The sequence below is a fragment of the Bos javanicus genome, chromosome 5 (assembly GCF_032452875.1).
Source record: "Bos javanicus breed banteng chromosome 5, ARS-OSU_banteng_1.0, whole genome shotgun sequence".
NCBI lineage: Eukaryota > Metazoa > Chordata > Mammalia > Artiodactyla > Bovidae > Bos > Bos javanicus.
Window position 1 is genome coordinate 101491648 of NC_083872.1, and position 72089 is coordinate 101563736.

At 42.4% G+C, this 72089-nt stretch overlaps 1 protein-coding gene across 4 annotated transcripts; it reads right to left on the reverse strand.

Moving 5' to 3' along the window:
- Nucleotides 1–4624: 4624 nt before the first annotated feature.
- On the reverse strand, nucleotides 4625–54887 carry A2ML1 (alpha-2-macroglobulin like 1). 4 transcript variants are annotated; one of them, XM_061417971.1, is made up of 36 exons: nucleotides 54695–54887; nucleotides 53400–53586; nucleotides 52724–52886; nucleotides 51957–52009; nucleotides 47198–47218; nucleotides 46308–46467; nucleotides 45065–45149; nucleotides 44245–44371; nucleotides 43266–43380; nucleotides 42369–42478; nucleotides 40497–40664; nucleotides 38584–38808; nucleotides 35845–35905; nucleotides 35165–35310; nucleotides 34330–34479; nucleotides 33598–33792; nucleotides 31962–32055; nucleotides 31451–31571; nucleotides 30273–30501; nucleotides 29603–29729; nucleotides 27409–27530; nucleotides 26399–26450; nucleotides 25955–26038; nucleotides 22911–23087; nucleotides 22665–22746; nucleotides 21732–21888; nucleotides 18800–18874; nucleotides 15853–16015; nucleotides 13757–13971; nucleotides 12343–12558; nucleotides 11833–11960; nucleotides 11595–11685; nucleotides 11003–11071; nucleotides 6392–6494; nucleotides 5575–5616; nucleotides 4625–4759 (listed from the first exon to the last, which is right to left on the reverse strand). In XM_061417971.1, the coding sequence occupies exons 1-35, from the start codon at nucleotides 54757–54759 to the stop codon at nucleotides 5576–5578; spliced, it is 4377 nt and encodes a 1458-aa protein (XP_061273955.1). In that variant the 5' UTR covers nucleotides 54760–54887; the 3' UTR covers nucleotides 4625–4759; nucleotide 5575. The 4 variants fall into 4 exon arrangements, with proteins under 4 accessions (XP_061273955.1, XP_061273956.1, XP_061273958.1 ...); XM_061417972.1 differs by having other exon boundaries at nucleotides 31451–31568; nucleotides 54695–54802; XM_061417974.1 differs by having other exon boundaries at nucleotides 31451–31568; nucleotides 53400–53583; nucleotides 54695–54796.
- Between the last annotated feature and the right edge of the window lie 17202 nt (nucleotides 54888–72089).

Consider the following 72089-nt stretch of genomic DNA (forward strand, 5'->3'; position numbering starts at 1 on the left):
CCAGGATTCAGAAAACAGTCTAAATCACATCCCCTAAAAACTAAAAAAGAGTACAGAGCTGCTGCTAAGTCGCTTCAGTCGTGTCCGACTCTGTGCGACCCCATAGACTCAAGACCACTGATATGGGAGGATTGCACTGATGAGGGGCTTTGTCACAGGATACATTCTTGCATATTCAAGATGATGACCATGTACTGAGAAATTCTATGAGTAATTCCTATTCAAAAATTTGGAAAGGTTGGATCTTCCCTGGTTGTCCAGTGACTAAAACTCCGAGCTCCCAATGCAGGAGGCCTGGGTTCAATCCCTGGTCAGGGAACTAGATCTTACATGCTGAAAGTAACAGTTTGTATACCGCAATTAAAGATCTCGGATGCCACAGTGAAAATTCTGCATGCCACAACTAAGACCTGGCACAACCAAATAAATATTTTTAAGTGGCATTGACTTTCATCTTCATAAAAAAACCTTACTAAAATAACCCTCATCTCCTATTCCTTTTTGCCTGTACATTTACCATCCCACCATTGACAACCCCTAGAAGCCTAAATCCCTTTTCCTTTGTTTTGTCATTTCTCTTAAATTAGGCTTGACTGCTTCTTTGGGTTTTCCTTTTTTTTTCCCATTCAAACAATGACGTGAACACGAAATAAGCCTTTTCTCCTGTTAATCTATCTTTTGCCAATTTATTCCCAGGCCCCAGTCACTGAATCTAAGAGGGTAGAGGAAAAGATTTTCCTGTTACAGTTTAGCATCCTGATAGCTTCCCAGACACTTCCATGACTCTCTTGTCTTACATCCAATCAGTCACTGACAGGATCAAGTTTTATCTGAGCCTGTGTTCCTGGAAAATAAGCCAGTTAAGAAATCCTACCATCCTTTTGTTTTCCAAACCCCAAAACCTTTGGTGTCAAGGAAAACAGCTCAAAGCAAAGAATCATACTACTCTTGTATATTCTCTGAAAAGTCTCATGACTGCAGTAAGTTCCATACACGACGCCCTAAGTTTTCCTTCTGTAAAATCTCAGGTCCCTTTTCTTTCCCATGAGACTGTCTTCGTTAATGAACATGTTCTCCATTGCAACAGCCTGAATAAAACCATTTGCTTAATTGTCTGGTATATTTTGTCTTTGATATCCCTGTGTCTTCCTGAGGCTGTCTCCTCAGTGAGTAACTTTTGAATAAGTCCCCTCCTCTTCACCCCCATTGGCAGTTTACCAGTTCTTACCTGGACTGCTGTATTGCCTCCTAAATGATTTTGAGGACTTCAGTTTTACTCTTTTTGTTTTATTTTTTTTTGGCTGAGCCTTGAGGCATGTGAGATCTTAGTTCCCCCACCAGGATCTGAACTTTTGCCCTCTGCATTGGAAGTGCAGGGTCTTAACCCCTGGACCACCAGGGAAGTCCCAGCTTTACCATTCTCTACTCCATTCTTTACTCTGTTGCTAGAATGATCGTTCTAAAAAGCAATTCTTGACCTAACCTCTTACTACTTACACACACACACACACACACACAAATATACCACACAGGAGGACACTGAACTACTCCGGTGAAATACCATGCTTTCTTCTCCTCCTTTGTCTTTCATATGTAGCCCAAGCTTCCCTGGTGGCTCAGATGGTAAAGAAACTGCCTACAGCGCAGGAAACTCGAGTTCCATCCCTGGGTCAGGAAGATCCCCAGAAGAAGGAAATGGAACCCATGGCAGTATCCTTGCCTGGAGAAGCCCATGGACGGAGGAGCTTGACGGGCTACAGCCCATGGGGTCGCAAAGCGTCGCACATGACTGAGCAACTAACACTTCACTTCACTTTACTCACTTTGCCCAAACTTGCTCCCTCTTTTTCTGCTTGTTGCTCATCCAGCTCAGGCACCAATCTGAAGAAGTCTTTCCTGACACCCCATCACCTTGGCCTGGGAAGACACCTCTCCTCTCTACTCCCATAGCTTTGTGTACTTGTTCTATCGTTATTTTTTGTCACACTGTATCACAACTGTTAATGTGTTTGTTTTATCGTTCCACTAATCCGTGAGCTCCTCGTTTATCTTTGTATTCCCAGGACAGGCAAAGTACCTGGCATATTAATAAAGGCATGTATTGAATATTTAACCATATATACTAGAACACTGTCACTTTTTAAAAAAATGTTATTTATTTGGCTGTTCTGGGTCTGCATTGTAGCATGCAGGATCTTTAGCTGCAGGATATAGACTGTTAGTTGTGGCATGTGGGATTTAGTTCCCTGACCAAGGATCAAACCCAGGCTCCCTGCATTGGAGTCTTAGCCAGTAGACCACCAGGAAAGTTCCCTATCACTTTAATGCTGCTGCTGCTGCTGCTGCTAAGTCGCTTCAGTCATGTCTGACTCTGTGCGATCCCATAGACGGCAGCCCACTAGGCTCCTCTGTCCCTGGGATTCTCCAGGCAAAGCTATTTAATCCTTAAAATCACCTTGCTTCTCAAATATGCACAAATGTTTATATTTCAATAAGTTGAATGATGTGAATTTTCTCATGAACCTCTCTTCATTCAATATAGTTGATGGTCCTAAATCATGAGATAATTCTTTCCATCCAAAAGATACAAGAATTGTTCTTATAATCATTTGATTTGGGTTTTTTTGCCCAGACATAACTTCCTAAATCTTGAAGACCACTGCATCTGTCCATTGCAAAAAAGGAGAAGTTTTGGCAGGAACTACAGACCCAAAAGTAGGGGGCTGGAACTTTCATTGGGTAGGAGGATTTCCTTTTTTTTTTTTTTAATATTTATTTATTTATATTTATATGGTTGTGCAAGTCTTTGTTGCGGCACTTAGGATCTTTAATCTTTAGTTGTTACATGTGGGATCCAGTTCCCTGACCAGCAATTGAACCTGGGCCTCCTACACTGGGAGTGCAGAATGTTACCCACTGGACCACCAGGGAAGTCCCATGACTGCCTTCTTTAGGGTTCTCTGTTCTCTTCCCACGATACCAAAGGGTAAGGCAGGATTAGAGATGGCCTTCTGGGATACATTCTCCATCTTCTCTCACTTTGAGAACTCCTAGGAGGAGCAGAGCAACCTCTAGGGTGGTGGAGATAAGGAACAAACAGTTTATTCCTTTGGGTTTAGGGAAATATCTCTACATCATGGACTTACTTTTCCCTGATTCTTTGGTCAGAGTTTCTGACCTAGAGGAGCAAGATCAGAGTGTGGAGAGCCAGGGTAAAAGGGTGCAATTACCTTGAGAATCTTCTCTGTTTAAATATCATTTATCTTCCACTGCTATTCCCATTGCCTCCAAACTTGTTTCCAAAACAAAAACATTTCCCCAAGGAAGATTACCCTGTGACAGGTAACCCAAATGGGAAAAGGCTGAACAAAAGCAAAGCCACTAAGTAAGGGAACTCTGGCAGCCACTTTTCTTGTTATTGATCACTGTTTGCCCTGCAGTGACAACTGGCTGAATGCAAGCCCTTAATTACGATTCTCTTTGGATTGCTCTCTGAATACTTAACTCGATTCTTGGTGAAGTCTGGGTCAAAAGTTTTAAAGAAGAAACTATAATGTGAGTTTTTGTTAAAGAATAATCATCAGATTTAAACAGAACCTTTGGTATCCATGGAAATATGCAGTCAAGTGCACAAATTTTCTTTTCAAAGAGAAGAAAAAAGAATCTTTTTAGTCTATTCCCAAATACCTAAATCACATCCTCCCTTAGATTGAACTCCAGGAAGACATTTTTGTGTTCCCTGGAACACCTCTACCATCATCTCCTTTCTGGAGACTCCCAGATGGCTCAACATTATGGTTAAACCAATGATCCTACCCCAAGGAGCTTTCCTGTACAATTCCTCCTGCGTGTGGTGATTCCTAGGCCATCTTCCCCAGCACTTTATTCTGGCACCTCTGCACCTGTGAAGCCATAGAAAGTAGCTGAGGTTCAGATCTGCACATCCATTACCCACTCACTAGTCAGACTGTTAAAGAGAATAACCACAGGCCCAAAATGGTATCACTTGTGCTAAAGCCCCTGATACCAACCCTAAATGTAACACCTGACCTACTTGCAGTCTTGACCTTCCCCTAGAATGTAATCTTAATCAACTATTCCAGAGTTTTCTGCTCACCACCAATGAGATCATCTGCCACGTGGGCCCTCTCCATCCATCTATGTGGTAAAACCCTTGTCATTCTCTCCCTAAAAGAAGATGTCCTGGCCCAAAAATAATCCTTTCTTTTCTTTTGCTAATTTCCTTTTGTACAGCTCTGAATATTCATTGGAAGGGCTGAGGCTGAAGCTGAGGCTCCAATAACTTTGGCCACCTGATGCAAAGAGCTGACTCACAGGGAAAAAACCCTGATGCTGGGAAAGACTGAGGGCAAGAGAAGAAGAGGGAAGCAGAGGATGAGATGATTAGACAGCATCACCGACTCAGTGGACATGAATCTGAGCAAATTCTGGGAGATATCAGAGGACAGAGGAGCCTGGGGTGCTGCAGTCCATGGGGTCGAAAAGAATCGGACAGGACTTAGCGACTGAACAACAACAACAATGCCTTGGAGCATCCTTCTGCTTGCTAGATGGAATGCTGCCCAATTCATTAATCACCCCACAGAGTCAACTCAATCTTCAGTTTAACTTGGTTGCATTTTATTTTTTAAGAAGAGAAATCAAATTGTTTGACTGAATGAGTTCTGCTTTCAGAGACAGAAGAATGCTGTTCAACAACATCATGGAGGATTTCTTTAGTCTCTTTCCAACTTCTCTCCTGGGGGAAAGACAAAAACAGAAGATATCATGATACTCAGAAAGTCTTCACAGTTATAGAGGAGCTTTTTTCTGTCTAGGAAAAAAAAAAGAATCTCTCAAAACACGGGATGGGATTATTAGTAAGAGTGTTATCTCAGGGAAGTAGAATCAAGTCATCTTTACTTTTGCTTTAGTATTTTTATATAAAAAGATATATAATTAATAATTAGAAAATTTTTCAGCTAGGAAAAATAAAAAACCAGTGGTTTTAAAAATCACATAGAACCCCTTCATACAACTACCACTATTAACTTTTTCTGGTGTGAACGATAGAGATGATTACTCTTTTTCCAGGAGTTCAGGACATAGTGTACAACTATACCTCAATTTTTTTAAATAAAAGAATTCAGGACAAAAAAGGAAAGTTTATTTTTATAAAATATAAGCTTCCAAAAGATAATACTAGTAACTCAGAAGTACTCCTTAACTTTTAAATGCTATGCTATACTATGCTAAGTCGCTTCAGTCGTGTCCGACTCTGTGCGACCCCAGAGACCGCAGCCCACCAGGCTCCCCCATCCCTGGGATTCTCCAGGCAAGAACACTGGAGTGGGCTGCCATTTCCTTCTCCAATGCATGAAAGTGAAAAGTGAAAGTGAAGTCACTCAGTCGTGTCCGACTCTTAGCAACCCCATGGATTGCAGCCTAACAGGCTCCTTCCGTCCATGGGATTTTCCAGGCAAGAGTTCTGGAGTGGGGTGCCATTGCCTTCTCCGAAATTTTAAATATTACCACCCAATCCCCAAAGCCCACCCTTCTCTCTTTTGGGCTTACCTCATTCACAGGAATCAGAATACTGAATTGTTGCCTGTTCATCTGTAAAATTAAACAACATACATCATTATATTGCAGACCTCATACATTCAGAGAGAAACTACATAAAAGTTATCGGTCTAGGACTCCCTTGGTGGTACAGTGGATAAGAAGAATCCGCCTGCCAGTTCAGGAGACACGGGTTCAATCCCTGGTCCAGGAAGATCCCACATGCCAAAGAGCAACTGAGCCGGTAGGCCACAACCACTGAGCCGGCGCTCCACAGCCCAAGCTCCACAAGAAGAGAAGCCACCGCAATACGAAGCCCACACACCACAACAAAGAGTAGCCCCTGCTCGCTGCACCTATAAAAAGCCCACACACAGTAATGAAGACCCAGTAGAACCAAAAATAAAATAAGTTAATTAAAATAAATAAATTGTAAAAGCTACTGTTAAAAAAAAATCCATTTAGAACAAAAGTTACCGCTTTAACCCTTTCCAAAAGATTTCTATAGGTTATGAGCATATTCAGAATACAGCAAGTTTTCAATGACTAATATTTGCATGCTTGCAGTAAATTATTCATCTAAGCAAACATATTAAGAATGGTTAGTCATTAGAGAATACTGTTCTTTTGGTCTATGGACCACATTGTATAAAATATGTCTAGTTCAGAAGACTTTTTAAAAGTGGCATATAACTGAATCAAAGTGTGTTAGGAGATCAGATAATGATGTGCACTTGGCTTGGAAAAGAGTATTTGGAAAATTAAGAGAGAGATCATGAAAAAGGAGGCAGAAATATGTCAGGAGATGCAGGTAAATCTGGGCCCTCACCCGGCAAGTAGTAGTCATAGACTTTGATGGTTGCTGGTTTGAGGTTGGTGACCAACACACTTTGGCTGATGGTGAAGGTATAGGTCTGAGTTTCCTTCCCGAGCTATAAGACAGACAAACATCCCATTAAAACAAAAGTGAAAATAACATCTCTGCAATGTGGAGATTGAAAAACTCTTGCTGAAAAAGGCACAGATGTAAAGAACAGACTTTTAGACTCTGTGGGAGAAGGCGAGGGTGGGATGATTTCAGAGAATAGCATTGAAACATGTATATTATCATATGTGAAATAGATCCCCAGTCCAGGTTCAATGCATGAGACAGGGTGCTCACGGCTGGTGCACTGGGATGACGCTGAGAGATGGGATGGGGAGGGAGGTGGGAGGGGGGTTCAGGATGGGGAACACATGTACACCCATGGCTGATTCATGTGAATGTATGGCAAAAACCACCACAATATTGTAATTAGCCTCCAATTAAAATAAATTTAAAAATGAAAAAAAAAAAAGAAAGACTCTTGCTGTCTTCACACAGATTTCCTGAAACCCTTCTACCTCTGCTTCTTGCCACTCCCAAAACTGCCTCCTGCTGTCTTTCTGGCTTTCTTCTCAGCATCTTACAGTTTCCTGGTCCTTCTGTAAAATGGGTCCACTCTTGGTCTGGTCTAAGCTACAGCTCCTCTACTAAATTAAGTGCAGTGGCCAAAGGAACAGAAGCTTCCATTATCCTTAAACAGCTTTATATACACGATTGGTTTTCTCTCTTCATTCAGCTCTCTGATCCAATGACATCTCCTCACAGAGGCCTTTCTTGGCCACCTGACTTTAAAACAGTCACACTGGACTTCTCTGGTGGTCCAGTGGCTAAGACTCTGAGCTCCCAATGCATGGGGCCTGGGTTCGATCCCTGGTCAGGGAAGTAGATCCCACATGCCGCAACTAAGAGCTCACATGCCGAAACTAAAGATCCTGCATGCCACAATGAAGTTCAAAGATCCTGAGTGCCACAACTAAGACCCAGTGCAGGCAAATATATAAAATAAAATAAAAGTCATATCCTGGCTTAGCCCCACCACACTCCTACATAGCACTAATGACTATTAAAACTATTCCTAAATATGTATGTTTGTGCATATATATGTATTTTTTAATTTGCATATTATTTGTCTCTCCATTAGAATATCAGCTCCATGAGGACAGGAGTCATGTCTATGACTTTTATTGCCACATCTCTATCATGTTGAAGAGTATCTGGTATATGTTGATCACTCAAAAACTGTTTGTTAAATAAATGAATGGAGAGTTCAAGACAATTGCATAAATTACTCTAATAGAAAAAATAAGATTTATGTTATAAATTTAGACGTGAAGTTATAAATGCTGAAGTGGAAGAAATTTTGAAAGAGATTTTTTTAGGTATGTTCTGTGTCCTTATTCATTCAGTTCTGTCTGACTCTTCAAGACCTCATGGACTGTAGACTGCCAGGCTCCTCTGTCCATGGGATTCTCCAGGCAAGAATACTGGAGTGGGTACTGCTGCTGCTGCTAAGTCGCTTCAGTTGTGTCCGACTCTGTGCAACTCCATAGACGGCAGCCCACCAGGCTCCTCTGTCCCTGGGATTCTCCAAGCAAGAATACTGGAGTGGGTTGCCATTTCCTCCTCCAATGCATGAAAGTGAAAAGTGAAAGTGAAGTCACTCAGTTGTGTCTGACTCTGCGCGACCCCATGGACTGTAACCTAACGGTCTCCTCCATCCATGGGATCTTCCAGGCAAGACTATTGGAGTGGGTTGCCATTGCCTTCTCTTGGAGTGGGTACAGGGCTTCTAAAAACATGGTCTGGGAATTCTCAGGAATGCCCAAGACTATCTGGCAATTTGTGAAAGCAGAATTATTTTGGGAATAATCAGTTCAGTTCAGTCACTCAGTCGTGTCCGACTCTTTTCGATCCCATGAATTGCAGCACGCCAGGCCTCCCTGTCCATCACCAACTTCCGGAGTTCACTGAGACTCACGTCCATCGAGTCACTCTCTCATCCAGCCATCTCATCCTCTGTTGTCCCCTTCTCCTCCTGCCCCCAATCCCTCCCAGCATCAGAGTCTTTTCCAATGAGTCAACTCTTCACATCAGGTGGCCAAAGTACTGGAGTTTCAGCTTTAGCATCATTCCTTCCAAAGAAATCCCAGGGCTAATACTAAGACAGTATTCACTTTTTTCCATTCTCATTCTCTTTCACTGTACTAGTGGAAGGGGACTACTTGATGTGTGATATTTCGACAGATTGAATGCCAAAGCAGACCGGAGAATTTCACTCTCTCTGATTAAGCTAGATATTAAAGCAAAAATGTAAAACAATCTGCTAGTCTCACTAATTTTTTTGTTGTTTTGGGAAATACATTTTTCATGAAATGTTATATTAAAATGTTGTGAGCTTATTACTATTGTTTTTAAATAGCCTAATAAATATTTTAATGTTTTTATCATTTTTAGTTTCTAATAAGATAAGACATTATCTTTTCTAATAAGATAAACAGATGTAACCCACACTATCATCAGCTCTTTGAGATCATTTAAGAGTATAGAGGGGTCCTGAAAAAACATCTTTGGAACCACTGCTCTCATCAATCATTTAGTTATCATAAAGATTTAAAGCAAATGACTAATATACACCAAAAGAAAGCTGGGATAGCAGACTTAATATCTGATCAGACAGAATCTAAGGCAAAGGAAAAAAAGTGCACATGTGTGTAGAAATCTAAGGCAAAGAAATATATATAGATATATATAATGTAAATGAAGGACAGTATATACTAATAAAAAGGAAATTTAAAAAGATATGTTCATAAAACATACAACCTTAATTATATAATCAAAAAATATATCAAGAAATGACTGACAGAATAGCATAGCTAAATGGATAAAGGACCAATCAACCACTGTAATTACAAATTTTGACAAATTTCCAAAAACTGATAGATGGAGCAGAAAAAATAAGCAGGGATAACAAAGGCATGAACAACAGAAATAATCATTTTGGACTTTTAGATCTAGATAAATCCATGCCCAAGAGAAGAGAAAGAAAAAGAGAAAGTGATGTCACTCAGTCATGTCCGACTCTTTGTGACCCCAAGGACCGCAGCCTACCAGGCTCCTCCACCCATGGAATTTTCCAAGCAAGAGTACTGGAGTGGGTTGCCATTTCCTTCTCCAGAGGGTCTTCCCGACCCAAGAGAAAGGACCTGGATATTCTTTTGTAGCACACAATGAACATTTCCAAAAACAGACCACATATTAGATAACAAAAAAAAAACAACCCAATGCATTTTAGAAGCTCACTATCATGATCTCAGACCATAGTGCAACTTAGAAATTAGTAACAAAAAAGTGGCTTTAAATATCCCATGAATTTTCAAAAAATTAAAATATAAAGTAAGTCATTAAAGAAAACAATACATGTCAAAAATTGTTGGATAAAGAATATACTTAGAGGGAAATTTATAGTTTAAATTAATCAGAAAATGAGAGATTAAAAATAAACAAGTTTAGCATTCAACTTAAGAAGTTAGAAAAGGAATGACAGAAAATATCCTTTTCTCCTGTCTTCAGCCCAAAACAAAGAAGGAGTTCCCTGGTGGTCTGGTGATTACAACACAGTGCTTTCACTACATGGACCCAGGTTCAATCCCTGGTCCAGGAACTAAAATCCCTCAAGTCTTGGGCCCAAAAATAATAATAATTTTTAAAAAGGAAGAAATTAATTAAACAGAGCACCAAAAGCAAATAATCAAATAACAAAGAACAACAGAGAAGAGAAAGAAAGCCAAAAGTAACTTTTGTTAAACGTGAATAAGATTGCCCTCTGATGATATTGGTAAAGAGAAAAGGGGAAAAGATACACAGAAAAAAGGAAATAGTCACAGATATAATCATGATTGGCTTTTAGACCATTAGACTTGATGTCTCGAGTTAGAAGCTGACTGACAAATCTGGCTTGGTACACAGACCATCTGGCCACTGCAGTCTTAGGAATGGTGTTGTGGAAATTAGTATCCCCAGGTTCAACTCCCACCTTGACTCCTGACAAAAAGGTTGAGTTGAGAAGCACACCTACTCGATCACTTCAGCCTCAGTCTCCTTACATAGAAGGAGGGGTGGTATGTGAGACTCGGGGAAGGTGTGTATGAAAACATCATTTAAACTACAGCATCATGATTTCAGGGTTGTTCCTGATACACTAACCAGTGTGTGTGTATGTTAGTTTCTCAATCATGTCCAACTCTTTGTGATCCCAGGCTCCTCTGTCCATGGAATTCTTCAGGCGGGAATACTGGAGTAGGTTGCCATTCCCTTCTTCAAGGGATCTTCCCAATCCAGGGATCAAACTCAGTTCTCCTGCATTGCAGGCAGACTCTTTACCATCTGAGCCACAAGGGAAGCCCCAAAGTTGTTCACTCACCAGAGTTGTTCCAAAAGAAACTACACAAGGCTTACTCCAAAGTGGTTGTGAACACTTACCCTCTCAGGTTGCTCAAACTCATGTGTGTGACACTAGTACATGTACATTAGAAGGGGAGTGAAAAGACACACAGCAATCAGTTCCTGACCCCATACCTCTTCCAAGTAGATGTTGAGTGTGTCAATTTCAGATTCAACCTTCTTCACCAGTGGTTGCTGGAGAAGCTGAATAAGAAAGGATGGAAAAAAAGAGAGAGACTGAGAGCCAGAGCCTTTCTTATCTCTAAGGTCATCTTGCAAAGCTCTGCCATGGTTACAAAAGCAATACATGTTTTCTTAATGTGGAAAAACATAAGAAAAAGGAACCAAGACAGTAACTGGCATATCAGTTTGATATAACTAAACATATCAGACTATTTATGTTCAGTCACTCAGTCATGTATGACTCTTTGCAATCCCATGGACTGCAGCACACCAGGCTTCCCTCTCCTTCACCATCTCCAAGAGCTTTCTCAAACTCATGTCCATCGAGTTGACAATGCCATCCAACCATCTCATCCTCTGTTGCCATCTTCTCCACCTGCCCTCAATCTCATATACTCAATGTATCTTTGTAGCCCATTTAGAAACTATAATCATGAGTTAGTTGCGTGTATAAACCATCATGCCCAACTCACCAGTTTTTAATGATAATTAAAAGCTATGACCATTAGTCTCCCTTCAAAACTAGAAAACAGAAGCAACTTACTAACTGATTGGTGCCCTCCACAGGACTGAATCCAGAAAGCATCTTGACCTCCACAATAGCCATATTGGAAGAGCTGCGACTCCCCACATAACTGAGGGCAGAAAGAAGCAAACCTGTGTCAGCCCATTGTCTTCCCTCTCAGCACCCTGTGTGTTCACAATACACACACACACACACACACACTCCAGCTCAGCCACCCTATTCTAGATGTCCCCCAACCCCTCTCTGCTCTCCTCACCTGGTTTGGATCGTCAGCACCAAGGATCCAAGTGAAGTATGTTGCTTACACTGAGATCCCGTTGTTTTCACACTAAGACTAAAGGCCTCCAGACTTTTCGGAGGGAGGATATTATATCTCAGCACCGTCTAGTTGGAGGAAACAAAAAACAGTTGGAGAAATCAGAGTTGGGGAGAATTTTAAAGATTGTATGGTTTGAATGACTTTCCTTGCAAATAAGATAGAGAAGATTCTGCTGGAGGTTGAGATACTCTCAGACTCTCCTCCCCAACTCACACTAATCCTGCTGGAGCTCAGCTTTGTCTCTCAGTTGTGCCTGATCTGCGGCCCCAGGGACTGTCACCCACCAAGCTTCCCTGTCCATGGGATTTTCCAGGCAAGAATACTGAAGTTGGTTGCCATTCCCTTCTTCTAGGGATTTTCCCAACCCAGGGATTGAACCCGTGTCTCTTGCATTTCAGGTGGATAGTTTACCACTGAGCCACCTGGGAAGCCCAGAGCTCTGCTTACCTGCGCATAAATACAGCCCTTGCCTGAGGCCTCCAAGGTGTACACCCCAGGGATATGGGGCAACATCTCCTGCTGGAACACCAGACGGTTGGCAGCTTGAACATTGAAGGTGTGCTGGAAATTCTGAGCGGATTTCACTGCCAGGTTGACTTGCTCCGACGGCACGTAGGCAGTGGTGGCATACTTGGCGAGAGCTTGGAGAGCCACCACGGTGTCCTGACAACAATAGGCATGTACTTACTGTTTTGTGAGCCACTGGAAGTAACTTTCAACAACCCTCAAGCCTAGACACCTGATTAGTGTTTGCTAGTTTGAATGATACCTCCTCTAAGACTCTAAGATCCACATTTAGCCATGCTGGGAAAGCTCACATAGAAATCACATCTTACCTGCATAGAAAATCACCATCAAGTTATTATCAGACATCATAGGTTGTCAGGTTTAATTTCATGTATTTATACTCAGCAATGAAGCCTAGCTTCCGAACAGGTTATTATTAGGAGTGAGTGGATCATTGTTTAATATCTGTTTTGCAGTCTCCTTATTTGGGGAGGAAACAGCAGTAGCTTGATAGCCCTAAAAACTGCATGTTCTTCCAAGTTATTTAATTGCATAAAGATCTTCTGTGACACAGGGTATCAGGGGATCCTTGGAAAATCCATCCTTGAAGGACAAGCCTTCTTAGCCATTGTGTGTCTGTGTGTGTATGTGTTAGTAATTCAATCATGTCTGACTCTTTGCCACCCCATGGACTCAAGCCCGCTAGGCTCCTCTGTCCATGAGATTCTCCAGGCAAGAATACTGGAGTGGGTTGCCATTCCCTTCTTCAGGGGATCTTCACAACCCAGAGATTGAGCCCAGGTCTCCTGCACTGCAGGCGAATTCTTTACCATCTGAGCCACCTGGGAAGCCCCTTAACCATTATGCCATGTGACAATCTTTTCATCATCTGGGAATAAGACAGATCCTACTTTGTAGTATATACAACTTTTCCTAGCTTTCCTTCTAGATTGTAAACTTTTTAAAGACTATGTCTTACCAGATTTCCAATACTTGAAATAGAAGGAGGTATGCCCATAAAGTCATGCCTTTATGCTTACAGACCCCATAACTGGCTTTCCAATTTGTGACTATGTAAATTTAGCCATAATTATACATGTCCTCTTTACATGTAAAACATGGATCTTGTGATGTTTCATACTCTACAAAGTAAGACTTAAATACGTATAGTACTATTTATGTGCTCATATGACCTAATTTTATGAATCCTTCTATGTCTTTTTCAAACATGATTTTCTCCCTTGCTGTAGAATGATTAGTCCCCAGACCTAGAGGGCAAGGGTGATCGTTTTTCCTCTCTCTCCATGTGGGATCCAATCCTACCTGATAAATGGCATAAGAACAAGCTATTTACCTGAGTGGAAGAGAAGCCCCCATATGCATTTTGCTGCTTGGTCAACCAAGCCACTATGCTGGTGGCCTTTACTAGCTCCTTTTGAGTCAGGTCGTCTTTGCTAAGCAAGGTCAGTAATACATAGGCCGTGAGTTCCACATCCACAGCCTCAGGCTGAGACCAAGGGCTGGTATCTGAAGTCGGAGCAGGTTTCTGGCTCCAGTGAGTGGACTCTCCTATGGAGAAAAACGCATGATTAGGAAAGTCTTGGAAGGAAATGACTTTCCTATTTTCACTTTGTAAATGTGTGTGCACCAAGTGTGCCAAGTTGCTTCAGTCATGTCTGACTCTGTGTGACCCTGTGGACTGTAGCCCACCAGGCTCCTCTGTCCATGGAATTCTCCAGGCAAGAATACTGTAATGGGTTGCCATTTCCTTTTTGAGGGGCTCTTCCCCACCCAGGGATCGAACCCACATCTCCTTCACTGGCAGGTGGATTCTTCACTGCTGAGCCACCTGGGAAGCCCCAAATCAGAGAAAGTAACAACCAAAAAGTAATCATCAGTCAGAAAAAAATATTTCTCAAATCTTCTGACTTATTGGCCATAATGTATATGCAAGAATTTGTGTCTGTGTGTGCATGTGTGTACACCCACACAGAATTCCCTTGGGTGAAGCTGGGAGCATCAATAAATGCCTCCAGAAATGATAACATATGGGAGAATATGCATAAAAATGCTGAGAAACCACAGAAGAAATGCTAATGAGAGCAAGCAAGTAGATGATGAGGTCAAATCCCATTTCTGTGACAGCCACAACGGTAACTTGAAGATAAAGAACAACAAGTGGAAATGAGGAGTGGAAGCTAGAAGTCTTATTAAATATAAGTTTAGGGACTTCGCTGGTGGTCCAGTTGTTATGAATATGCCTTGCAACACTGGGGACAAATGTTCGATTCCTGGTCAGGGAACTAAGGTCCTACATGCCACAGAGCAACTAAGCCCACATTGCAACTAGAGAGTCCGTGAGCCTCAACGAAAAATCCTGCATACTGCAACTAAGACCTGACACAGCCAAAAAATAAAATTTTAATATAAATATATAAGTTCAGAGATAATAAATACATAGCCCAAAGGAGGTAATCTAAGTGGAAGAACAAAAGAAAACATGTGAGCCTACAATGCAAGATAATGAGCAAAATATGATTACATTAAGTTGATATATACCTGAGCAGGTATAACTCCACCCACTGTCTGAGACCCCCGTTCCAGGACTGGAGTTGCTTATACACAGGCCAAATATCTACCCAGAGCCCTGATGAGAGGACAATTCAGCAATGACACTTGTATAAATGAAAGCTGAGATTAACTTTATGCCTGGAAGTATAATTTTAAATAAAGAGCATTAATATTTTATTTACAAGATCTGTTAGAATATCTAATTTTTTTTTGGCCATGCCACAGGGCTTGCAGGATCTTAGGGATCTTAGAGTAGTAAAAGTGCTGAGTCTTAGCCACTGGACCAATAGCAAATTCCCAGAATATTGCAAATTATTCTTAAATACATCCAAAGTTTGAGAAGGACCTCGAGAAATCTCTAAGTTCATCTTACCCCATCAGCCTCAGTAGCTTTACACCAAAGAACTGTTAAACTAGGGATTCTCCAATGCCAGTACATTTTCTGACCTGCTTCTACCATCTATTTTCTCTTCATGTTAAAAATATAACATGCTCTTTGAGGACTTTCAGGGGTTTTCCCACAAACCTCTTAGTAGTGATTTTATGACTTAACGTTTACTAAAATGAATCCTAGAACTGAACATGTGCGCGACTACAGAGACTAGGGAAATTTTTCACATCTTTTCACAATTTCAAAAAAACTGGAACTTCCGTGGGAGTCCAGTGGTTGGGACTCAGAGCTTTTTAGACCTGGGTTCACTGTTTTAGACCTGGGTTCGATCCCTGGTCAGGGAACTAAGATCCTGCAAGCCACACATCATGACAAAAAATAAAAAGGACTTCCCTGGCATCCAAGTGGGTTTGATCCCTGGTCTGGGAAGTTCTGCATACTATGCAGTGTGGCAAAAAACAAAGCAAAAGCTAACATGGCCAACATACCTGAGACAATAGCCTGTTGATCTAGCTTTTCAAGAAGAATGTTTCTGATGTTCATGTTTCCAGCCAGAGAGAACGTATAAGCAAGGAGGGCCTGTGTGTACAGGTTGGTGGTAGAGGAAACAGAACTCTTGACACACTGCAGCCCCTGACTCACCATTGGGTCCTGGAAGGTAAAGATAAAGAACTGAATTTAGAAGGCATTCCTTTAAAAAGTGGAGGTGATAAGGAAGTCACCATACCCTCCTTTCAGTTTAAAAGGCTCTCGGTTCTGAGTTCAGTCACTCAGTCGTGTCTGACTCTTTGCGACCCCATACACCACAGCAAGCCAGGCCTCCCTGTCCATCACCAACCCCCAGAGTCCACCCAAACCCATGTCCATTGAGTCAGTGATGCCATCCAACCATCTCATCCTCTGTCGTCCCCTTCTCCTCCTGCCCTCAATCTTCCCCAGCATCAGGGTCTTTTCAAATGAGTCAGCTCTTCGCTTCAGGTGGCCAAAGTACTGGAGTTTCAGCTTTAGCATCATTCCTTCCAAAGAACACACAGGACTGATCTCCTTTAGGATGGACTAGTTGGATCTCCTTGCAGTCAAAGGGACTCTCAAGAGTCTTCTCCAACACCACAGTTCAAAAGCATCAATTATTCAGCACTCAGTATTCTTTATAGTCCAACTCTCACATCCATACATGACCACTGGAAAAACCATAGCCTTGACTAGACTGACCTTTGTTGACAAAGTAATGTCTCTTTTCATGACAGCTTTTTAATATGCTGTCTAGGTTGGTCATAACTTTCCTTCCAAGGAGTAAGTGTCTTTTAATTTCATGACTGCAATCACCATCTGCAGTGATTTTGGAGCCCAGAAAAATAAAGTTAGCCACTGTTTCCACTGTTTCCCCATCTATTTGCCATGAAGTGATGGGACCGGATGCCATGATCTTCGTTTTCTGAATGTTGAGCTTTAAGCCAACTTTTTCATGCTCCTCTTTCACTTTCATCAAGAGGCTCTTTAGTTCTTCTTCACTTTCTGCCCTAAGGGTGGTGTCATTTGCATATCTGAGGTTATTGATATTTCTCCCGGCAATCTTGATTCCAGCTTATGCTTCCTCCAGCCCAGCATTTCTCATGATGTACTCTGCATATAAGTTAAATAAACAGGGTGACAATATACAGCCTTGACCTACTCCTTTCCTAATTTGGAACCAGTCTGTTGTTGCATGTTCCAAGCAAAAGTTCTAACTGTTGCTTCCCGACTTGTATACAGGTTTCTCAAGAGGCAGGTCAGGTGGCCTGGTATTCCCATCTCTTGCAGAATTTTCCACAGTTTATTGTGATCCACACAGTCATAGGCTTTGGCATAGTCAATAAAGCAGAAATAGATGTTTTTCTGGAACTCTTTTGCTTTTTCAATGGTCCAGTGGATGTTGGCAATTTGATCTCTGGTTCCTCTGCTTTTTCTAAAACCAGCTTGAACATCTGGAAGTTCACGGTTCATGTATTGCTGAAGCCTGGCTTGGAGAATTTTATTTTATTTTATTTTATTTTTCAGTGAAAAGACATAATTTAATAAGGAAGATGCATAGGAACATTACAGGCCTATCAGAAAGGAAAGTCTGTGTTTCCAAAGTTGGAGGTCCCTAAGCATAACCCAAGCTTTGCTGACAAATTCTTGTGCTTGCCAAAGTTGAACCACTGAGTTTCCTGCTTCCTCTTTAAAAAGTACCCTTGTTTCACATCGGTTCAGATGTGAAAGTTCAGGGAAAAGTGGAGGAGTGGACCTTTCAACCCCGTACGGGCAAATGGGGTTTGCTTTGCGAAACTGTCTCATTTGTTCACATCATGTAAATGTAGAGATCTGGAGAAAAGACGTTTTGTTCTCAGTTCAAGACCTGTGAAGTGTGGTAGGCGAGCTGAGGGTCCTCGGTGTCTCCCCAGATGTATAGGTTTATCTAGACTCTCCAGGAAGCTAGAAGTGTCTCTCCTTTTTGACATTTAAACAAGGGGCATCCAAGCATTTGTCATGTAGCAAATAGCACAACTGTTCTGGTCTTAAATCACTTGTCTGGGTCTCATCCTGATTCTTCTGCTTAGGAGCTCTGTGCCCTTGGGCAAGTTTCTTAACCTCTTTCAATCCTCCTTTCCTCATCTGTAAATTGTGAATAAATAGGATTTATCTCACAGATTAGTGTGAGGTTCTAATGAGAAAAAGCAATGAAGTACCTGGCACATAATAAGTATCTGGTAAAGAGTGGCTGTCATTTAGTTGTTAAAGTAAAACAGTAATACAATTTCCAAATAATAGTTTAGAAATTTTAGAAAGTAGAGACTGGAGGAAACACCCACTATACCACATCACTTCAAGATACCTGCTATTATTGTTTGTATAATCCCTTACAACTTGTCTTTTATGTTATTTTCAAGTATAAAATGTAATATATTTTTATTTTAGCATCACTTTACTAGTGTGTGAGATGAGTGCAATTGTGTGGTAGTTTGAGCATTCTTTGGCATTGCCTTTCTTTGGGATTGGAATGAAAACTGAGCTTTTCCAGTCCCTTGGCCACTGCTGAATTTTCCAAATTTGCTGGCATATTGAATGCAGCACTTTCACAGCATCATCTTTCAGGATTTGGAATAGTTCAACTGGAATTCCATCACCTCCACTAGCTTTGTTCGTAGTGATGCTTCCTAAGGCGCACTTGACTTCACATTCCAGGATGTCTAGTTCTAGGTGAGTGATCACACCATCGTGATTATCTGGGTCATGAAGATCTTTTTTGTATAGTTCTTCTGTGTATTCTTGCCACCTCTTCTTAATATCTTCTGCTTCTGTTAGGTCCCTATCATTTCTGTCCTTTATTGGCTGGAGAGGGACAAAACTAGCTAACTTTCTCTAGAAATAGGCATGATCCAGAGAGTGTCAAGGGGAGGCGCTAGAGAAACTCACATCTATGGTCTTGCCCATTTCCAACAATGCAGCTGTAATGTAGGCAGTCAAGGAGACCTCATCATCAACTCCACCCTGGAAGGAGAAAGGGAGACAGGAAGTCAAGGCTGCAGCCAGCACGTGCAAAAACTGTGTGCAAACTACAAACTACAAAAAGGTGTCCCCTCTGAACAGATGAATTAGCAGATGCAGGGAATGGACATGTGGACACAGGGGCAGGGGAAGGGTGGGATGAATTGGGAGAGTAGCATTGACATATAATACACTAGTTTGTGTAAAATACATAACTAGTGGGAAGCTGCTGTATAGCACAGGGAGCTCAGCTCAGTGCTCTGTGATGACCTAAAGGAGTGAGATGGGGGTGGGAGGGTGGGAGGGAGGTAGAAGGAAGGCTCAAGAGGGAGGAGACTTACATACTCATGTACCTAATTCCCACTGTTGTACAGCAAAAGCTAACACAACACTGTAAAGCAATTATCTTCCAATTAAAACAAAATTTTTTATTTATTATTATTTTTTACCTGAAGGATAATTGCTTAACAATATTGTGTTAGTTTCTGCCATACATCAACATGAATCAGTCATAGGTATACATATGTTCCCTCCCTGTTGAACCTCTGTCCCACCTCCCACCCCATTCCACTCCTCAATTTTTGAATTAAAATAAAAAGTGCTCCTTTCCACAGGCTGACTCGACCTCAAGACTCCAGGACAGACAGTGGGTGGGCGCGGGGAGGAGGACTGGAGGGACTTCAGTGACGCACAGCCTCCAACAGTGACCTTCAAGTAACCTTCAAGAAGTAACATGAGGTCTTCAGCTCTGAGTGGGTATTTAGGAAACCCAAGAGAAGTGGTTACGAAGCATAACAGATTTTTTTTTTTTTAAGAAGGAAGCAGGGGATACGAAGAATCTGAGAATTTCTTATTCTCAGGTTTTTACTGAATCTGAGCCTCCCCAGATGAATGTTCTCCTCAAGTGGCACAAAGCCCAGCCTCTTTTCCAGGAGACATTCGGTGACACCTGTCCTTGATTAATGACGTTCACAGAAGAATATTAGTCTTTTCTTTAAAAAAATATATAATCTAAATTATGATCTTTGCTCAATAGATAAAAGAACAAACACTTAAAAAGGTGAAATAGTTTGTTCAAGAATACACAACTAATAAGCTGAAGGGCTGGGATTTGAGCCCAAGGAGTTGAAGTCCAGAGCTCCCGCTAAGGACCAAACCACCAAACTTGACAAGACGAATGATGTGTTTCTTGACAGACTGCCCAGCTCTGGTAAGATAGGAGGAGGAAAAACCTCTAGAATCTTGTTCTAGTCACATCCAGGCTTGTACTATACATATGGGGGACACTGCAAGGACCTTGCATAAGGAATACTAATGAATCATACAAAGATTTTGTTTTCAACACTCAAGATTTTTAATCCAGGGCCTGGAATAGCAATAATGATCCCTCCAGGAAAGTTGGTTCGGTCTTTCTTTCACTGGATCTGTTCTGAATCGAACAAGAGCTACTCACACCCCAGCACCTCACCCTGTGTTGGGAGGGGTCAGGCATTGCAGTGAATGGAGGCGAGCAATGCCCCTGGGGTCCAACTGCTGGGGTTCAAATGACAGTCCTGCGCCCACAAACAATCACCTCGGGCACTTTACTTAACCCCTGCACCTAGTTTCTTCATCTGTAAAATGGAATTAAAAATGGTATGCCAGGACTTGTGTGTGCATGCTCAGTTGCTTCAGTCGTGTCCAACACTTTGTGACTTTATGGACTATGCCCCGCCAGGTTCCTCTGTCCATGAGATTCTCTAGACACGAATACTAGAGTAGATTGCCATGCTCTCCAGGGGAATCTTCCCGACCCAGGAATCAAACTCACATCTCCTGCATCACAGGTGGATTCTTCACCCACTGAGCCACCTGGGAAGCCCCATGCTAGGACTTAGCATATTGATTTGTTGTAAACATTAAATGGGCTTTCCAGGTGGCTCAGTGGTAAAGAATCTGCCTGCCAAAACAGGAGATGCAAGAGACACGGGTTCGATCCCTGGGTCAGAAAGATCCCCCAGAAAAGGAAATGGCAACCCATGGGAAATCCCATGGATAGAGGAGCCTGGCAGGGTTGCAGTCCATGGGGTCATAAAGAGTCAGACACGACTAAGCAACTAAACAACAACAAACATTAAACATCAAATAAACGGAGTACATAGTGCCTGTAAGGGAGTAGACCCCTTACAATAAACACTGGGCTGGGGACTTCCCTGGTGGATTAAGAATCTGTCTTCCAATGCAGTGGACGTGAGTTTGATCCCTGGTTGGGTAACTAAGATCCCACATACCCTGGGGCAACTAAACCTGTGTGTAGGACTACTGAGCCTGTGCTGCAGCAAAAATCCAGCCCAGCCAAAATAAACAAATAATTACTTTTTTTTAATAGCAAAATTATTTAAAAAAAAAAAAAAAAGGCACTGGGCTGCCTAGGAATCCCCACCAGAGCAAATGGCTTTGCTTCATACTTAGGGAGTTCGTAAAATGCTCAGAGACCTTCTAGTCCAGTGGTCCTCAAACTTTAGCAAGTGTTTGAATCACCCAGAGGGCTACATTAAAATACAAATGCTGGCCCACATCCCCCAGAGTCCTCTGACTAGGTCTGGGGTGAGAGCTGGAATTAGCATTTCAAACAAGTTCTCAGGTGGTGCCGGTACTGCTGAACCTGGGGACCGCACTTTGAGAACCATATCCTAGTATATTCTCTCATTTTACAGACATGGAAGCTCAGGCTCAGACTGGCTAAAAATATTGACCAAGGTCACCCCTTAGCCAGGCCAGAGACCTAAAGAACCAAACCCCGGGCCAGCACTCTCTTGATTCTGTGCAATCAGAGGTCAAGTTCTTCTCAGGGACTCCAGGTCCCTGGGCAGGGCCGCACCTTCATAGATGTTTGAAGGAGCTTTCCCACGTTGTCGTAGCAGCCACTGGAGAGCTGGTTTCCTGCCATCCACTCAAGAGCATCCTGGATGTTCTTGTCATCAATGAAGATGAATTGCCGAGCCTGGCCAAAGCATTTGGTGACAAAGGCTGTCAGCCTATATGGTAAAGAGGGAAATGCACATTAAGGCAGATTTCTAGGTGAGGGTTCAATGTGTTAAGTTGATTCAGTAGTGTCCGGCTCTTCACCACCCCATGGACTATAGCCCACAAGGCTCCACTGTCCATGGGATTCTCCAGGCAAGAATACTAGAGTGGGTTGCCATTTCCTCCTCCAGGGTGTGTGACAGTTCTACAGCTTGTTCTGGTGTGTGGTTCCAGAAGAGGAGTTGAGGAAACATAATGCCATAGTAAGCCTGGAAAAGGGAGGCCTTACTTGGCCTTCGTGGGGACAAGAACTGGTAGGTTCAAGGTGGGGGAGAAGGGTAAGGGGTTTGACCATACATGAAGCTGAAATAAATAGTATTAAAGTGATAGAAGAGGACTTCCCTGGTGGCACAGCAGATAAGAATCCACTTGCCAATGCAGGGGACAGGGGTTCCATCCCTGGTCCAGGAAGATTCCTCATGCCACAGTGCAACTAAGGCCCATGTACCACAGCTGCTGAGCCCACACCTAGAGCCTGTGCTTCACAAGAGAAACCCACACACCACAACAAGAGAAACCCCACACACCAAAACTAGAGAATGCCCACAGAGCAACAGAAACCCAACACGGCCATAAATAAAAAAATAAAATTTATTTTTAAAATATGTTTAAGTGGTAAAGGATAGAAAGCAAGAATGGGGTGCAGGGGAGGATAGAGGAATAATTCCAAAGGGTTCTGGAATTATGCTCTGAGGAGCAGAACTCACTGGGAATTGGGCAACATTACCATGTGTTTCCATTTCCATCTTGCTCCCCAAAGGCGCTGTAGGAGCCATTACTGTGTTTGTACATCAGTTCCCTCTGGTACCCTGGGAAGCCAGATGTGGTTTTAGAGGAGAGCGATAACTTCACAAAACACTCCCATGGCTTGCAAGGATAAGGGACACTTCAGATACCAAAATTCCCTGTGTCTTAATAACCCAACCATAGGCCCCAAAGCAAGTGTCCAAGAAGAAAGGGTGAGCCAGCTCACCCAGCTTCAGGAAGCCCACTCCTCGAGACCAGATTTCCTCCGTCAGCAGCTCTGTCTTCTCCAGGTACTGCAGGACGTAAATGATAGGTGCGAACAAGACCATGTTCTGCTCCCCACAGCCCATTGGCATCTGCACCAAGTTGTCCAGGTTCTGCAGGGCTGTGCCCATGATGTCTCCTGGGGTCCAAAAGGAGAGGGAGAGAAGATGGTGGGAGAAGCAGGGACCCTGAAGAGTTATCATTCAATGAATACATGTGTGCCAAGTCGCTTTAGTCATGTCTGACTCTTTGAGAACCCATGGACTGTAGCCCACCAGGCTCCTCTGTTCATGGGATTTTTCCAGGCAAGAATACTGGAGTGGGTTGCCATGCCCTCTTCTAGGGGATCTTCTCTACCCAAGGATGGAACCCACATCTCTTATGTCTCCAGCATTGGCAGGCGGGTTCTTTACCACTAGCACCACTTGAGAAGCCCTCCAAAAAACACATATTACTTAGCATTTTGTGAGTCATTACTCTGTGACCCCAGGGACAACAGTCTCTACCTCGAAGAGCCCATAGTCAGTGGGGCAAGCAATTACAATACACTGCAATTCTTTTGTTTTGGCTTTTTTTTCTTCTTTCTTTTTTTTGGCTATGCTTTGGTTGTGGCATGTGGGCTTAGTTGCCCAGAGACATGTGGGATTTTAGTTCTCTGACCAGGGATTGAACCCACATTCCCTGACAGCTCAGTTGGTAAAGAATCTGCCTGCAATGCAGGAGACTCTGGTTCGATTCCTGGGTCAGGAAGATCCCCTGGAGAAGGGAGAGGCTATCCACTGCAGTATTTTTGGGCTTTCCTTGTGGCTCAGCTGGTAAAGAATCTGCCTACAATGCAGGAGACCTGGGTTCCATCCCTGGTTTGGGAAGATACCCTGGAGAAGGGAAAGGCTATCCATTCTAGGATTCTGGTAGAATCCTTTCACATTTCACTTTCACATTTCATTTTCCCTGCACTGAAGGTGGATTCTTACCCACTGGACCACCAGGGAAGTCCCACAGTTCTTGGGATCTAGTTCCCTGACAAGGGATCAAACTTGGGCCCCCTACATTAGGAGCTCTGAGTCTTGGCTGCTGGACCACCTGGCAAGTCCCTACATCACTATTCTAACTTATTATAAGCAATTATAACATAGTACTATAACATTAGGTATGTACAAGGTACTAGAGTACACAGACAGATACATAGGCCACCTGAAGGAGTGCAAGGCTTTAAAACGCTGATGAGGGATGTACCAAAACCTGCAATTCTTAGTCTCAGTCTCTAAGCGCCTCCACTGCGTATAACTACATCACCCTTCGAATCACCACGTCTCACTCAGACACACACATCCTCCTGGCACGCTTTTCCACGTTAAATTCCCCAACCCCTCCATATACTTCACAACCCAGGAAGCCTGATGTAAGTGATTCATGAACATCTTCATTTCAGTCATTGAGCTCAATTTGAATGTATAAATATGTCCTGAATGTCAACTGCAAGAACTGCTCCAAGAACAAAAATGAAAAAGACATGGCCTTTGGGACTTCCCCGGTGGTTCAGTGGTTAAGAATCTGCCTGCCATTGAAACATATACATTACCATATGTAAAACAGAGAGCTAGTGGGAAGTTGATTTATAACACAGGGAGCTCAAGCAGGTGCTCTGACAATCTAGAGCGGTCGGATGGGGTAGGGGATGGGAGGGAGGTTCAAGAAGGAGGGGACATATGCCTAGTTTTGACTGATTCACATTTTGTATGGCAGAAACCAACACAATGTTGTAAAGCAATTATCCTCCACTTAAAAAAAAAAAAAGAATCACCTTCCAATGTGGGGAATCGATCCCCCTGATATGGGAAGATTCCACATGCCACGGGGCAGCTAAGACCATGCACCACAACTACTGAAGCCCGGGCACCCTAGAGCCCGTGCTCCGCAACAAGAGAATCCACCACACTGAGAAGCCTGTGCACCACACCTAGAGAGTAAGAGAAAGCTCGTGCAGGAACGAGGATCCAGGGCAGCCAAAACATAAATAATAAAAAAATTTAAGTAAATAAATAGACAGGACCCTTAGCCTCAAGGAGTCCTCAATGCAGTGTGGAAGACACAAAAAGATAGTGAGTTATAATTCAGGATGGTGAGTGCTATATTAGAATCAAATGCAGGAAAAAATGGACATTTTAACCTGGAAGGGATCTGGGTAGGGGGTAAGAGTAAAGAAAGAATAACACATATAGCCTTCTACTATGTGCTAGATACTGTGCTGGGAACTTGATATTATATTATATTTAATCTTTACACCAATCCTGAGAGGTAGGTTATTAACCCTTTCTTACAGAAGGGAAAAGAGGGACCAAAATCGTTCACTAACTTATCCAAAGTCACATGGCTATTAAATGGCATAACTGAGATCCTAAATCAGTTTGATACAATTTTACAATTTTCAAGCTCATGTTTTCCTACTTGCTCCCTCTTCTTGCCCAAAGAAGTGGCATACCCTTTTAAACATGGTTGAATCTTCCCAAAATTATATTCAAATGGATAAAGTTATTATTCTTAAATGGTTACCACAAACATTTTGTCTCCCTTCTACTCAGTTTATAGACTTAAACCTACATACATATAAAACTTAATGAGCTTTAACTTCCTCTTCCCAGTCTCTTTTCTGTTTTTTGTCTTTGTTTCTCTATTTTTTGGGTCCTGGCTTACGGCATGTGGGATCTTAGTTCCCTAACCAGGGATCAAACCCAGGCCCCCTGCAGTGGATGCATGCTGTCTTAACCACTGGACCACTGGGAAAGTCCCTCATTCCTGTTTTTAACTGGGTATATGTCTATATAATCCCATCCGTACTGCATAGGCTGTATGTGCTCAGTTTATAAAATAAGCTCTTCTTCCTTCATCTCTTCCAGTCTACCACACCTTCCTTCAGGTAGGTCCATAGGCTTCAACTCACACCACACCTTGATAGCTGCTGGCCCCACTTTTTCCTTTTTGAGCCAAGAATCTCTGGTTGCTTACCCAGAACAGCAACATAAGCCCTGGCTGAATCAGGAACAACATCCACAGGGACCTCCAGGGAGATAGATTCTGAAGCCACTTTTCCTGTGAGGGGCAGAGAAAGGGTAAAACACTAGAAAGGTGGAAGTAGTGGGGCTTCTTGAGCCCAAACCATAGAAAAACTTGCCATCACCCAGGGTTTTCTGTAACCATTGCTTTCTGTGGGTTGGAGGTAGATTTTTTTATTACTATTCATAGCGGTCTTTGCTAAAAATAAATTCCAGCCAGCACCATAATGTGCTGTATGATTTCTCTTCTTTTCCTGCCTCTCTGCTAGTTGGCTCCCCTGGGAAGGGCACCCCTAGACTCTCCTATTTTTTTCTTGTCCTGTAGATTCCTCCTTTTGCCTAAGAAAATCTGTTGCTAAGGGAATTCTCACATCAACCCCTCTCTGTGTTCACCCACCTTTTGGGCACAGCAATGAGCTGTGTGTCTTCTCCACAAGGACTCCTTCCGGCTGACAGGAAAAGAGACAAGGATGGGTGAGAAAAACTAGATGAGTATCAGGGCAGGTGGCCCTGGAGGGATAAGAAAGGGAAGGGAAATGGGAAAAAGAGGCCCTGCTTGTGCCCCGAGGGCTTCGCTCACAACTGGAGAGAACAGAGCTTCTCTTTGACATTCAGAAGAACTCCTTTTCAACCCAGGGAGGGGCCTCTCAGTAAGATTCTTTCTGGGCTAGAGCTAAAGGCAAGTTTGGGACACTTCTAGGAGACAGGATGGGCAATGGAATTCATAGTGATGTGACGCAGCTAATGCTGACATAGGGATTTTCATAGGAGAAACTAACATTCATTGAATGTCTCCAAAGTACCAAGTATCAGAGGAGTGGGAGGGAGGAGTAGGAGGGAGGGGATATATGTATACATACAGCTGAATCATGTTGCTGTACAGCAGAAACTAACACAACGTTGTAAAGCAATTATACTCCAATTTTTTAAAAAAAGATAACATTCCTTCTTAATCTTATAAGGGGTCACATGACCCACTATGATGACCCTTATATCCAGATTATGTAAATTGTCAATAATGTATCATTTGATATACAGTCTTCCGTCTCAAAGAAAACTCATGCAACTGTGCCTTGACTTCCAAAGTGCAGGACAGTTCTCAGGGCTTTCTGAGAAGCTCTTTCCAGGGTATAATCCTCAAATCTGGCTTGAATAAAATTTTCCATTTCTTTCTTAAAAAAAAAAAAAAAGTATAGGTACTATATTAGGCACTTTCATAGGCCATCGGTATGGGTTTATCAAGTATTTAAGAGCAGAAATGGCTCAGGGAAGGATAAAGGTGAGCTACCTGATGGCAGATGGACTTAGAATGCTGCAACAGACTCACTGATGTGGTCGGACACATGCTGAACATCCCTGGCTTGGTAGCTGCCTTTGCCTCTGAAGCTAGACCCGCAGAAAACTCACCTTGACCAGAACTGGTTTGATGAGTGTGTCACTCCCACCCTTTAGGGGAACAAACGCCTTCTGGCCCCCACAGAGTTCATTGCTGTTCAGAATCTTTGTGCTGATAGTGAAGTTTACATGACCTGAGAAGAAAGAGGGCGAAAGGAAGATATTGGCCCCATTGGCACAGGTACCAATGAGGTCTCTTCCCCACTAGACTGTTGCTTCTTAAACTTGATACATGCAAGTCACCTGCAGCTCTGGTTTGTTACAATAAGAGCTCTGCATCAGTGGATCTGGGGTGTGGCCCACAGTCTGCAGCTCCAACAAGCTTCCAGGAGTCACTGATACTGGTCTAGTGTGTTAGGCAGCCTCTAAGGGGCCCTGACAACCCCTGCATCCTGATATTTACACTGCTCTGTCATCTTCTCCCCTTGCTTGTGGGCTGGATTTAGTGATTCACTTCTAAAGAAGAGGATAGAGCAGAAGCAGTGAGATGTCACTTCTGAGATTGGTTAAAAAAAGACTGTAGGGACTTCCTTGGTGATCCAGTGATTGTAAATCCACCTTCCAGTGCAGGAGACGTGGGTTCGATCCCTGGCTGGAGAATTCAGTTCCCACATGCTGCAGAGCAACTTAGTCTGCAAGCTGCAATGAAGATCCAGCACAGCCAAAAAAAGACTGTAGCTCTGTCTTGGGTTCCCTTTTCCCCTTGAGACACTCACTGTGGACGAAGCCAGTTGTCATGTCAGGAGGCAGTCGGGTGAGAAGAGCCATGGGTTAGGAAACAGAGGGAGCCCACCAACCAACACCTGAGGCCAAGAACTGCAGCCTTCAGTCTAACAGCCCATGAGGATCAGAGGCTCTGGAATAACTGTAGATGAAAGTTCTCTCCTGGGCAAATCTTTGGAGGAGAACACAGCCCTGGCTGAACTTCATGAGAGGCCTTGGGCAAGAGGCACTCAGCTAAACCATACCAATCACTGACCTACAGAAACTGTGATAATAAATGTTCTTTAAGGCTGCTAAATTTTAGGGTAATTTGTTAAGCAGCAGTAGATCACTAATTCACCCATTGATCACAATTTTAGTTGCAAGGATTTAATCTGAGAGCAAATGACATCTGAAAGGATTATTGTGATGATTGTATGTGTGTGTGTGTGCCCACATGTGCACTCGACCAGTCAACTCTTTGGGATCCCATGGACTATAGCCCACCAGGCTCCTCTGTCCATGGAATTTTTCAGGCAAGAATACTACAGTGGGTTGCCATTTCCTTCTCCAGGGGATCTTCCCAACCCAGCGGTAGAACTTGGGTCTCTTGTGTCTCCTGCACTGGCAGATTGATTCTTTACCACTGCACCATGCTGCTAAGTCACTTCAGTCGTGTCCGACTCTGTGCGACCCCATAGACGGCAGCCCACCAGGCTCCCCCGTCCCTGGGATTCTCCAGGCAAGAACACTGGAGTGGGTTGCCATTTCCTTCTCCAGTGCAGGAAAGTGAAAAGTCAAAGTGAAGTCACTCAGTCGTGTCCAACCCTTAGCATGGACTGCAGCCCACCAGGCTCCTCCTTCCATGGGATTTTCCAGGCAAGAGTACCGGAGTGGCATGCCATTGCCTTCTCCGCACTGCACCATGAGGGAAGCCCAAATTATGATGATTAAATGAGCTAATTAATGTAACACAGTTAGGATAATGCCTGGCCCATAGTTAGTGTCTGACTAGTAACATGAAACTATATCCCTTGTCCTGGCATAAATATATTTTTAAAATATTTATTTATTTGGTTGCACTGGGTCTTAGTTGCCACACCTGTGATCTTTGATCTTCTTCGTTGTGACAGGAAGGACACACGGGGTATTTTTTTAGTTGTGGCATGTGAACTCAGCTGCAGCATGTGGGATCTAGTTCCCAGACCAGGGATTGAACTTGGTCATTGGGAGTGTGGAGTCTTACCCACTGGACCACCAGGGAAATCCTTGGTATAAATTTTAAAAGCTCACCCTTTCACACTTGAAATAGTCCAATGTGGATAATTTGGAGTCATCTATCAAAGAATATTTGCTCATTTATTTATAACCTAGACTTAAGAGGGAGAAAAATAGAGGCAAATATACAGAGAGGAAGGAGAAAACAAAGCAAATGTAGCAGAGGAAAGGGTAGTATTCTTAACCTCTGTTCTCTCCTTGCCTACCTGCCACGTCCTGCTCTTACCCAGTTTGACAGCCGTGATGTTCCAGTGATAGGATTTTGCTTCGTCAGCACACAGACAGGTGGAGGCCCGAGTGTCTGTCTGCGTTTCCACTCGGTACTCCTCTGACTTAGCTAGGTTAGTCTGAACCTAAAGAGGATATTTGAAAGATAAAGGATATGAGTAGGACTTCTCTGGTGGTCCAGCAGTTAAGAATCCGCCTGCCAATGCAGCAGATACAGGTTCGATCGCTAGTCTGGAAAGATCCCACGTGCTGAGGGGCCACTGAGGTCATGCACCACAAACCTGTGCTCTAGAGCCCAGGAGCCACAACCACCGAGCCCTCATGCTACAACTACTAAAGCCCGCATGGAGCCTGTGCTCCGAAACAAGAGTGGCCACCACAATGAGAAGCTCGCGTACCACAATGAAGAGTAGCCCCCACTCACTGCAACTAGAGAAAGCCTCCCAGAGAGAGCCCAAGTGGCAACAAAGACCCAGCACAGCCAAAATAAATCTATTAACTAAAATAAGTTTTAAAAAATAATAAAGGATATGAGTAAAGCAGACAATGCACAGAAGGTTAGGAAGATGGGAGGGCCAAGACACTGATGTCTCATCTTCTTCTCTGGGGAGATGGGTATGCCTCCAGTGTAGGGGCTGATACCTGCTTCCTACATCCCCAGCTCTTACCCTGATGCACTTCTTCAGGTAATTGAAGATGGTGGCAGTCAGACGGAAGGATTCACCACGAACCACTGAGTAAGGGAGCGTCAGATCAACAAAGAACGGCTTGAAGGCAGTCACTCCAACAGTGGGTGAGAGGCCAAAACCCTTGGACTGGGAGGTGCAGAAAGTCATGGCCTTCCACGTGGTGATGGTGTCAGGAACCGTGATGTGGACAGACTCCTCTCCCGAGTAGCTGTGAGGACACAAGAATTCAGCTACAAATTCGCCTGCAGAAATGACTATTTTGTTGCCCTTATGCATGGCGGGTGGGGTGGGAGGGAAGCAACTGGACTGGAGGCCTAAGTGAATCTCAGACTGTGAGTCTTCAGGTGAGGCTGTACAAGTATGGGAAAAGTGTGTGTCTGAGGATTGGGGGAGGCGGTATGTGTGTAAACATATCTGTAAGACAGCCCAGTGCCCTCCGAATCTGTGAGAATATTCATCCTTATGGTTTGTCAGGACAAGCAGGAAAGGAGTGAGCACAAACCAAACTAACATCAAGATGTGCCTTTCTGTTGGTGTGGCCCTGCCCTGTCTGCACTGCACAAATGTGAAGATGTGTGGATTTGTTTTGAATGATTGTATACAATTGTTTAAGAATCCAGACAAAGAAAAACGTTCTCATATTTCCATTAAACCTTCTTGGCTTGAGACTTCTGTTTATTCTTGCCACCTCTGCTTAATCTCTTCTGCTTCTGTTAGGTCCTTGCTCTTTCTGTCCTTTATTGTGCCCATCTTTGTGTGAAATGTTCCCTTGGTATCTCCAGTTTTCTTGAAGAGATCTCTAGTCTTTCCCATTCTATTGCTTTCCTCCATTTCTTTGCATTGTTCACTTAAGAAGGCTTTCTTATCTTTCCTTACTATTCTCTGGCTTGAGACTTAGGTTCATTAGAAATTATCTGAGTCTGGGATTTCCCTGGTGGTCCAGTGGCTAAAAGTCTAGCTCGAAATGCAGGTAGTCTGGTTTTGATCCCTGGTCAGGGAACTAGATCCCACATTTTGCAACTAAAGGGCCCACATGCCACAACTAAGACCCAGTACAGTCAAATTAATTAATTTAAAACAATTATCTGAGTCTGGGCTCTCTCCTGACTCCACACTGTATATATATAATCTTGTTATACCTTTGAGGTATCACTTACCCAACAGGAAACAGATCCCACAGCCAAGTCTCTGGAAAGTACTGGCGAACCTGAGACTCTTCCGGCTGAACTGGCTGGAATGGAGCTAGCTTGTGAGCCATTGAATGAACTTCATTCACTGCTAAGGAGACCAGGAATAAGGGAAAAAGCAGAGGTGTCACTCGATTGTGTCACGCAATAAGTCAAAGTAGAGGGAAGACATTCAGAGGGAAGCGGAAAACATGCAAGTCATAGATGAGGTGGAAGGACCACTGAGGAACTGACTAGTCACAAGGCTATTGGGGAAAGTGACAGGTGGGGATGTTTGCCCAGAGAATGAATAGATAAGAACTTCAGGCTTCAAAAGCCCTCCCCATAGAAAGAGAGTGAAATCCTTGGGGAAACTGCCTGCATCTATAACCCACAATCCATTATCATCCTGGCTAGAGGCTCAGAGCAAGAAGAGGAGGCAAAGAGGGAGCTTTCAGAGTTCCATGATTCTAAATATTTCAGTGAATCAGAGGCAGCTTACCTCCAGCCATCGTATGGCTGTATCTTAAATTCTGGTGACTGCAATCTATTGGCCTCTTGATTTTGGCATTGGACAGTATTTTCAGGCCCATGTTCTGATAGGCACCAAAGGGACCAGAGAATGAAGTGTTAGAGGGGGTCCTCTCCCTTACTACAAGGGCTACTGCTTAGAAATTTCACCCTCAAAGGGTTGAACCAACACATTCTTTGCCTACTAATTGTGAGACCTATACCAACCACCAAGACTGGTTCACTTCTATTCCAGCCAGCATGAAAGTCTCTCAGTGAAAACTTATTTCATTGTATTTATATACATATATATGTACGTATTATGCATATGTATATACACACATATGCATACGTTTCTGCAGAATGATCGTCACAATAAGTCTAGTTAACATCCATTACCATATATAATTACAAAAAATTATTTTCTTGTGATGAGGACTTTTAAGATCTATTCTCTTAGCAACTTTCAAGTATGCTACATGGTATCATTGGGTTTCTCCAGGGGCTCAGAGGTAAAGAATCCACCTGCAATGGAGGAGTTTGATCCCTGGGTCAGGAAGACACCCTGAAGAAGGAAATGGCACCCCACTTTAGCATTCTTGCCTGGGAAATCCCATGACAGAAGAGCCTGGCGGGCTACAGTCCACGGGGTCGTAAAAGAGTTGGACGGGCTGAGCAACTAAACAACCACGTACAGTATCACTAGCTACAGTCACTACACTGTACACTATATTCCCAAGACTTGTTTATTTCACAACTGGAAGCTTGCACCTTCTGACCACATTTACCCATGTTGCCCGCCCCCTGTCTCCCATCTCTGGCAACTACAGTCTCTTTCCTGTATCTATGAGTCTGTTGTTAACTGTTGTTTCTAAATTCCACATATAACTGAGATCATACAAGGTTTGTCTTTCTCCATCTGACTTATTTCACTTAGCATAATGCCCTCAAGGTCCATCCAGGTTGTTGCAAGTGACAAGATTTCATTCTTTTTTTGGCTAAATAGTAGTATTCCACTTACTTCATTGTTCGATATGTTTAATACTTCTTCCGAATATTAGTCACTGTATCCTTATTATTTGATTTGAAATGAATTTTCTGAGGGCAGAGACCATATCAGCTTGATCAATTAAATAAAAATATATTGAGTGGATCAGGCTCAAAAATATATTGAAGGATAAAGTATTAGAGAGAACAAAAAGATTGAACAAGACCTGCTTCCGGACCTCAGAGAATCAATGGCCAGACATGGGCCAAAGCATTCCAAAACTTTGCTGATAAAATAAATGCAAAATCTTTCGTAATAGGAGACTTCTGGTCTACCTTTCTTTGTGTGTGTGTGTGTGTGTGTGTGTGTGTGTGTGTGTGTGTGTGTGTTCCTTCTGTACTGATCCCATGGAAGTCAATGTTTGCAGACCCCAGAGAGAGGATAGGTATATAGCCTCACATGTGGGAAACTTCTTCAAGCATAAGAACCAAGAGAGGCTCCTTGCCCACCAGGAGTTTCTTTCAAGATTTTGCCCCTGTCAGTGCCCACCTGAGCCCACATACTTCTGTCGATATGGACTTTCCTTTCCCCCTCCCACCACCATTGTTTCTATGAGAAAAAAATGGGTAAGAACATCCACCTGGAACAAACTGAAAAGGTCTGTTTTTTCAGAGATCCAAGGCCTCCACATGACAAGACGATTGTTCCAACGCTCCTCGAGCACTGGCTGAATAAGGGGCTGTGGAACGTTCCAACCATCAAACCCTGGACACTCATCGTATTCAGCCACCTGATAGGGGTAGTGATTGTACCAGAATGGGAACATCCCATAGACCTGAGAAAAGACAGGAAAGGAAATTAATCTTTTTTTCTTAAGCAAATGAAATATTGACACAGTGAAATCACTTCTCTCAGATTCTGTGGCACAGTTTACTGTCTTTGTATTCTTTGTCTTCATTACTCCAGAATTTCTTTCATCCTAAGTCCCTTCCTCTAGTTCATCTTTTCTCATAATCTGATCTTTATCTCCTATTTCATCTTTTCTGATCCCTATGATCATATTAACCATGCCCTTCTCATATCGTGTTTTTCGGGGGCTGGGGCATGCCAAGCAGCTGGCAGGATCTTAGCTCCCTGACCAGGGATTGAACCTGGGACCTAGGAGTGAAAGCCCTGAGTCCTAAACACTGGATTTCCAGGAATTTCCCATATCATCATTTCTACCTTCATGTCCACACCAGCTTTGCCTCCCCCTTGTGTGAGGCACTGTTTCCCTGAGACTCTCTTTCCTGCTCTCTGGAATCCATCTCTTATCCTGATGCAGCCAGTCTATCTTCTCTGTCGACCCCTGCCATGTCAGCAGACCACTCACCGAGCTATTGCTCAGTTCGCTCTCTGGTCTAAGCAGCAAGACACTCTCATCCACGGCCCGGACTGCACACAGGGACCCAGGGGCTGCCCGAAGCTGGAGGTCCACATCTGCTCCTGGAAGCTGCTGGGAAGGTGAGAAGCCAAGGGAAACCTGGGGTAGAGAAAAGGACAACATGGGGATCAGGTCAGGCTAGAGAGGAAGAGAAACAGTCATCAGCCATATGCCCTAAGTACGGTCCCTAGCCCACTCCTTCACTTTTTTTTTAAGGGTCACTTTGTCTTTTTTTTTTTTTTTGATGTGGATTATTTTTAAAGTCTTTATTGAATTTGTTACAATATTGCTTCTGTTTAATATTTTGTTTTTTTGGCCATGAAGAATGTGGGATTTTAACTCCTTGACCAGGGATTGAACCCAAACCCCCAGCATTGGAAGATGAAGTCTCAACCAGTGGACTGCCAGAGAATTCCCCCGAGTCCTTCACTTTTATACTGATTTTTCTTTGTAAAGTCTTGCCCTTTAGAAGCAGTGTCTTGTGATACAGTTGGAAAAAGTAAGCAGCACAGTAGAATAATACAGGAAGTTTAAAAGACAGAAAGTAGAAAGAGAATTTATGGAATAGATCTACAGAACATGTGACTTCCCAGCATGACCTTTTAAAAGAAGAAGGAGAGACAGTTCAACAAACCATGCTAAAGATACAGAACATGACATCCAGCTTCAACATTATCCCCTGCCTTCCCTAGTGGCCTTGTCTTATCTCCCTCCACGCCCAGGATACACAAGCTCCCTCTCTCTGCCCAGACCTTTCCTTCAACCGCCTTAACTGCCATTTTACCTGATTGTCAAAGCACATCTCCACTGAGAACTGGATTTTGTCTGCTATGACACCTCCATTGGGAAAAACGGCGTAGACCACCAGGGAAGGATCAGGGGCTAATCTAGAGTTGAAGACCAGTGGGAGAGAGAAGGAGCCTTTCAGTCCTGAAAGAGAAGAGGGGATCTTCAGGCCTAAGAGTACACGCTCTTATGTGTACCAATGACATCCAACCTGTGTCTGCACTTCTCCCTGAGCCAGCCACGGGCAAGTTGTTCCTCATTTTTCTGATCTGTGGTTATTGTTCTGTTCTTGCTACTCCTGCTCTTGCTTCTAGTATAAGAACTGTTTTCTAGAAGTTTAAAGTTTTTTCTTGTCTCTCTTTTTTTTTCTTTCTTTCTTTTTTGTTTGTTGAATTAATGTAAAAACAATTTTACATTACAAATGTAATGTAAATTTACAGGAGACTTGGAAAACACAGAATGAAGTTACATGTAGTTCCACTATATATTGCAAGTATTTTTAAGTAGATAAATGAAGATTTTCAGTTGGAGTTTCAATATCAAACTCTCAAAAATTAATATAATGAATATACAAAAAAGTAGAAGGAAACTACCACAAAGGAGATCTGAAAAGCATTATAAACCAATTCAACTGGAAATTTAAAGTTTAAGTCTCCCAAGAGATTCATGAACACTCACCTTTCATCCTGGACTTCAGGTGTTTCTGCCCCTCCATCTCCAAATTTCCTTTCCCTATTAACTAAAGAAGAGAAAAAATAAAAATCATCAACAACATAGAAGTTAGAGGAGTTTAGCCTTGGTCCAATCCTTACATCTCTCTGTAAGGAGAGGCTTCTTTCATAGTTCAAGAGTCCAGGTAAGTACTTTGTGGAGCATCCTTCAGTTTGTCAAATGTTGGATGGTACCCAGAATCCTGATGACTCTTCCTCCAGTTGGGGGTCTGCAAAGGACCAGGGGGTGGGTGGGAGGAGACACAGGCCACCATGGCTTTGGAACCAGAAACCATTCTTCACAACAGATAGCTGACACCATTTCTTGAAGATCTCTAGGTTTTATTCTTTTATGATCCCTGTAACATAATGTCCACTAAAATCCATCCTTACGACCTTTTTTAAAAAACATTTTTTTCTACTGAAGTACAGTTGATTTATAATGTTGTGCCAATCTCTGCTGGACAGCCGAGTGACTCAGTTATACACATATATACATTCTTTTTTTAATATTCTTTTCCATTATGGTTATCCCAGGAGATTGGATATAGTTCCCTGTGCTGTACAATAGGACCTTGTTGTTTATCCATTCTATATGTAATAGTTTGGATCTGCTAATCCCAAACACCCAATCTATCCCTCCCACAAGTCTCTTCCCCCTTGGCAACCACAAATCTGTTCCCTATTTCTGTGAGTCTGTTTCTGTTTTTACAACTTTAAAAAAATTATCACTCAATTCAAAATTCAGTGGAAGTTAAAGGTAGGGGGGGTTGGGGATAAATTGGGAATTTGGGATTAATATATACACACTACTATATATAAAATAAATAAGCAACAAGGACGTACTGTATAGCATAGGGAACTCTACTCAATACTCTGTAATAACCTCTAAGGGAAGAGAATCTGAAAAAGAATATATATACATATGTGTGTGTGTGTAATTGAATACTTGAAACTAACACATTGTAGATCAACTATATATAAATAAAAAATTTTTTAAAGAATTCAGTGGAAATGAATACATTTTAAACTGTCTTGAGTCCTCTGACATTTGACTTTCTGGCAAGAAATCTCTTTTTATCTCTCCCTTCCTGTTCACTCTCCCCTGAAAATGAACTCAGTGCAATGGTTTCTAAGTAGGCCAGCTCCTCAGGCTTCAGTCAAGTCCGCACTGATCTGCTCCAATTCCACTTTTCTCGTAAGCCTCCCACACTTCTGTCCTGAACTCAGTACATATAACTCTGCCTTTTTATTTCCCACCCACCCCTCCTCATTTTGTCATTTGGATGATTGTTTTAGATTGATGGAGACATTGAAATGATTTAGGGGGAGAAAGTCTCTTAGAGACTTTAAGAAGATGATAAGGGAATAAAAAACTCTGGACCATCAAACCCGAGGTTCACAGGAGTCCAGTTCTTGAGGACTTCCTGGGGAGTTGGACTCAGGGTGACCAGTAAAACTGTTAGTCTTGGTTTTTCTTTTTGTTTTTGGGGGTTTTTTTGGCCGCACAGTAGGGCATGCAGGATCTTACTTCCCTGACCAGGGATCAAACCCATGCCCCTTGCAGTGGAAGCTCAGATTCTTAACCACTGGACCACCAGGCAAGGCACCAAACTGCTTGTCTTTATACATTTTTTCCAGACCACAAGTTGTAATCATATTTCTCCAGCAAAGTTGCTATCAAAGTTAACCCTATATTATCTATTTTAAAACACTGACCAATGAAACACATAAGGAAATTTATTCTGAGTCCACATCCTCTCCTCAGTCTCCCTCCCATCCACCCACCCAGCTCCCTTTCAGCCCTTGTCAGCAACATTTTTGCATTAATTCCTAGTATTATTTCCTCACACAATTTCCCTGGACTCCTGTTCAAAATCTTATTACCTATGTCCTCCCATCTTCTATACCTATATCAACATGGTAGCCACTGGGCACATATGACTCCTGCTGCTGCTGCTGCTAAGTCGCTTCAGTCGTGTCTGACTCTGTGCGACCCCAGAGACGGCAGCCCATCGGGCTCCCCTGTCCCTGGGATTCTCCAGGCAAGAACACTGGAGTGGGTTGCCATTTCCTTTTCCAATGCATGAAAGTGAAAAGTGAAAGTGAAGTCACTCAGTCGTATCCGACTCTTAGTGACCCCATGGACTGCAGCCTACCAGGCTCCTCTGTCCATAAGATTTTCCAGGCAAGAGTACTGGAGTGGGGTGCCATTGCCTTCTCCGCATATGACTCCTGGATTCCTTGAAATGTGACTTGTCCAAACTCCTTTAAGTATAAGATACATACTTTGAATTTCTAATGCATACTTTGCTACACGGTTGAAACAAAAAAAATGTAAAATATTAATTAATGATTTTTTATGTTGATTTCATGTGGAAATGACCATATGTTGGGTTAGATAAAATATCCTTTAAAAGTTAGTTTCCCCTGTTCTTTTAATTTTTTAATGTGGCAAATAAAGATTTAGAAATTACCTATATGGCTTGCATTACAGCTTTCTACAAAACTCTTTTGGCTGTACTGCACGGCCTGTGGGATCTTAGTCCCCCACCCAGGGACTGAACCTGCACTCCCTGCATTGGCAGAGCAGTCTTAACCATTGGACCACCAGGGAAGTCCTGTCTTATATCTATCCAGACTGTTCACTTGCTCTGACTCACTGTCCTTATTCCCTTTCCTTCCAGTCCCTGTCTCCCAGTCTCACATAGTAGGAGAAGGTGATTTCCTGGTCAGGCTTTGCATCAGCCGGATCGATGTGGTAATCCACCAGCACTTCCTGGGGCCGGCCACATTCCAAGATGCCACTCAGTCGACGGATGCCAAGGAAGCTGCGAGTCGGGTTGTAGAAGGGCTGCAGCTGCAGGTAGGCATTTTGGTAGTAACGAGGCGCTTGTTTTGGATCATGTGTTTCTACCAATTGGAACCTTCCCTGAGAAAGAGAGAGAGAAAAAAAAGACCTTTAAAGGCATGTACCCCAAGTATATCAACCCAGTAGGGCTGTTGTGATTCTCAAATCTGTACTCCCTAACAGTGGCGTGTAGATATTTCGCTAGAGGTCCAACCAAGAATGTTTGAGGACTCCATAATAGTGGTGACTTGCAGCAACATTTTGGTATGTCAGGGTATAAAGTAAGGGCTGATATATAGCTGTCAGGTAATAGAAAATTGTCGATAATATACCTTCACACACTGATGCAAAGGAGAGACAAGTTTGACTAAGAGATTAAAGAATGTATCTCAAATCTAAGAAAACTAGATACAGAGGATAATAAGACTGAAAAGCCATCAATCAATATCAGGCTACCCTGGTGGTCCAGTGGTTAAGACTTCATGCTTCCAATGCAGGGGGCATGGGTTTGATCCCCGGTCAGGGAACTAGATCCTACATGCCCAACAGTCACACATACAAAAAAAGACTGAAAATAATCGTTTCTAAGAGGAGTGATTGAGTGATGCCTAGAGTACAGAAATAGGCAAATCAGTCACAACAGAAATAGTACATATTTGCTTATGGGCTATAGTTCTTCCTCCTTCCCCATAGCAACATCCTCTACCAGGGAATCATAGACCCTTTTGGTCTAACTGTGGACCCACCAGGTGACTTGTTTTGGGGAATGGATATTCAAATATGTGAGCTAAGTAGAGGCTCAGAAAAGTCCTTGCATGTCTTTTGCTTTTGCATCTCTTCACTGCCATGAGAATGGGTATGTGCTTAGTCACTCAGTCATGTCCAATTCTTTGAGACCCTGTGGACTGTAGCCCGCCAAGGCTTCTCTGTCCATGGGATTTTTCAGGCAAGAATACTGAAGTGGGATGCTATATCCTCCTCCAGGGGAATCTTCCTGACCCAGAGATCGAACCTACATCCCTGTGTCTTCTGCATTGCAGGTGGACTCTTTACCCACTGAACCATTGGTATACCTGTACTGTCTCCGCGGATCATGAGACTTGTGGAGTACAAGCCTACAGTCACCTGGTCCACAGACATAAGGAACTCCACCAAGATGGGCAGAGACGCCATCAGACTACCCAGATACAAGACCAGTAAATACTTCCTGTTGTGTAACACTGAAGTTCTGTAGTTTGTTTTTTTTTGTTTTGGTTTCTTAGTTCCCAGATCAGGGATTGAACCCGTCACCCTCAGCAGTGAAAGCATGTCCGAACCACGGGATAGCCAGGGAATTACCCTGCAGTTGTTTGTGAAGCAGCAATTGATAAGTGGTACAAATAACCTTTCAAGTTGTGCAAAATCTAGAATTCTCTTTGCTGTTTTTATGAGTAATAAGAAGAAGGAAAGGGGGAGTAAGAGGAAGAAGATGATTCTGAACCATTTTTTCCTCCCTAATCTGATTTCAAATAGAGAACCAGATAGAGAGGCAGTTAAGTTATAAAATGAATTAATAGAAATAGCAATTTTTTTTTTTTAATCTGAAGGGTCATTTATTTGATGAGAATTTTAAATGGTGGTGTCTAAGAAAAACTTTCTGTCGAGGGGAGGGCAGAACTGGTAACTAAGTGGGGTGATGGACTTACCAGGAGGGCAGAGAGAGAAACAAGGACATTCTGAAGTTTTCCTTCAGATGGTCTGTGCTGGAAAGGGGAACTCCCAGTGCTTACCTCCAGAGAAACACTTTTCCCGTTCCAATTAGCCGTGTCTAGATTGAAGGCAGCGAGGCCATTGTTGTCAGTAGTTAGGATCTGGTTGATGTCTCCATTTTCTCCATGAATCACCAGATACACTGAATGATGCTTGAGGAGGGAGCCATCGTGGCCCTTAACTCTTATCTGAGGGGTGAAGGTCATTAGAGTAAGTTTTGGAGTATGTTCAAAATTCTAAGGAGACATTTCAGGAAGAGTCCAGAAGAAGATAAATGTGATGCGAAGAGTCGGAAATGAGGATCTACGAGGAATTGAGAAACATACAGAAGTAGCTTGACCTGGAGCAGAAGTAGACTGGCCACACATAGGACAGACCTAGATATTGTCATGCTGAGTAAAGTAAGTCAGACAGAGAAGGAGAAATATCATATAACATCCCTTATATGTGGACTCTAAAATGAAATGACACAAACGAACTACTTACAAAACAGAGGCTCACAGACTTGGAGGCTCACAGCTTAAGGTTGTGGTGGGGAAGGAATAGTTAGGGAGTTTGGAATGCACATGTACACTCTGCTATATCTAGAATGGATAACCAACAAGAACCTACTGTATAGCACAGAGAACTCTGTTCAATGTTATGTGGCAGCATAATGTAACAGTGGATGGGAAGGGGCTTTGGGGGGAAATGGATACATGTATATGTATGCCTGAGTCCCTTTGCTGTTCACCTGAAATTATCACAACACTTTTAATCAGCTATACCCCAATACAAAATAAAATGCTAAAAAAACAAATGAATGATCAAAAAAGAAGTAGATTTGCCACATGGCTTAGGAAACATCAGATCAGATCAGATCAGTCGCTCAGTCGTGTCCGACTCTTTGTGACCCCATGAATCGCAGCACGCCACATCAGGGCCCCTCATTTTCATACCCCACTGCCAAAACTCTGTATATTTTTTTGCTTTCATTTTCCTACAGAGCATTCTCTTCCACTCCTAAATTGTATAATCCTTAGGCTCTAAGACAGTCTGGATCTACTCTTGGTCTAAAGAAGAGATGACCAAGGAATAACAGATCTGAATATGTACAATACTATAGTGTTCAACAATTACTTGGGAAGTGAAGAAGATAAGCTAGAGAGAGGGGTGGAATGCTAGGAATCAGAGAGAAGACACTTCAATTTTTTAAATCTCTAAAGACGATGCTTAAGGAGCCATCAGTGGCTCGCTGCGGCAGGAAGTTTGATATTAACCTTGCCTAGATGCAGAAACTCAGACTTGAGGATCTCACCAGGTAACTTGCAGCTCTAAAATTCAAAGACTGACACAGGAGGAGGTGAACCCCTGGCATTTGGAGGGTCATTGAAGTCACATTAGTATTTTAGGCACATCTCATGTGAGATTAAGGACACACAGTGCCAGGAATTAAGCACATACTCTAGAGCAGGGGTCTCCAACCTCCAGGATCTAACGCCTGCTGATCTGAAGTAGAGCTGATGTACTAATAATAGAAACAAAGTGCACAATAAATGTAATGCACTTGAATCATCCTAAAACCATCCCCCAACATCTTCCACAAGTGGTCCCTGATGCAAAAAAGGTTGGGGACTGTCGCTCTAGAGGCAGGCTGCCCAGCTCCGACCATAATTACCACTTACGAGCTGTATAACCTTGGGAAAATCACCTAACCTCACTAACCTCTCTGTGTCTCAGCCTTTTTGTCTGTCAAATGGGGCCAATAATAATGTCTAACTCAGGACTGTTGTACAGATTAAAGTGAATACATACAGAGTACTTAGAAAAATGCTAAGTTAATATGTGTTCAGGAAGGAGTTGACAGGGTGGTTAAGCGTTTTTTGTCTGAGCAGAGATGAGTTTCAACATACCTTTCCACTGAAGGAGAAATTGGGGTAATAATAATCATTGGTGTCTTCAAAGGTCATGGATCCCATTTGTGAAGAAATGTATATATCCCGAGTGGTGTTGGCCTCCACTCCTGCAGAGGGAAACCAGATGTATGATGATCTAAATACCTAACATCCTCATCTTCATGTTTAACATAAGACTACCTGAAAGGATGGTGCCACAGGAAGTGAGAAGATGACTATCATTCTGACCAAAGATCTAAACCAACTCCTCCTTCCCAAACTTTTGGGGAAGTAGGGAATGGATAGCAGATGAAATCTGACATTTCCCATTGACTGTGAACTTAGAACGGAGTCCCTTCTAAGCACTGATGAAGGCGAGTCTTGAGTCGTCTGAGTTGTTGTTGTTGTTCAGTCACTAAATCATGTCCAACTCTTTGCGACCCCATAGACTGCAGCATGCCAAGCTTCCCTGTCCTTCACTAACTCCGGGAGTTTGCTCAAACTCATGTCCATTGAGTAAGTGATGCCATCCAACCATCTCATCCTGTCAACCCCCTTCTCCTCTTGCCCTCAATCTTCCCCAGCATCAGGGGCTTTTCCAATGAGTTGGTTCTTTGAATCAGGTGGCAAAAGTATTGCAGCTTCAGCATCTGTCCTTTCAATGAATATTCAAAGTTGATTTTCTTTAGGATCGACTGGTTTGATCTCCTTGCAGTCCAAGGGACTCTCAAGAGTCTTCTCCAGCACCACCGTTTGAAATCATCAATTCTTTGGCACTCAGCCTTCTTTATGGTCCAACTTTCACATCCATACATGACTACTGGAAAAACCATAGCTTTGACTATACAGGGTCTCTCTCTTGGACAACTCTTTTCCTTTCCCTTTTCTTAATGAACCGAGGAGCATCCCACTTACCTGTCCCTTCCTCCACCACAGTAGCCATGATATTGATGTCTTGTCTGTAAAAATACCCAGTGAGGTTGAACATGGACATGGCCACAGAAGTTGAAATGCATCCTGCTTTGTCAATCTAGTGAGGCAATCAGAGAGAGAGAGGGGGGAAGAAAGAGGGTGAATAACCTAATCTCTACTTCTTTTTAAATTTATTTATTTACTTGGCTGCACTGGCCTTAGGTGTGACATAGGAGATCTTTCATTGCAGCGCACAGGCTATCTGTTGTGATTATACAGGCTCCAGGGCACACGGGCTCTCTAGTTGTGGTGCAGGGTTTCAATAGTTACAGCTCCCAGGCTTAGCTGCTGAGCAGCATGTGGAATCTCTAGTTCCCTGATCAGGGATTGAACCCACATACTCTGCATTGGAAGGCAAATTCTTAACCACTGGACCACCAGGGAAGACCCTAATCTCTACTTCTAACTCATGATGTCCTGTAGAAGAAAATTATTTCTTATCTCTATACTTCAGTTTCTCAATTTTGTGTGTGTGTGTGCCACATGGCTTATGGGATCTTAGTTCCCCAACTGGAGATTGAACCTGGGCCTTTGGCAATGAAAGCATGGAGTTCTAACCACTGGACCACCAGGAAATTCCCAGTTTCTCCATCTTTAAGATAGAAAAGTATTCCACAACATGAAGCATACACCCACACATGACTTGGAAGTTCCAAGATATGAGAAGGAGAAAAGAACCACCTTCAGAACAGGAAAATTGTATCTTCCAAGGGTTTAGGTTAATCTCTTGATCCCAAGGCAGATTCTAAAAGAGCTTTATCTTTGAGGGGATAAAAAGACTTCTGTGTTCTTTAGGAATGAGGTACTAATCACATGAAATTATTTCTACTCTGGGTGTTTTTAACCACTTTTCTATATTGGTGCTTACTTACTCTTTAGGACATAAGAATAAGGTTCCTTTCCTACATCCTGTTTTACTCACCTGTCCAGAGACTTTCTTGCATCTGTCAGGTAAATGTTCCCGTTCTGGATCCGGATACAGGTAAGTATATGGCTTTTGACACACTGATACGTGTGCTACTCCTTGCATGGGCTTTCCATAGGTGTACCTAACCCAGAAAAACATGAGGAATCAGAGAGGGGCAAGTCCACCTGTGATCCAGGCCCTCCTCCCCTAAACATTTTCCTTTCTTCCGCATGCCCATCTCTGAAAGCGCTTTGACAGTCCCACCTTTCTCCAGCTCTCATTCACATCTCTGCTTTACTCAAAGCTTTAGAGTATTGCCATTGCTCAATAAATACCACCCAAAGGACAACAGTGTCTTTCTTTTTCCTTACTCCTACTTCCCATGGGATTCAATACTGTGCTCTGCACAAAGTAGACTCTAAACCAATAATGCCAGCTGAGAAAGCAGAGGCAAGTAAGCACAAAAATGCAGTTAGATAATGTGTCCCTGGGATTTCCCTGGTGGTTCAATGGTTAAGACTTCACTTTCCCATGCAGAGGATGCGGGTTAAATCCCTGGTCCAGGAACTAAGATCCCACATGCTTCATGGCCAAAAAACCAAAACATAAAATAGAAGCAATATTGTAACAAATGTCAATAAAGACTTTTTAAAAAATGGTCCACATAAGAAACAGTTTTTTTTAAAAGTGTGTTTTTGCCGAACTTGTGACTCTGAGCCACATAAAACATCACAAGATTTAATCACTACCTCCACAATCCTCTCCTGGTAACACTCGATCACAACATCTCTCAATATAGCTTTCATCCTCAATGGATCCAGAGCTTGATTCTTACCTACAACAAACTTTCACTAAGAAAGAGTCTTCCGCCACTGATAACTCTTTGGGTTCCACCACTTCCACTTTAAACTTAGGCAGCACTGGAAAGAGTGGAAAGAGAGATGGAAAATGAAGAGGAAGAAAGTTTGACTACACAGGTAGTGAACAGAGGGGTATAAAACAGTGATAATAATTATCTAATTAAATTGCTCAATCACGTTCAACTCTTTGCAGCCCCGTGAACTGTAGATTTCTCTGTCCTTGGAATTTTTCAGGCAAGAATATACTGGAGTGGGGTGCCATTTCCTACTTCAGGAGATCTTCCTGATCCAGAGATGGAACCCAGGACTCCTGTATTGGTAGGAGGATTCTTTACGACTAGGGCCACCTAGGAAGCCCAGCTAATTAAATTAACAGGGCATTATTAAGGTAAAATCCTCCCAAAGTTACTGATTTAGCACCAAAATGAATAAATAACCCCCCCCCTTTTTTTAAGTAAGAATTAGATTTATTTAAAAAGAAACACATACTACAGACAGAGTGTGAGCCATCTCAGAAGGGGAGAGGCATGAAAATATGGGATGGTTAGTTTGTATGGACTAGGTAATTTCATAGGTTGGGCTTCCCTGGTGGCTCAGCAGTAAAGAATCCACCTACCAATGCAGGAGATGCTGGTTTGATCCCTTGGTCAGCAAGATCCCCTGGAGAAAGAAATGGCAACCCACTCCAGTATTCTTACCTGGGAAATGCCACTGACAGAGGAGCCTGGAGGGCTACAGTCCATGGGGTCACCAAATAGTTGGACATGACTTAGCAACTAAACAACAGCAAAAATTTCATAGGCTAATGAGCAGGAAGAGTAATCCAACTATTTTGGGGAAGAGATGGAGATTTGCAGGCTGGTTCACAGCCCACTTTCTTATCTCTGATGGTCAGCCTGGGAACTGTCATGGCGCTAGTGGGTGTGTCACTTAGCTTATGCTAATGTGTTACAATGAGTGTATCTTGTTGTTGTTGTTCAGTCACCAAGTCATGTCTGACTCTTTGCAGCCCCATGGACTGCAGTACTCCAGGCTTCCCTGTCCCTCATCTCCCAGAGTTTGCCCAAGTTCATGTCCATTGGATTGGTGATGAGGCTCCACTGGAAGTAAACTCTTCTGCCATCTTTGACCTAGTTCCATAGTAAGTTTCACTTGACCTTTGCTGGTTTTTACACAAGATCATGTCCAACACTCTGACCTACTAATTCTCCCACCTACCATATTCTTCCACACTGAAGGTCCCGAAGGTCTTGCCATCAGCCACGGCCACACTGTAGGTGCCCAGCGTTGCCTCTGGTGCCAGCTGGAAGGACAGGTCTACGATGCCTTGCTTGGGCACCACGTTCAGCCACTGTGCAATCCTATTGTTATTTGGATCCTGTGCCCAAGAAAAAGAAATCTCATGACATGCCTGCCTCTTTGATTCCCACCCTGTGCTGCAGAAAGCAGGTAAAGAAGCAAAAAGCGAGTAAAGAATCCCACCCACTGTTCATAGCCCCTGTGGTCTGCATCCAGGAAGAAAAGAACCCTCGGTGGATTCAAATAGTTAGACTAGGTTCTTTAAAATGTTATCCAGTTTCAGAATGTTATCCAGGATAACATTGTTTATGTAAGATGTTCTTTACAAAGAATGCTAATTCTTGGTCCCTTAAGACAGGTAACTCTGAAAGACTGACTGTAAGATACCTGAAAGAGAGCTAATTTGATGGAAAAATGGAGAGGGTATTGTGGGGAATTCTTGCCTCTTTCTTAACACTTCTCACAGGTATCCTTGTCATGTTCAGTGGCTGTCTGTGATATTAGCCATCCCAAAGACTAAGAGGAGTACAGAATCAAGCTCTGCTGGACTGACACAGCACAGAGAAGTTGCAGGAATCAGAATAGGGAGGTTCGTCACTATAGAGGTTGCTGTCCTTATTTACAGAGGTTGAGGGGCGGGGTGGGCAGAGGCAGGAGAACATGCACAGCTTAGGTGGAATCGGGGCACTTGGGGCCAGTGCAAAGTCTCAGGCTCTGGGCCAGATCCCACAGTTGTTGCTGGCTTTGGGGCTTAGCACCAACCACCTTCTCCATAGAGGACAGCAAAAAAGAAAGAAACTTCTACTTACCTGCAGTTCCACAATGGAGTACTGAAAAGGAAAACCAGATAATAAGGGTTAAAGCAGAGCTAGCAATAAGGGTAGGCTTGCTGAAAGCAAAAAGTTCACAAAGGCTTCTCTCTTTCTCTGTTGCCTACCCCTTCCTTTCTAAATGGCTCTTTCGTGCCTTGGTAAGAGTAACAACAGGGCAAAGGCTTACTGGTTAGGAGAGGAGAAAGAAGAGCTTTCCTGAAGGGATTGCCAGTCTCCAAAAACTTTGAAGAAATGGAACTTCTGACCCTCAGCACCCTTCAATGCTCTGTGACTGAGTTTTTTCACAACAAGTCCTAAAAGAAAGTATTAGTATCTGGTAGTGGTGGTGGTTGTTCAGTCACTAACTTGTGTCCGACTCTTTGTGACCCCATGGACTGCAGCACATGAGGCTCCCTCATCCTTCACTGTCTCCTGGAGTTTGCTGAAATTCACGTCCATCAAATCATGGCGATGCTATCCACCATCTCATTCTCTGGAGACTCCCTCATATTTGAACCTCTTCTTGGGAGCCAACTATCTCCTAGCCTCCTCCTCTACTTTCTGAACACCAGTGGGCAAGAATCTTACTTTCAAGCAATGCAAAATAATTTATTTTAAAAAAATGTTTGAAATAGCTCAATCAAAGGATCATGTGTCATTTCCTCAAGGAAATGGACACAAAAACCACTAGGTTTAATTGGAGAATGAGTCCTTGTGCTAGGTGTCAAAGTGTCACCTCAAATTACTCGTTAATTAAAAAAAAAAAGGACACACCTTAACACTGGAGAAATTAGTCTGCCATCACCCTAACTAAGTAATCAAACTCACTATCACTAACAATGGGACAAGCTGACATTATGTACCTCCTGAAGAGATATATTTGAGGTTCCCAACATTACCTATCTTTATAACCAAATATTTTAACCAAAAGTTTAGTTTAAACCTAATTAAGACTTCAGAACTGCCTTCAGAAGATAAAAGAACAAGTTATATTACACAGTAAGAAATAATCAGGCAAATCAAGACTATTGGATATTCCATAAGACAACTACGCTGCTATGCTAAGTTGCTTCAGTTGTATTCAACTCTGTGAGACGCTATGGACCATAGCCCGCCAGGCTCCTCTGTCCATGGGATTCTCCAGGCAAGAATACTGGAGTGGGTAGCCATTCCCTTCTGCAGGGGATCTTCCCAACTCAGGAATCAACTTTCATCTCTTTTGCCTACTACATTGACAGGTGGGGTTTTTTTTTTTTTTTAACCACTAGCGTCACCTGGGAAGCCCTGCCACCTAGGCTTCCTCAAAAGTAAATATCATATTCCATAATGGAAACATTCTATAAGTCATCTAGCCTGACATCATCGCTCTCTCTCTCAAAAAAGTCAAACTAATAAGAAAATAAGGGGGATTAGTTTAGAATATGAGAACATTTTTAAATGTAACAACCAAATATAATGCATGAGTCTGATCAGAGCTTAGTTTGGGGAAAAAAAATGTGTTAGTTGGAAAACACAAATTAATATTATATGAAAAATATTAAATAATTTTTGTTAATTTCCTCAGGTGTTATAATAATATTTTCTTTAAGATATTCTTTTTAAAAGATACAGGCACCTAAAGAAAGCAAACATTAACAGACATAAAGGGAGAAATTAACAGTAACACAATAATAGTGGGGGACTTTAACACCCCATGTACATCAGAGGACAAGGCATTCAGAGAGAAACTCAGTAAGTAAACAACAGCCTTTGGCAATTTATTAGGCACAATGAACATTCTATATAATATAGAGTATTTCATCCCAAACCAGAATATTCATTCTTTTCAAGTGCAAATGGAATATTGTAACATGATAGACACATGATGGAATACAAAAAGAGTCAGTAAACTTAAGAAAACTGAAATCATATCAAGAATCTTATTCAACCATAACACTATGAGACTAAAAATCAACTACAAAATAAAAAAAACACATCGAGTCTAACCAATATGTTACTAAACAATTGAACTGAAACCATAAAACTTCTAGAAGAAAATACAAGCAGTAAATTCTTTGACATTGGTCTTGGTAATATTTTATTGGAGATGTCTCCTCAGGTAAGGGGAACACAAGCAAAATTTTTTAAATGGGACTACTCATCACAAGGAAAAAACATTGTCTTCTATTTCTTTAATTTTGTATCTATATAAGATGAGTGTTGTTTAGTGACTAAGTCATGTCCAACTCTTTCGCAACCCCATGGACTGTAGCCTGCCTGGCTTTTTGGTCCATGGGATTTTCCAGGCAAGAATACTGGAGTGGGTTGCCACTCCCTCCTCCAAAGGATCTTCCTGACCCAGGCATCAAATCTGTGACTCCTACATAGCAGGCAGGTTCTCATATGAGATGACAGATGTTCACTAGACTTACTATGGTCATTGTTTCATGATGTATATAAGTCAGATCATTATGCTGTACACCTTAAGCTTATACATTGCTGTACGTCAATTACATCTCAATAAGACTGGAAGGAAAAAAGTTATTTCAGTAACAGCTCTTTTCTTGGTGAACCCAGCCTTCAGCTCAAAAGAATCCACATGCCCAAGTGGTACATTTGGGGCTGGGGGGTATGGTGGGGGGACATTCTGCCCCTCTTCCTAAAGAGAAAAATAGGACATGCACAAACCTGGCTATATACATGATAAGAAGGCAAGTGTCATCGAGATTACTGCCATTGCTATAAATCCTAGGGGGTGAAAAAACAGTTCCTTCGAGAACAAAATCATTTTTTTAAAGACTCAAGAAGCAGCTTTGGACACCAGTAAGTGTTCAACCAGAAAGGTAGCATTTTCATTGGAAGCTACCTGAAGTTTCTGAATAATTAGGTAAGCAACAAAGCTAGATACAATCAGTTACTAGCATGTATACTTTGTTGCTTGAGGATGAAATATTGAACTCTGTAAACTCACAGTTTTTGTAACTCCCCTTCTTTTTTTTTTTTAAAAAAAAAGTTATTTGTCTGTGCCATGTCTTAGTTATAGCATGTGGGAATCTTTAGCTATAGCATGTGGGATCTATAACTACAGCATTCAAACTCTTAGTTGCCACATGTGGGATCTAGTTCCCTGACCAGGGATTGAACCTGGGCCCCCCTGCATTGGAACCATGAAGTCTTAGCTGCTGAACCACCAGGGGAGTCCTACCACTCCATTTCTTAGTAAAACACTTTTAGTTAATTGCATGTTTCATTTGGAGTTCCAAATTCAGTGTTTCAGATTTTCAGGGCTCCAAGTTACAACTTGGAGAGGGGGCTGACTAGAGAAATGGTATGTGGAAAAAAGAGTAATTTGACAACAGAAAGAGAGCACAGAAGTACAGAAATCAGAGTACTTATAGTTCAGCACAATTTGAATAGAGGCAAGACAATGTAAGAGGGGTAGCTAATGAGATCAACATCCAGGGGGCAGTAGAGTCTAAAATAACTCTAGCTGTGGCCACACTTTGACCCTTTCGTCTGGTTGGTGACGGACAGGGAAGCCTGGCATGCTGCAGTCCATGAGGTTGCAAAGAGTCAGACACAACTAATCAACTGAACTGAACTGACCCTCATCCCAGCTCTAGAATAAAAACTTCCAAGGTGCTCAGTGGTAAAGAATCCACGCCAAACAGAATATTGGGATTCATCCTTGTGTCGGGAAGATCCCCTGGAGAAGGAAATGGCAACCCACTCCAGTATTCTTGCCTAGGGAATCCCATGGACAGAGGAGCCTGGTGGGCTACAGTCCATGGGATCACAAAGAGTCGGACATGACTGAACGACTAAACAACAACTTAATATTATACCAAAGTGATAAGGAAAGAATACAGGCGATAGGAAGGAGAAACTAAAAAACCAATTCTAAATCAGGAAAGAAAGTAGTAGTTGGAGGAGGCTACTGATCAACAATAAACTTATAGCTTCCCTGTACATCAGGAAAGGAAACAGCAGTCTGGGAACATAGAGATGGAAATATAAGCAATGCTTTCTCCATGACTATCTTTAAATTTTTCATTTGAACACGTGGGCTGTGACTGAAGGAGAAAGAAGGCAGCTGGGGGTGTCTGAGAGGTATTGGGTTGGGCCAAAAGTTCGTAAGATGGCATGTAAAATCCGAACGAACTTTTGGGCCAACCCAGTATTTCAAACATGTGTAGAAATGACACAAGTGCTAAGTTCAGAGCAAACCAAATCATATGACTTGTGATTCTAGTGATCCAATTGTTCAAGGAAAATTTAAGTATTCGCCAAATGTTACCGCATTTTTACCTTTGGCACAGAACGTTGCCTTAAGAAAATTGTCTATGCTATAAATTACCTTGCCTCGTAGTAAAAAAAAGAAGAAGAAGAAGAAAAAAAAAAAGATCCTTATTTCTTCCTTTTGTTAAAAGTATTCCTGAATTACTTCTTTGTATTTGAACTGCAGAGCCACTAGGTGTCACTCCTGGAGGGAACGTCTTGACGTTTGAAAAAGCTCTTAACAGAGGCAAATGGAACCATCTCTTAAGAATGTTAACCTAATTGATGCTTTCAGATGTCAAACCTGAGAGCAAGATGCCGCTGCCTGCTTTCAGGCAGATGGGGGCTGGGAGATTTGGACTAGCTCCCTGACTGTAGAACCCACAAGTGTTCTGCTTCTAAAGGGCCTCCTCCCCTGGAAGGAGTCTCTCCTCCCTCGTGCTCCAGTCTGCCCTCCTGCGTTCCCTTCCCAGGTCCTTCTTCCCAGAGAAACTCTTACCTGGTCGTTCACTGGAACAAAGGCGCTGGTGAGGGTGACAATACGGAAATGCACTAGAAGGAAATGGGCGTCATTAGCAAAAGAGCTTTCCACCCCCCACCTCAGAATCTTTCTTTTTTCCACCTTTTTGCTTCCTCATACATACTTCTGAGTCAGCAAAATCCTACCAGGTTTTACTTTTGAAATAAAACCGAGTCTGAGAGACAGCTAACACCCCAACAGTCACGGCTCCTGACTTTGAAAGTTCAGGATGGAATCTGCTTCAAAGAAGAGGGAGCATATATAAATCCTAGGGCTTGGGCCAAATGCCCTTGATTGTTTTCTGATTCTTACACAGGCAGCTTGCTATGGGACCAAGCGATCCAGTTACACCCACCAAATTCCTTTCCAGGAGAAATCTGTATTTTGTTTTACTTATTTACTGGGAATTTTTTGGCCATGCAGTGGGTCTTGTAGGATCTTAGTTCTCCAGCCAGGGATTGAACCTGGACCCACTGTAGTGAGAATGCAGAGTCTTAACCACTAGACTGCCAGGGAATTCCCTGTATTTTGTTTTACACACACACACAGTAGCAGCTCCACCCACTACTCTTGCTTGTACAGCACTGCCTGCATGCAGCATCTATAACCATTAATCCCTCCAGGCTTCCTCCATCCCTCCATCTCTTTCCTTGGTCCATGGGGCTACCACCAATCTGCAAAGCCCCTCTAAGAATGTGTGAAGATACTCCCTGGCTTTTGTCTCATCCCACCTGTGTGCCTCTTACCTTCCTGCCCTGGGCTGTAGATAGGTTTGTCAGTTTGTATAAAGATGCCATTCTGCTGCCTCTGAATCAGAACCTTTTTCTTCTCCTCAAAGTAGACATTATGTCCAATTCCTCTCACCCGGACGGTGGCTACTTCTTCTGTGCCACCAGAAGGAAGTGGTACCTGGCCAAGACAGGGGAGAGCTCTGGAGAGGAGCAGGAGACTGGGGGTGTGGTGGGGGAAGGACAGAACCAGCTAGTCTTAACTCAAGAGAAAGAGAGTAAAAGGAAAGGAATGAGTTGATGGAGGTGGCAAGGTTGGAGCCATGAAAAAGTTGCCAGAAGTCTGATATTAAAACTCCAAGTAAAAATCTTAATTTATCTACTTAAAAAAATAATTGTAATATTTAGTGGAACTCTATGTAACTTTGTTCTGTATTTTCCAAGTCACCTGTAAATGTGTTATCATACATTTCTGTAATTTAAAAAAAAATTTTTTTTTAAAGAAAGAAAAAAAAGTTTCCAGAGAATAATATCAGAAGTTATGGCCAGGAATTGAAGTTGATGAGAGATGAGTTTAGAAGCCATGGCAAAAAGTAAGATAACAAAAAACATACTTAAATGTCTTTAATTATAGTGCATCCGGGGAGGAGAATAGGAAAACTGAGGACGAGAGTTGGGCTAGGCCTGTACTTACCAAAAAGGACGAGCAGTGTAAGTGTCTCATCTTTAGTCCAAACTGTTGCAGCAATGTGTGAGTCTTGCCCTTGGTCTCCAGAGTAACAGTGAATTTTACATTGTCGTACCCAGGACTCAGATCCAAGCAAACCCTCTGAGTAGAGGGGAACTTAAGAAGGGCTGGCAATGCCACCAGATAGTTTCTACTAAAGAAAGGGAAAAAGTGTTGCTCACTAACTGTCTCTCTGGCTCTTTGCAACCCCATGACTGTAGCCCACCAGGCTCCTCTGTCCATGGGATTCTCCAGGAAAGAATACTGGAGTGGGTAGCCATGCCCTTCTCCAGGGGATCCTCCCGACACAGGGATCGTACGTAGGTTTCCTGCGTTGCAGGTGGATTCTTTACCATTTAAGCTATCAGAACTACACTTCTACTAAAGAAGCAAAAGGATTTCAGGGGAGTAATGACTCATCTATTCAATGAAAAATTAATTAATCCCTCTCCTGAGTACTCAGCATGTAGCAATGAATTAAAGAGACAAGCACCTGCCATTATGACCCTTATTTTCTATGAGGGAGAAGGAGAAAAATAACAAATAACTCAGCCTTATACTCACACCCTTCCCCCCGCCCCTACCATAGGCCACCATGGAGAACCTAGGCCCAGGGTACCAAGGAGAAGTAAGTTCCATTTGGGATCTGCAAGCAGATCAAACCAGTCAATCCTAAAGGAAGTCAATCCTAAAAGAAATCAATCCAGAATATTCATTGGAAGGACTGATGCTGAAGCTGAAGCTCCAATATTTTGGCCAACTGATGCGAAGAGCCAACCCAATGGAAAAGACCCTGATGTTGGGAAAGATTGAGGGCAGGAAGAGAAGGAGAGGTTGAGATGGTTGGATGGCATCACCAACTCAACAGACATGAGTTTGAGCAAGCTCCAGGAGATGGTGAAGGACAGGGAGGCCTGGAGTGCTGCAGTCCATGGGGTCACAAAGAGTCGGACATGACTGAGTGACTCACACTTTCCCTTTTCAGACATAAAGAAAGAGCAACAAGAACTGAACAACCAGAACAACAGAGATCAGGGCAGTGGGAGGCTACTATATTTTGATATTATCATATTTTTTAAAGTTTCTTCTTGGCATCTTAGCTTTTCTCTCTGGGTAAAGGAGAAATAAAACCAAAGAAAGAAAAAGATGAAAGGGCATTAAAATAAACCAAAAGTTATCTCCTGCCCACTGTAGTTATGTCTTAGAAAGATGGACGAAGACACCACCTGCCCTAAATCAACCCTGACACACCAAGCACTTACGGGAGAAATTTTCCTGCCGAGGCTGGCAACAGGGCTAATATTCCTAGAAGGAGCTGAGCCCACATCTTTGTGGGTGACAGAGTCCTTAGGAGCAGGAGCCAGAGGTTGGCTCACCCCCTGTAGCATATATATGCTACCCCCCAGTTTAGGATGTGGAGCAATGAGGATGCCACAGCCAATCACCTTTTGGGGCCTCGGGCAGAGGTGGTATACCAGGGTAGGGCTTCTATTCACGTCTTAAAATTTATTTCTCCCTGAAACATTCATACTGGCTCAGCCAGTTTCAAAAACCTGTTTAGGGGAAAAACCAGGGTTGATGTATTCACAGCGGTAAACCTCTCAGAACACATTTGAGGTCCTTCCCTTTCCTTCTGATTTCTTTCCAAATTCCCATTCACATTTGATCTTTTTTTTTTCCTGTTCTTATTATTCTATTAAGACGTATTTGGAAACACAGGAGCAGTATCAATTCAAAGCAGTAGGCGTTTACCTAATGGTGGATTTTTTTTTTAATACTATTCATGATTATCATGACTGTATGAAAATAGGAAACTATATCCACCATAGAGAAAATATAAACTGGACAATCTTTCAGAGAGCAATTTCACAATACTGGTCAAGAGCCTCACTGATTTGCATATTCTTTGACCCAATGACTCTTATTCTCGGAACATATTTTTATGGGAAACTAGAGCAGGCACGTATGCAGAAAATATATCCACTGAGTTTCTTCCTACTGCTCTTTACAATGGCAAGACTTGAAAGCCACCTAAAGTATAAATTAGTTAGGATACTTTCTAACACAAGTGACTAACCTGAATCAAGCCTACTTAAACAAAAAAGAGTTTTTAATAATTGGGGAGAATAAGACATAAAAAAGGGGTTTTCCTGGTGGTTCAGATGGTAAAGAATCTGCCTGCAATGCGGGGGACACAGGTTCAATCCTGGGATTGGGAATATTTCTGGGAGAAGGGAATGGCTACCCACTCCAGTATTCTTGCCTGGAAAAATCCATGGACAGAGTAGCCTGGCAAGCTATGGTCCATTGGGTCACCAAGAGTTAGACATGACTGAGAAACTCACACTTACACTTTTCAGACATAAAGAAAGAATGAGAACTTCCCTGGTGGTCAAATGGCTAAGACTCCATGCTCCCAATGCACAGGGCCAGGTTCAATATCTGCTCAGGGAACTAGATCCCAGATGCAGTAACTAAGATCTTGCAAGCAGTAGTTCAGTTCAGTTCAGTTCAGTTTAGTCGCTCAGTCGTGTCCAACTCTGTGACCCCATAGACTGCAGCACGTCAGGCCTCTGCTGCTGCTCCTGCTGCTAAGTCACTTCAGTCTTGTCCAACTCTGTGCGACCCCATAGACGGCAGCCCACCAGGCTCCCCTGTCCCTGGGATTCTCCACGCAAGAATACTGGAGTGGGTTGCCATTTCCTCCTCCAATGCATGAAACTGAAAAGTGAAAGTGAAGTTGCTCAGTCGTGTGCGACCTCTATCCATCACCAACTCCCAGAGTTTACTCAAATTCATGTCCACTGAGTCGGAGATGCCATCCAACCATCTCATACTCTGTTGTCTCTTTCTCTTCCTGCCTTCAATCTTTCCAAGCATCAGAGTCTTTTCAAATAAATCAGTTTTTCACATCAGGTGGCCAAAGTATGGGAGTTTTCAGCTTCAACATCAGTCCTTCCAATGAATATTCAGGACTGATTTCCTTTAGGATGGACTTGTTGGATCTCCTTGCAGTCCAAGGGACTCTCAAGAGTCTTCTCCAATGCCACAGTTCAAAAGCATCAATTCTTCGGCTCTCAACTTTCTTTATAGTCCAACCTGCAAGCAGTAACAAAGATCAAAGATCCTGAGCAACTAAGACCCAGAAAAATAAACAAATAAAAGAAAGAACTGAACCAGAGAAACTCTGAAAACTTTATGGCCTGGGATTGGAGCCTTGATGCTGCCAGGATTCATTTCCCCCACCCCCAATTTTTCCATCTTATTTGCTCATCTCCTGCCACACAGAGGATTTCCTTTAAGTGATGAGGAAGATGGCAACTGCATGTCCTCAATCCATATTCCTTCAGCTCTAGGATTTTAGTGGACAAAAATTTTCATCTAAGTTATATAAATTTCTAAAGAAAGATTTTGTTCCTTGAGTTTCACACACTCATTTCTGAACCAACTATTGTAGCCAGGATACTATGATAGGGCTTCCCAAGTGGCACTAATAGTAAAGAATATGGCTGCAATGCAGGAGACGTAGGCTCAGTATCTGGGTCAGGAAGATCCCCTGGAGAAGGGAATGGCTACCCACCCAAGTATTCTTGCCTGGAGAATTCCATGGACAGAGGAGCCTGGTGGGCTTCAGTCCATGGGGCTGCAAAAGAGTCAGACACAATTGAACTTACTTACTTGCTTACTTATACCATGATAGGGAGTTCTTGGGTCATTCTGAGACCAGCATTATGGCTTACTGTGATTGATAGCCCCATCGAACCACATGGACTTTGAGAGGAGAAACTCTCTAAAGAAAGAAGAGAGTTGGGGTAAAGATGCTGGGGGAAAAAATATGAAGTCTATTATAATGCCCAATAATATGAGTTTGGTTGAAAACATTGCCATAGTAATATAAATTAATACAGTTCAGCTATTTAAAATAATGCTTTTGTGACAAAGAGAATCATTTGTAATATTAATTGAAGGGGTGAGGGGAGGAAATAACAAGACAATTAATTTTTAGAAATTTCCACTTCCTCTATGGTTGCAAAAATGCCAGTGATGAAAAGCAAGACAAACTGCAAGATCACAGCTTCTCTTGAACCAAAAAGTTGAATCAGAGAGCTGAGTCAGAGTTACATCAACTAAACAGCCTGAAACCTAAGGAGGCACAGTTCCTCCAGAGCAAAGATGGGATGTTTCATCTGTGTCAGTACATGGGAAGGACTGGAGCCATCATAGAAGCAGTAAGAATAATACAGCTAAACGTTTTTATTTTCATTTTATGTATTTATTTATTTTTGGCTGCACTGGGCCTTCATTGCTGTGCATGTAATCTGGTCTACTTCTAGTGATTGGGAGCCATTCTTTGGTGCAGTGCCTGGCTTCTCATGGCTTTGCCCTCCCTTGCTGGAGAGCATGGACTCCAAGACGTGAGGGCTTCAGTAGTTGGGCATCCGGATTTAGTATGTCTGCAGCATGTGGAATCTTCCTGGACCAGAAACTGAACCCATGTCCCCTGCACTGGCAGCCAGATTTTGGACCAGCTGAAGTTTTGTAATAAACTGTCCCTGGTAGCTCAGTTGGTAAAGAATCCTTCTGCAATTCAGGAGACCCTGGTTTGATTCCTAGGTCAGGAAGATCTGCTGGAGAAGGGATAGGCTACTCACTCCAGTATTCTTGGGCTTCCCTTGTGGCTCAGCTGGTAAAGAATCTGTGTGCAATGCAGGAGACCTGGGTTCAATTCCTGGGTTGGGAAGATCCCCTGGAGAAGGAAAAGGCTACCTACTCCAGTATTCTGGCCTGGAGAATTCCATGGATTGTGTAGTCCTTGGGGTCGCAGAGAGTCGGACACAACTGAGTGACTTTTCACTCACTCACTCACTCACAGTAACTATTAAAGGCCTATGTGGGCTTAAGTGTCATCTCCCTGATCACAGAACATGGCAAGAGTGAACATCGACATTTTAGGAATCAGAGAACTAAAATGGACTAGAATGGGTGAATTTAACTCAGATGACCATTATATCTACTACTGTGGGCAAGAATCCCTTAGAAGAAATGGAGTAGCCATCATAGTCAATAAAAGAGTCCGAAATGCAGTATATGGATGCAATCTCAAAAACGACAGAATGATCTCTGTTCATTTCCAAGGCAAACCATTCAAAATCACGGTGATCCAAGCCTATGCCCCAACCAGTAACGCTGAAGAAGCTGAAGTTGAACGGTTCTATGAAGACCTACAAGACCTTTTAGAACCCAAAAAAGATGTCCTTTTCTTTATAGGGGACTGGAATGCAAAAGTAGGAAGTCAAGAAACACCTGGAGTAACAGGCAAATTTGGCCTTGGAGTACAGAATGAAGCAGAGCAAAGGCTAATAGAATTTTGCCAAGAGAACATACTGGTCATAGCAAACACCCTCTTTCAACAACACAAGAGAAGACTCTACACATGGACATCACCAGATGGTCAAAACTAAAATCAGATTGATTATATTCTTTGCAGCCAAAGATGGAGAAGCTCTATACAGGCAGCAAAAACAAGACCAGGAGCTGACTGTGGCTCAGACTATGAACTCCTTATTGCCAAATTCAGACTTAAATTGAAGAAAGTAGGGAAAACCACTGGACCATTCAGGTATGACCTAAATCAAATCCCTTATAATTATACAGTGGAAGTGAGGAATAGATTCAAGGGATTAGATCTGATAGACAGAGTGCCTGAAGAACTGTGGATGGAGGTTTGTGACACTGTACAGGTGGCAGTGATCAAGACCATCCCCAAGAAAAAGAAATGCAAAAGGGCAAAATGGTTGTCTGAGGAGGTCTTACAAATAGCTGTGAAAAGAAGAGAAGTGAAAAGCAAAGGAGAAGAGGAAAGATATACCCCTTTGAATGCAGAGTTCCAAAGAATAGCAAGGAGAGATAAGAAAGCCTTCTTCAGTGATCAGTGCAAAGAAATAGAGGAAAACAATAGAATGGGAAAGACTAGAAATCTCTTCAAGAAAATTAGATACCAAGGGAGCATTTTAAGCAAAAATGGGTACATTAAAGGACAAAAATTGTATGAACCTGACGGAAGCAAAAGATGTTAAGATGTGGCAAAAATACACACAAGAACTACACAAAAAAAATCTTCATGTCCCAGATAACCATGGTGGTGTGATCACTCACATGGAGCCAGACATCCTGGAATGCAAAGTCAAGTGGGCCTTAGAAAGCATCACTATGAGCAAAGCTAGTGGAGGTGATGGAATTCCAGTTGAGCTATTTCAAATCCTGAAAGATGATGCTGTGAAAGTGCTGCACTCAATATGCCAGCAAATTTGGAAAACTCAGCAGTGGCCACAGGACTGGGAAAGGTCAGTTTTCATTCCAATCCCAAAGAAAGGCAATGCCAAAGAATGCTCAAACTATCGCACAATTGCACTCATCTCACACGCTAGTAAAGTAATGCTCAAAATTCTCCAAGCCAGGCTTCAGTAGTACATGAATCATGAACTTCCAGATGTTCAAGCCGGATTTAGAAAAGGAACCAGAGATTAAATTGCCAACATCCGCTGGATCATCGAAAAATCAAGAGAGTTCCAGAAAAACATCTACTTCTGCTTTATTGACTGTGCCAAAGCCTATGACTGTGTGGATCACAATACACTGTGGAAAATCCTGAAAGAGATGGGAATGCCAGACCACCTGACCTGCCTCTTGAGAAACCTATATGCAGGTCAGGAAGCAGCAGTTAGAACTGGACATGGAACAACAGACTGGTTCCAAATAGGAAAAGGAGTATGTCAAGGCTGTATATTGTCACCCTGCTTATTTAACTTACATGCAGAGTACATCATGAGAAATGCTGGGCTGGAAGAAGCACAAGCTGGAATCAAGATTGCCAGGAGAAATATCAATAACCTCAGATATGCAGATGACACCACCCTTATGGCAAAAAAAAAAAAAAAAGAAAAGGAGTACGTCAAGGCTGTATGTTGTCACCTTGCTTATTTAACTTATATGCAGAGTACATCATGAGAAACGCTGGGCTGGAAGAAGCACAACCTGGAATCAAGATTGCCGGGAAAAATATCAATAAGCTCAGATATGCAGATGATAACACCACCCTTATGGCAAAAAGTGAAGAACTAAAGAGCCTCTTGATGAAAGTGGAAGAGGAGAGTGAAAAAGTTGGCTTAAAATTCAGCATTCAGAAAACTAAAATCATGGCATCTGGTCCCATCACTTCACAACAAATAGATGGAGAAACAGTGGAAACAGTGACAGACTTTATTTTGGAGGGCTCCAAAATCACTGCAGATGGTGACTACAGCCATGAAGTTAAGAGATGCTTGCTTCTTGGAAGAAAAGCTATAGCCAACCTAGACAGCATATTGAAAAGCAGAGACATTACTTTGCCAACAAAGGTCCGTTTAGTTAAAGCTATAGTTTTTCCAGTAGTCATGTACAGATGTGAGAGTTGGACTATAAAGAAAGCGGAGCACTGAAGAATTGATGCTTTTGAACTGTGCTGTTGGAGAAGACTCTTGAGAGTCCCTTGGACTGCAAGGAGATCCAAGAAGAAAGGAAATCAGTCCTGAATATTCATTGGAAGGACTGATGTTGAAGCTGAAACTCCCATACTTTGGCCACCTGATGCAAAGAACTGACTCATTTGAAAAGACCCTGATGCTGGGAAAGACTGAATTGGGGAGGAGAAGGGGACGAAAGAGGATGAGATGGTTGGATGGCATCACCGATTCAATGGCCATGAGTTTGAGTAAACTCTGGGAATTGGTGATGGACAGGGAGGCCTGGCGTGCTGCAGTCCATGGGTCCCAAAGAGTCAGACACGACTAAGTGACTGACCTGAACTGAACTGTGGGCTTGAGTAACTCCCAAGAAAATTCTCTGTGTGCCAAAGAAGGAAGGGAACTTGTAATTACTCACAGATTCTTTCCCCAGACTTTGACCAGGTGCTCACAAGAAACACTAAGTGAGGATGACAGAGTAAAGTAAGGCTCACTGAGTAGTATAGGCATAGAGGACAACATTATCTATCCCCGCCTGAAAGGGCCAGCTCCCCTTACTCCTCTCTCAAAAGTCTTAAGCCTCTGAGGAGGAACAGCAAAAAGCCACTGTTGCCAACAGAAGGAATAAGGGGAAAAAAAAATCTACCCTGGGGAGGGAAAAGAAACAGTCCTCAGTGGAGAGTTCTGTGCCAGTGTTTTCATTCATTATGCATGTATGTATATATGTATGTTATTCATTTTTGGCTGCACTGGGTCTTCATTGCCGCATGCCGCATGTGGCAAGCAAGGGCTCATTGTGGTGACTTCTCTCGTTGCAGAGCTCATGTTCCAGGGCACCCAGGCTTCAGTAGTCGTGGCACACAGGCCCAGTTGCTCTGAGAGGCACATAGCATGTTACTTTCCAGATCAGGGATCGAATGCTGTTTGCCCCTGCATTGGCAAGCAGATTCTTAACCACTGGACCACCAGGGAAGTCCTGCCAGTGCTTTTAGAGATCTCCTAAAACCAAAGGAGGGGCAAGAAAATCCTTCCCACACAAGACCTGCCACAGACAGAAAGCAGAGGTAGGCAGGAATGCTGAGAAACCTCATTGTCCAGGGCCCGGGTATATAAAAGCTATCTAAGCACCAAGTAATGAGTAGTAGCATCCGCCACTGGCAGAGGAGCAAGAACAAGGAGAGAAGCTACTTCTGTATAAGCCTACAAGGCGTATAAAGAATGTTGAGAATTGAGGGTGGAGAACAAACATTGAGAAATCTTTCCATCATTTCAGACCCCACCCTAAGCCTAAGACACCATAAGAGGAATTTGAAAATTACGGTGCCCTAGAAGTAATCTTGGCAATAGCAAAACCTAATTCCACCTCACCTTTTAACTAGACGGTTCCATCCACCAAGCTAAACTGCCTGGGAAGAGGCACAAATAGTATTTACCTAAATCTCTCCTATTCTACACAAGAAGTCTGGCATTCAATCAAGAGTTATATGATCTGGACTTCCTTGATGGTCCAGGAGTTAATACTCTGTGCTCCTAATGCACAGGACCTGGGTTCGATCCCTGCTCAGGGAACTAAATTCCACATACCACAACTAAGACCTGGCCAACTAAGACCTGGTCAAACAAATAAATAAAAATAATAAATATTTTTAAAAATTATACAATCTATCAAAAGAAGAAGAACAAAGAAGACAAACCCCCTGCCTTCTAAATACAAAACAATTGACAGAACCAGGTTCAGAGGTGATCTGTGTGTTAGTAATATCAAAGAGGGAAGTTAAAATGGCTAGGAGAAATTTCATAAAAGATCTAATGGTAAGGACTTCCTGGTGGTCCAGTGGCTAGGACTCTGAGCTCCCAACACAAGAGAACTGGGTTCCATCGCTGGTCAGGGGACTGGATCCCACGTGCCACACTAAGATCCAGTGCAGCCAAAAAAATAAGTAATTTTTAAAAAGATCTAATGATAAAGGTGGACAGCATCTATGAACAGATAGGGGATTCTAAAAGAAACACATAAGTGATAAAAGATAAAAATACTGAAAATAAAAACTATGGTATCAGAGATGAGCAACTCCTCTTAATGGCTCATTAGTAAACCTGCCAGAGCTGAGGAAATAATAAATCAATTTCTACTCTTGAAATGAATCAATAGGAATTACCCAAACTGAAACATCAAGAAAAAAAGAGGACAAACAAATTGAACAGAGTATCCAAGCACTGTGGGACAATATCAAATCGTTTAATGTACATGTTATTAGAATCCTAGGGGAAGAGAAAAAAAACAAGCAGAAGAAATGTTTGAAGAGATAACAGATGAGTTTTCCAAAAGTAATGAAAAGCATCAAATACTAAATCCAAGAATCACAGCAAGATAAATGCCAAAATAAAACACACCTAACCCATCATGTCCAAACTTCTCTAAACCAGAGATAAATAGGGAGTCCTGGAGGTGGCCAAAGCGGAGGAAAAAAAAAAAAAAAAATATATATATATATGTATTGCATATTAAAAAAACAAAGGTCAGAATTACAGCAAACTCTTCTTGAAAAACATAACTATCCAGAAGACAATGGACTGACATCTTTAAAGCATCAAAAGAAGGGAGAGGGGGTGGGGATTCTGTACTCAGCAAATGTATCTTTAAATAAGGAAGGGGGAAAAGAGGTTTTTTTCAGACAAACAAAAGCTGAGAGAATTTATTGCCAGAAGATGCATTCTACAAACAACATTAAAGGGAGTTCTTAATTAAGGCAGAAGAAATAAAACAGGAGTTGACAAACTGGCCTGCTGTTCATATCCAGCCTTTCACAGGTTTTCCAAATAAAGTTTTATTGGAACACAGTAATATTCATTTGCTTACACATTATCAGTGGCTATTTTGTGCTGTAGTAGATCTGAAGGATTATTAAGAGACTATGTGGCATGCAAAGCCTGTATTATTTAAAGCTCATCGTTTACAGAAAAACCGTGCTGACTCCTAGAATAAGACATCATACAGAAACTGCACAAATAAATGCAGATCTCTGGATATGGTATCAAAATATAAAAGGCATATAGATCAATTTAAATCACTCTAAAAGACAAATGACTGCCATAAGCAAAAAATAATTCATTCTGAGCTGTAATGTAGGAGTAAGGTACTTTATAACATGTCAAAACAAAGGGACTGAAAATGAATAAATGAAGAGGACTTCCCTGGTGACACGGTGGATGAGAAACTGCCTGCCAATGCAGGGGACACGGGTTCAGTCCTCTGTCCAGGAAGATCCCACATGCCTCAGAGCAACTAAGCCTGTGTGACAACTACTGAAGCCTGTGTGCCTAGGGCCTGTACCCCACAACAAGAGAAGCCACAATAAGAAGCCTTTGCACCACAACAGAGAGGAGCCTGCCCTCCCCAAAACTAGAGAAAGCCTTGCCTAGCAACAAAGACCCAGCACAGCCGAAAATGAAGAAATAAATAATGAAGAATCTGCTTATCATAATCCCTCTGGTATGTATCTCTTCCTTCTTTCCTCCTACTTTGAATTTTCTGATTCTAAATTTTTCTCCACTTCTTCCCTTTGTAAGATATCAGAGCCCACCACTATCCCCATCTACTTCTCTCTCCTTTTCTAAAATCCCAGAAATACACCTTCATTCTCTTCAGCCAACAATCTTTTACTCTGGCCCTTTGATTTTAGTAGATAAAATTCATTAACTGTGGGATTTTGTTGAACATCTTCTAATCCTGTGGATCTAAAAGAAAAATGAGAATGGAGGTGGGTAAGAAGTAAGAATGATTTAGGTGCATATCCAGTAAAATATTGACTGTGCAATGAAAACACAGTAATGCCTAGGCTAGGGAGGGGTGCTGATCTACACAACAAGTGTTTTTTGTTTGCTTGTTTTAGGCCATGCAGCATGTGGCATCTTAGTCTCCCAATCAAACCTGCAACCCCTGCATTGGGAGGCAAAGTTTTAACCACTGGACTGCCAGAGAAGTCCCTACATTACATGTATTGAACCTGGATACAGTGACAGATTGCATTTTCCTGGGCTCCAAAATCACTGCAGACAGTGACTGCAGCCACAAAATTAAAAGACATTTGCTCCTGGGAAGAAAAGCTATGACAAATCTAGACAGCGTATTCAAAAGCAGAGACATGACTTTGCTGACAAAGGTCCTTATAGTCAAAGCCATGGTTTTTCCAATAGTCATGTACAGATGTGAGAGGTGGACCATAAAGAAGGCTGATCGCTGAAGAACTGATGCTTTAAACTGTGGTACTGGAGAAGACTCTTGAGAGTCTCTTAGACAGCAAGGAGGTCAAATCAGTCAATCCTAAAGGAAATCAATCCTGAATATTCATTGGAAGGACTGATGCTGAAGCTGAAGCTCCAACACTTTGGCCACCTGATGCGAAGAGCCAACTCACTGGAAAAGACCCTGATGCTGGGAAAGATTGAGGGCAGGAAGAGAAAGGGACGACAAAGGATGAATGGTTGGATGGCATCACCGACTCATTGGACAGGAGTTTGAGCAAATCCTGGGAGATAGTGAAGGACAGGGAAGCCTGGCATGCTGCAGTCCATGGGGTCACAAAGAGTTGGACACAACTTAGTGACTAAACGACAAGTACTCAGTACAGCTAAGGAAAAAATTTGTTCTGGTGTGTAGGGAATTTTTAAAATTTATGTTCTCCCAGCATTCCTAATCCTTTTCTATATATTTTATCCCACACCCTTCTGCTCCAGAATGTTCCTTTCTCATTTTCAGGTTATTTCCACTTTTCCACATATATTCTTTGATCTTCCATCTGCTAAAATATTCTTTGAAAATTTCGTTGTCCAAATGTGACCAGCTTTCTTTGCTTGCTAGTCTCCTAGGATACATGTTGGTACTACGGTATTCTCAGCAAGCTAGGTTTCTGCTGTCCTCATTTGAGAAGATGAATGAAGACAGGGGTGTGTTTCTGTCCCACTCGCAGTCTGCTGAGCTGAGACTACCTCTGGAGAGCAGGGACTAACTAAATTAAGTCCTGCTTTTGGGGAAAAACCAGGGAGGAACCGCCCGGGGCTGGGCCACTCCTTGCTTGCTTCTGTGTCTCCTCCACCCTTCTCGATTAATTATAAGGTCACCTCTTTTCTTTTCCAAATCCATTCCAGCAAAGGATGTAACGTGTCAAAGTTCAGATATGAATGCATCAGGGCAAATGTGGTTCCCATGCAACCCCACCCAAGCTTCGACAGTACCTGAACTAACATTTAGTTTCCTGAAGTAAGACATGAAAAAAAAAACTGATCGTGCCTATTACAAGAGGCAAAGGAGAAACAGAGACATCACATGCTCAGATTATACATAGGAGAAGGATTTTTTTCCAATAAATATCTATTGGTCACTGTTATAGGATGAATTGCGCTCCCTTTAAATTTGTATGCTGAAGCCCTATCCCCAGTCAATACCTCAGAGTGTGACTGGTTTTGGAGATGGGGTCCAGTCTGCCAGCTGAACCTAAAGATTTTGGACATGTCTCCACAATCACATAAGCCAATTGTAAATCGTGTTTGTGTGTGTGTATGTGAATTTGATTTATATATAAAAGACATCTTCAGCATGTTAAACATAATAGGGAAAGTATTCAAAGACCTTTTCTTTGACTTCGAAGAAAATATTTCATAACATAACGTACACATGAAAAGTTGAATAATGAATGAAAAAAGTACTAAAGAAATGCCTTGTGGGGCTTCCCTGGTGGTCCAGTGGTTAAGAATCTGCGCTTCCACTGCAGGGGGCTCCCTCTCCATCCCTGGAATGATTTAATATCTAAAGCATGCAACTGATAATACTTGTTTAGAAGACAAATCTGTGGGCTGGGTTAGAGTTGAAAGGAAAAGGTCAAAGGAATATAGCGTGTGACTGAGAAGTTTCAGGGAACCTCTTTCATACAGGTTCTCATTGGACTTTCATGGCCTTTAATTTTTTTTATATGTAATTTTATTTATTTATTTATTTATTGTTTGCTATGCTGGCTCTTCACTGCTGCTCGGGCTTTTCTCCAGTTGCTTCTCTCTAGTGGGCTTCTCACTTCGGTGGCTTCTTTTGTGTGGAGCATAGGCCTGGATGCTCTGTGTGATGAAGGGTCTTCCTGGATCAGGGAAGACTGGCAGGTGGATTCTTAGCCACTGAGCCACCGGAGAAGCCCTATCACTCTTACTTTTTAACTTTAAATCCTTTACTAAACCAAAAAGAAAGAACATCTTCCATTTTGAAAGACAGGAACTTCCTCTTCAGTCATAACCATATTATTTTGTCTATGAGGCACTGATTTATCTATATTAAGGTACTCTTCTTCAACGTGATTTGGGAGAGGGGGAAGGAGAGAAAGGAGGAGTAAAACAGATGTAAGTGCTTCCAGTAAAGCATAACCTTCCTTCTGGAGGCGCACACTATAAGAGATTGATATGAGAGTAGAACAAAAGTTTTCCTAGAAAGTCAGCAATGCTGGGCACATAGGAAGCATTCAATATGTTATTGTTGACTGCTGAAGTGAACCAATAGCACCTATACACTTCACAGCAAGATACTGGACACTCTACACCAGCCACCACTATTTTATTACTGTGGTTATGTATTAATAATATGTGAGCCCCAAGGAAGAACAGGCTGTAACCTCAGGCCACTTAAAACAGTGTCTTGCTGTGGGAGGTATTTAATAAATATGAAAGAGTGAAAAAAAAATGAGAGCAAATTAAGGTAATTTCAGCAAAAATCATACAGTAAGACCCTCCAAAAATTTGTCCTTGCATAAAAGCGACCAAAAAAGCCTGGCACAAATGGTAACGATGTATCCAAGGAACATTTAGTAAAGAAAAAGAGCCAAACCTGGTAACAGCAATGAACTTTGCAGCATTTTAACTTATCTTAATCCCACTCCCCACTCCTCAGTTCTGTGGCAGCCTTAAAAATAAAGCCTGCGTTTCTAATACTGTGCGTGACTGCGTCCTAAGTCGCAGTCGTGTCGGATTCTTTGCGACCCTATGGACCTTAGCCCGCCAGGCTCCTCTGACCGTGGGATTCTCCAGGCAAGAATACTGGCATGGGTTGCCATGTCCTCCTCCAGAGTATCTTCCTCACCCAGGGATGGATGGTGTCTCTTAAGTCTCCTGCCTTGGCAGGAGGGTTCTTTACCACTAGCGCCATCTGGGGGTAGGGGAGCAGAAGAGATCTTATTCCCAAAGAAACGTCATTATTTGATCTATTTGCTAGGGGTTCCCTGGAAGACCACTGGCAAGGCTCTTTAACTTCACACAAACTTGCCCAGAGCTAACCACCTTCGGGACCGAGGGAAGAGCATTTGCTGAATGTTTCAACATCACAGCTGCCTGAAATGTTGATACACATAATAGACTAACCACAAAGCTTAAAAAGAAAAGCTGAGGAATGAGGTATCCATAGGGGCTTTGAAAAAGCCTGACATTGAAAATTTATTTGGAATTATTTTTAAAAACCACAGAACAAACAAATAACAAGTTTAAGAAGCACCAAAATGATAAACCTCAAGGAGGCAGCAGAATCTACTTCGCAGAGCTGCCCCGTATTATTATTTGAGACGTTTGCTGCTGCTGCTGCTAAGTCACTTGAGTCGTGTTCGACTCTGTGTGACCCCATAGACGTCAGCCCACCAGGCTCCCCTGCCCCTGGGATTCTCCAGGCAAGAACACTGGAGTGGGTTGCCATTTCCTTCTCCAATGCGTGAAAGTGAAAAAGTGAAAGTGAAGTCGCTCAGTCGTGTCCGACTCTTAGCGATCCCATGGACTGCAGCCTACCAGGCTCCTCCATCCATGGGATTTTCCAGGCAAGAGTACTGGAGTGGGGTGCCATTGCCTTCTCCTTGAGACATTTAGTTTTCAGTAAAACATTTATGAGAAATAAGTAAGTATCATTTATACACAGGGGGAAAAAAATCAATAGAAATAGTCATTGAGGAAGTCCAGATGTTGTACTTACTAGGTAAAAACTTTTAGTTATTTTGTTTTTAATTGGAGAATAATTGCTTTACAATGTTGTGTTGCTTTATACTGTACAACACTGTAAATCAGCTGTAAGTATAGTGTGTCCCCTCCCACTGAAGCCTCGCTCCCACACCCCCAATTATTTTAAATGTGATCAAATCACATCTAAAGAACTAACTAAAGTATGGGAATGATGTCTCATCAAATAGAGAATATCAATAAAGAGAAAGTTTGGGGAACTTCTTTGACTGTCCAGTAGTTAAGACTCTGTGGATTCTGATGCAGGGAGCACGGGTTTGATCAGCTGGTTGGGGAACTAAGATCCCATATGGTGCAGGGTTGCAGCCACAACAAAAAAATAGAGAAGAGAGAGAAAAAAATTTTAAAGGATCTAGATAGAGATTTTGATGTTGAAAAACATATATTCTATCCTGGGAAATGTTTTACATGCCCACTTTTTTTGTTTTTGCTAAATTGCTTCAGTCATGTCCAACTCTTTTCAACACTATGCACTGTAGCCCACCAGGCTCCTCTGTCCATGGGATTCTCCAGGCAAGAATACTGGAGTGGGTTGCCATGCCTTCCTTAAGGTGGGTCTTCCTGACCCAGGGATCAAACCAGCATCTCTCATATCTCCTGCATTGGCAGGAGGGTTCTTTACCACTAGTGCCACCTGGAGAGCCCTTATGTGCAGTAGAGAAAATGTGTTTTGCTACTGTTGGGTGTTGAAGTAGTCCATGATGTCTATTAGATGTAAAGTTGGTCAAGTCTATTTCCCTGTTGATTCTCCTTGCACTTCTTCTAACCATTATTGAAAGTGGGGTATTAAATTCTACAGTCATTATTGTTGAATTGTCTATTTCTTCCTTCAATTTTGTCCATTTTTATTTTTCAGACCTGTTTTAGGTGCATATGTTTATAATTGTTACTTCTTCTTCATAGATTGACCTTTTCTCATTACATCTTTTTTTGGTCTCTAGTAACGATTTTTGTCTTCAAGACTGCATTGTCTGATATCGGTATAGTTACTCTAGCTCTCTTTTGGTTACTGTTTCACAGCATAGCCTATTCTGTTCCTTTACCTCTAATCTACTTGCACCTTTGAATCAAACATGACAACATATAATTGGATCACGTGTTTCCTTTTATATATCCGTATGCCAATTTCAGCTTTTTGATAATTTCATCTTTCATTGAATGTATTAAAGGAACAGTTAGAATTTCTGTCTGCCAGTTTGCCGTTTGTTTACTATGTCTTTTTGTTCCTCAGTTCCTCCATTACTGCATTCTTTTTTGTTATAGCTTTCTAGTGGGTCACTTAAATGTTCTTGTTTCTTTACTATGTACTTTTATTTTTTTGGCCACAGGATCTTACCTCCCCAACCAGGGATGGAACCCAGGCCGTTGGCAGTGAAAGCTGAGATTCCTAACTACTGGACCACCAGGGAATTCCCTACAAATTTTTAAATTGTGTGTTTAGTGGTTGCTCTGTGAATTATTATTAACATCTTAATTGGTTGCAATCTGTCTTGGATTAATACAAATTCCATTTCAATAGTTTACAGAAACTTTACTCTTACATAGCTCCACTCCCTCCTATCTTTATCCTGCATATTGTCACCCTGCTTATTTAACTTCTATGCAGAGTACATCATGCAAAATGCTGGGCTGGACGAAACACAAGTTGGAATCAAGATTTCCGGGAGAAATATCAGTAACTTCAGATATGCAGATGACATCATCCTTATGGCAGAAAGTGAAGAAGAACTAAAGAGCCTCTTGATGAAAGTGAAAGAGGAGGTTGAAAAAGTTGGCTTAAAACTCAACATTCAGAAAACTAAGATCATGGCATCCAGTCCCATCACTTCATGGCAAATAGATGGGGAAACAATGGAAACTGACAGACTATTTTTCTGGGCTCCAAAATCACTGCAGATGGTGACTGCAGCCATGAAATTAAAAGACACTTGCTCCTTGGAAGAAACGTTATGACCAACCTAGACAGCATATTCAAAAGCAGAGACATTACTTTGCCAACAAAGGTCCGTCTAGTTAAAGCTATGGTTTTTCCAGTAGTCATGTATGGATATGAGAGTTGGACTATAAAGAAAGCTGAGTGCTGAAGAATTGATGCTTTTGAACTGTGGTGTTGGAGAAGACTCTTGAGAGTCCCTTGGACTGCAAGGAGATCCAACCAGTCCATCCTAAAGATCAGTCCTGGGTGTTCTTTGGAAGGAATGATGCTAAAGCTGAAACTGCAGTACTTTGGCCACCTCATGCGAAGAGTTGACTCATTGGAAAAGACTGATGCTGGGAGGGATTGGGGACAGGAGGAAAAGGAGACAACAGAGGATGAGATGGCTGGATGGCATCACTGACTCGATGGACGTGAGTTTGAGTGAACTCTGGGAGTTGGTGGTGAACAGGGAGGCCTGGTGAATCGCAATTCATGGGGTCGCAAAGAGTAGGACACGACTGAGTGACTGAACTGAATATTTTTTTGGAAACTGGGTTTATCAAACAATATAATGTAGCAACTTTGGCAATCAGATTCTCCCTCTTCCCAGTTCACTGTTGTTGGTTCCCTGACCGGCAGTTGAACCCACGACCACAGCAGTGAAAGCGCCCAGTCCTAACTACAGGACCACCAGGGCGGTCCCTTTTTCTCGTCTTTTTTTCTTCTTCATGTCTTTCTTGAACACATGTACAGCCTGGCTCATGAATATGGCCTCCTAGATTCCAGGATATATTGAAGCTTTCAAAGCCCCTACGGCTAATTCATTCTTCAGCTTTTCCCTTTTAAGCTTTTTGGTTAATCTATTGTTTACCCCAGCTGTGATCAAAGTTTGGTTTTTTAAAAACATTATTTATTTTACATAGCAGGCAGGTCTTAGCTGCAGCATGTGGAATCTAGCTCGTTGACCAGGGATCAAACTTGGATCCCCTGCATTGGGAGCATGGAGTCTTAGCCACCGGAACAAGAGGAAAAAACCTGCTTTTTTTAAAATATATTTTCATTTGACTGGAGTACAGTTGATTTTCAATGTTGTATTAGTTTCAGGGGTACAGCAAAGTGATTCAGTTATATATATACACATATTCATGTTTTAAAGATCCTTTTCTCATATAGGTTATCACAGAATACTGAGTAGAGTTCCCT

Coding starts and splice junctions, on each gene's coding strand:
- A2ML1 (XM_061417971.1), bottom strand. CDS start 54,759: ATGTGGGCTCAGCTCCTTCTAGGAATATTAGCCCTGTTGCCAGCCTCG. Junction 44,372..45,064: donor TTAGTGAAAGTTTGTTGTAG/GTAAGAATCAAG, acceptor TTTCTGGGTTAG/GTACACCTATGGAAAGCCCA. Junction 43,381..44,244: donor GCAAGAAAGTCTCTGGACAG/GTGAGTAAAACA, acceptor TTGCCTCACTAG/ATTGACAAAGCAGGATGCAT.